The 60,948-nt window shown below is 41.9% G+C and overlaps 2 protein-coding genes and 1 long non-coding RNA gene across 4 annotated transcripts; 2 read left to right on the forward strand and 1 right to left on the reverse strand.

Annotated features, from left to right (window-relative positions):
* Nucleotides 1-31,873: 31,873 nt before the first annotated feature.
* LOC111770971 (uncharacterized) lies at nucleotides 31,874-36,924 on the forward strand. The gene is made up of 2 exons (XR_002804469.2): nucleotides 31,874-32,884; nucleotides 34,889-36,924. It is a non-coding gene; the product is annotated as an uncharacterized lncRNA (long non-coding RNA).
* A 7,074-nt stretch (nucleotides 36,925-43,998) lies between these two features.
* On the reverse strand, nucleotides 43,999-49,840 carry ING2 (inhibitor of growth family member 2). 2 transcript variants are annotated; one of them, XM_001492099.7, is made up of 2 exons: nucleotides 49,111-49,840; nucleotides 43,999-44,820 (listed from the first exon to the last, which is right to left on the reverse strand). In XM_001492099.7, the coding sequence occupies exons 1-2, from the start codon at nucleotides 49,286-49,288 to the stop codon at nucleotides 44,150-44,152; spliced, it is 849 nt and encodes a 282-aa protein (XP_001492149.1). In that variant the 5' UTR covers nucleotides 49,289-49,840; the 3' UTR covers nucleotides 43,999-44,149. The 2 variants fall into 2 exon arrangements, with proteins under 2 accessions (XP_001492149.1, XP_005606463.1); XM_005606406.4 differs by lacking the exon at nucleotides 49,111-49,840 and adding an exon at nucleotides 48,138-48,629.
* On the forward strand, nucleotides 49,827-51,822 carry LOC111770970 (uncharacterized). The gene is made up of 3 exons (XM_023630909.2): nucleotides 49,827-50,009; nucleotides 50,101-50,358; nucleotides 51,522-51,822. Exons 1-3 carry the CDS (start codon nucleotides 49,983-49,985, stop codon nucleotides 51,531-51,533), a joined length of 297 nt encoding a protein of 98 aa, XP_023486677.2. The 5' UTR covers nucleotides 49,827-49,982; the 3' UTR covers nucleotides 51,534-51,822.
* The last annotated feature ends 9,126 nt before the right edge of the window (nucleotides 51,823-60,948 follow it).

Consider the following 60,948-nt stretch of genomic DNA (forward strand, 5'->3'; position numbering starts at 1 on the left):
AAGGTTGAGGGAGCCTCAAATTTTGGCTGCTGTTCAATGACAAGTTTGCGCAGAGGAACAGGATAAGGCCTCTTCACAAGTGTAGAGTTTGACCTTGAACTACATCCTTTTCTAAGAAGCACATTGCTAACCATTATAGAGGCTGTTGTCATAGTTACGCACGGTTGGCCGTTCGTTGTGATAGTGAAGAGATTTTGGCCACCCAGGCTGTACTGCTGGAAGAAAGAGTTTTTTCATGCTACAACTACTCCTACCCATTTGATGACCTCTCTCCAAGAGAGTACTTTGAGATATGAAAAGACTAATTGTGTGTTGTGACTGCATTGCCTGAGGAGACCCCTTGAAAATATGTATTTCCTCATTTGAACCTGCTTTGTATGGGGTTTTCATTTAGTATTTACTTTTCTCTTAGCTTTAAATTGAAGATCTGTAAAATAGGATTTTGCAGTCGAGTTTTATTTGTAGTTACATTCCCTTTTTAAAAATCTGCTCCGTGTATGATTTTCAGCCTATTTGAATCTTTTACAATCCTTATCTCTTGCCACTAAATAATTAATTGTAGTCAATTACACACTGAATTTTTTCAAATGCCAGCCTTATTAAGAATACAATTTAAGTAAAATGTAATCAATGAATAATGCAAGAACTCAGATACTGCAGTTTTATAAATTTTCGTTTTGCTCATAATATAAAGTCATCAGGAAATTACTTTGTTGTTTATCAGATCCTGTGGAAACCCACGGCCACTGGTACTAGCTAAATCTGAGGATAAAACGATAGTTTTGAGAAAGGGTGAACTCAAAAAGTCTGCATGCTACCTGGTTTCATTGAAGTTCCTTAGAGATTGCTTAGACTAGCACGTGACAGTGGAGGAAAACTCAAGATCTGTTTAGGAGGTTAAATCAGTGGAATTGGGTTTATTAAATTTGGAAGATGAAGACAAGTGATAGGTGGGAATGACACTTAGGTTCCTGCTTGTGTATCTGCATGGTGGTTCCAGTCACTGAGCTGGGGAATGATAGAAAAGGACCAGCTTTGAGCAGGAAGACAGCAAATTCAGTCTTGGACATGTTGAGCTTGAGAAACTTTTGAGACATTCAAATGGAGAAGTCAAGTAGACAAGATCTGGAATTGAGAAGAGAAGCTTGGAGATGTCAATTTGGGAATCATTAGCGTATAGACAGTGATTGAAGCTATTGGCAGAGCTGAGATTTACCAAGGTGAGTATGGAATGAGAACAGAACTTGTGGCAAAGCACTAAGGAATCCTGATTTAATGACCAAAGGATGCAAGTCTCAAGAAGGAAAATAAATTGCTATTGTGTCAAATGCTGTTCAGCGATCAGGTAAAATGAGCCTGGAATGATGTCAAGGGCACCAGAGACCTTGACATAAGCTACATGGATGTGATAGGAATGGGTTGAGCAATGAGAGGTGGGGAGATAGAAAATGTAATTCTATACACATCTATCAAGAAATGTGGTTATATGGGGCTGGCCCCGCCGCTGGGTAGTTAAACTTCTGTGCGCTCTGCTTTGGCGGCCCAGGTTTGTGGTTTTGGATCCTGGGCGTGGACCTGCTCTACTCATCAGCCATGCTGTGGAGGCATCCCACATACAAGATAGGGGAAGACTGGCACAGATGTTAGCTCAGAGCTAATCTTCCTCATTAGAAAAAAACGTGGTTGCAAAGGAGAAAAGAGAAGTGTGGTGGTTATTGGAGGGAGTGCAACTCAAACCATAGTTTTTTGCTTGCTTTTGCTTTGTTTTAAGATGAGAGAGTGTGTCATGCTAAGAATCGAGCTGAAAGGGAGAGATTGAAGCCACAGAAGAGCTAAGGGATTCTTGCAAAATTGGTAGGAGTGGAGGTCCGCAGTCAGGAAAGAAGAACACCTCCTAATGTAACAGAAAGCACAAGAGGCGAGACACGGGTACCAGGTAATTAATTTATAGCAAGTTGAGAGAGTTCTTGGCTGATGACTTCAATTTACTCAAAGAAGCTGAGGTGAAGAAGAGAGGTGAAAGGATTAGAGATTTGAGGAAAGTGAGAAAGTTTCAAAACCGACACTGAGTAGAGAGAGCGAGTGAGTAAACCAGAGAAACATATTAAGACATCCAGGCAGTGCTGAGAGTCCATTTGAGATCGGTGATCATTAAGTTATAAAGCCCCTTTTCCCATCCCTAATGGAAAGGCCACCAAAAGCTTGTTAGTAATGTTAATCTCTTTCTTGATAATTACCTTTAATAAGGGCATCATACCAATTGTTTTCTTCTACACATATTTTATTGTCTCTATTTTTCTTTCATAACTCTTGAATATCAAATTCAAATCCATGAGAAAGATTTAAAATAACTGAATCTAATTCTTTTTTCTTTATAATTTAAAAAAATACCAAAGTGGCTGAAAAGTTAATCATTGAAACCTCCAAAAATATTAATCTCAGAATTACTATTTGAAATGTTGATGAGGATAACACAGATAAAACCATAGCGTACAAACGATGGTCTTGCAAAATGGGCTGGGGGATGGATGAGCTAAAATGTGCAGAATTGAATCATTCATGAGGAATCTGGGAGTCATTAAGATGCAATTAGGGAGATAGTATGCAAAACCAAACTCAGAAAATCAAATAAACCCAAGAATTTGAGTGTCCAAAAGCAAACTGGCTATGTCACCTTGAAAAGGACTGTATGAGACATACAGTAAAGAACATAGTGAGACCAACCAAAGGCTGATATGGTAAGAAAGGAATGAAATACACAAGGAGGGAAGACGGTGAATGTTGAAGACAAGCATTCTGGGAGGAATATGAATATGAAGAGGCACAAAGGCAAAAATTAAAGAAAATATCTTAACCAGCATTTATTTGATCATTTAGTCCCCCACTTTTAGGAAGTTTCTGTGTCCTGAGTCCTGGGGAGAGAGGCAGCAAATAATCTTTTTCCAGATATTTCCATTCTAAACAGTTTATCAGTTGCTTCACTGTTGAAGGTTAGGTCAGTCCTAAAATGGGCTGGTCACTTCCATCTTGAGCTTTGCTCTTTCCTCCGTGTTCTCTACTGAGAAATGATCCTTCTCTTCATATGTGCACATCTTTTTCCTTTTGTGTATGTTCGAGAAAAGTCTAAAGAAAAGACCAGCATCCAGATCAGGAAGTTCCATTACCATCCACTCAGCTGCCCAAGCCAGCAACCTGGAAGTGGTACTCAACTCTCCCATCTGCCCATATTTATCCATCCGCAAGCCTTTCAGTTCTACCTCTGAAATATCTTTCAAATCCATATACATCCCTCTCCCTCAATCCGACTGTTTCTCCCTTGGACCACCATTGTTTCTCGCGCAAATTCAACAATTGCCCTCAGATTGGCCTCCCTGTCCTGGTTTTGTCCACTCCCATCCCTCACCCTTCCCTAGTTCAGATGCTGCATGGCCAGAGATTTGTCCAAAAGGCAAATCTGATCATGCTAGTTCATCACTAAATTATGCAGTGGCTCCCTATTACCCTAAGTATAAAGCTCAGACTCCTTAAACCGGCATCACCAAGCCCTTCTTCCGCCCTCTGTTTGGCCTCCCCTCACCATTTAAGATGCCAGCCGGACTCAACTTCTCGCCGTTGCTCTCATTGCACCCTGCCTCTCCTCCTTCCCTTCATTTCCTCCACTGTCTCCTTCTTCCTGCACATTCGCTGCACAGCCTCCTAATTCCAGTGTGCGTGTAGATACTGTTGACTGCAGAAAGCCTTCCTGAACCTAAGCATTTCTTCTAGACTCCAAATTTTTCTTTTTTCTAAACACAGATGCCGAGAAACCCTGGTCATATCTTATTGTACCTATTGGCTTAAAAGCTCTCTGACTGTCAGCATTACACCTATTTTGCTCAACGCTAAATTCCTGAGCACAGTGGTTGGGCTGTAAGAAGCTTCCAAAAATATTCAATTGAATGAATGAATGATCAAATGAATTCCCAGTGCAGCCCATGGCTTTTTGGAACTTAGAAACTACATTTGGTCAATGTTCCAGATTTGACCAGACTTCAGGAAAAGACTGACGAAGAATTTAATTATATTAATCAAAATTCCAATTTATTCATCTCAATAAGAAATATAACTAAGTGGGCTCAGAGTTCATGCAGATCTTGTTTTCTCTGTGGATTTGGGAAATCAAGTCACAGAATATTTTTTGATGAGTATAAATTTAGAGAAAGGGAAGTTATGATTCAAATGTGTAATAACACATGGCTTTAATTGCCTGATTCCTTCCTTTTTTTAATTAGTGGGTACACCTGCCAGGTGAAGATGCTACAGCCTGTCCATGGATGACACTGCCAATGCCAGCTTTTCTGACTGCTGTTTCTTGGCCCTCTCTGCTAACAAACTCCCATATTACAGTGACACATCATTTAGATAAGGAAACATCTTCCATTGTATTATTAGAATTCTTAACCAGCCTGTCATCAAAGAGATTTGTATATCTCTGGTCTGATCCCTTGGAAATTTTGATTTCTCCCTCATTTGATATTTCCCTCATTTCCAAGTCCTTGGTAGTGACATGACTCAAGTAACATTTTCGACTTGAACATTCTGAGACTATACCAATGATTGGTGCCTCTGGAGAATGCTTTCGGTAATTTACTGGGTCACTGACTTGTTTGAAATTGAAGGCTTTTTGGCAATGACATTTGAAAAGGGAAAAATGTTGAGTCTAGGAGACAAGACAAGCATTAGAAGAGCTTTTGAGGATTAAACCCCAGGATGGCAGAGACAGCATAATAGAAAGACAGGCTGGTGGCAAAGTGCCAACTCTTTGAAGCTGGAGCATGGTCATTTTAAGATTAAAAATCTGTGCTCTGTCAAATTTCCTATGTAAATACCTTGTCATTTGTGTTTTCTAGAATTATTTCTTCTTATTCTCTCTTAATGTCTGCAAGTTCTTCTTGTAAACACTAACCAGTCTCTTAATGGTACTTATGACTAACAATAACTATCTTTTCTATTTATGTGTTTATTGTACCTTTTCCCACTCAAATGACAACTCCATTAGGGAAAGAATCGAGGAGTCTGCCTTATTCATCTCTGCTGCTCAGGACCTACAAGAGGGTCCAGCACAGCTAAGATGCTGAATTAACTATTGTCAAATGAATGAATATTCAGGGAACCCAAAGAAAAATTGTTTGGCCCAAGCTTGGGATAGAGTTCAAAAGTGGAATGGCACATTTCTGTGGCCCAGATTGGGAGGCAACAGAGGCGATGAGATTGGGAGATTCCATTGGGACAGTGAGGGTCCAGAAGAAAAGAGAAGACAGTTGCAGAAACAATTCAGCCCAGACTGAAGATCGTCTTCCAGCATTCTCCTCGGCTGAAGCCCGTGTCTTGTGTTAACGTGAGAGGGGGCTCCCTTACGAGCACCCCTGTGACTGAATAGCAGCGTGGGAATAGACACCCAACCCACAGCCGGCAGCAAACACCACGGAAGCATCTGGTGTTCGAAAAATTTTAACTTATTTATAGTAACGGAATGTTACGTAAGTGATTTACTTTTTAATCCACAAATAAACCAAAATAGAACAAAAGAAAAAGAACTAGAAAAAGTGATAAGGTAGATAATGGCTTTGCGAACTTGACTTCCTGAAACTCAGTTTTGAGCCAGTCTTTCACCCTATTTTCAGCTTTAAAAAAACAAAACCAAATAACCCAGTTCAGTCTCCTTAATGACTTCTTCTTAATATGGCTATCTCAGAAGGTTCTATAGAAGAAATTCCTTGAGCTCCTTGTCAAAAGGTTTTACAGAATTTTCTTGGCACATTGTGCTCTTGTCTCTTGACAAGAAAGGCCAGATGTTTTTGAATCTCCATCAAAAACCCTGCCTTAGCTGCTCAGTGTCCCAGGACCAGCTTCTCTCACAGTTTGATAGTGGAAAGAAGTTCATCTCCTAAAGAACTGATGGCTTTTTAAATGTCAAATGACAAAAGACATATAAATCATTACCCTTCATCGGCTGTCGTGAAGCTCAGAGCTAAATCTTGGGCTCAATTAAAGTTGTCCTTAGACCCTGGTCCAGGGATCCCTGAGCTAAGAAGTATTCAGATCACATGCTTGTATTTCTGTAACTTCTATACTGTAAAATCAGAGAAGTGTGTGAACAACGAATATTTTATTCATGCCTCTTGGTTTTGTCCCACAATGAGCTCCAGGAAGATTCCAGTCCACAGCTAACTTGTTTTCCTGACTCTCTTATGGAAGTTCATTAACTAGTGTTTCATCTATTTACACAAGTCAGCACACAGAAGAAGGTGTGCTATGGGATACTGTGCTTTATAATTACACTGAAAAATAAACTATATAGGGGCTGGCACGGTGGCGCAGCAGTTAACTGCTCACGTTCCGCTTCTCAGTGGCCTGGGGTTCACTGGTTCGGATCAGAAAGCTCCTCAAAAAAATAAATAAAATATATAATTTCTTTACACTGATGCATGCTTTTTTAAGATATGAAGAACAATGGTAGTGGTTACTGAAAAACATCTTGATTGGATGTCATTCTCTTATCTTGTGCAAGGTGCATATTCATGTATGCAATTATGTTAGATTCCAAAAGGCAGAAAGATTATATTCAGGAAAGAAACCCTTCAACAATCTAGAGACTAAACCGTACAATTATCTGCATCTTTCTCTACATGATTCTTATTAAACTATCCACACTTTAATCATTCTTTATGTAATTTTGACTGCAAATTCCTGGAATCTTCTTGAGTAGGCTAGCTTTAAAAAAAAGCATGAATTTTAGGGGTCGACCCGGTGGTGTAGTGGTTAAGTTTGCATGCTCTGTTTTGGTAGCCCAGGGTTCACAGACCCAGAGCCCAGGCACAGACCTATGCACCACTCGTCAAGCCATGCTGTAGCAGCGTCCCACATACAAAATAGAGGAAGATTGGCACACACGTTAGCTTAGGGCCAATCTTCCTCCCCAAAAAACAAAACCATGAATTTTAAAACAGAGTTAACACTACATACACCATATATAAATTAAGCAAAAGTTTCCTCACAGATCTGAGTTGAAATCTTCTGGTGTTCAAGATGTTTTCGTGGCGGACAGTTCCATGGCTTACTGATCATTATAACATTATAAGTGATTTATTTCTGTACTTATTAAGTACCTACTGTTTCCTCTAGGTCTGATTAGGCTCAGAGATGGAGAGAAACATTAAAGTAATAGACTATAATTTCCTTTCCCTTGAATGATTATAATTTGTAGTGGCTGAGGCGATGTAACTTCTCTACCCAGAAAAAAACTATTTTCAAAGCAAAATAAATATTAATCCTATACGTTTGAGGTTTGGTTAGTCTTGGAAGGTTTCATGGACTTCAAATTTGACCTTAAAGAAAGCGTAGGATTTAGGTGAAGGGAAACAAGGAAAGAATTCTTGTTCCAGACAGAGGAAATGCATAAACAGAGTTTACAGGAAAGAAATCAGTAGCAAGACGTGGATGTGTTCATGCCCAGAGAGGGCCAGATGGAGACCTCAGGCGAAGGTTAGAAAGAGAAGCTGGACTCTCCTAACGAAACATTGGTTGGAGGGCTGTCTGCAGGGCTGGGGAGTTGAGAGTTGATCTCTCATCTCATGTACACTGAAGAGCCATCATAAACTCTTGATCAGAGCAGCGAGATAATGGGAAGGGTGCTTCAGAAAGAATCCAGGCGTGGAGAGAAGAGGTTTTGTAATTACGAGATAGGAACAGGATATGAAGGTTTTCATCGGCATCAAGAGCTTTCTGAGCTGCAGAACATCTCTAGCTTCTATAGAAAACTCGGGCTTAAATAGAACAACAGAGAAGAGAAGAAAAGAAAGAGAATTAAATGCTAATTTTGAGTTCAACAGAGGATAGTTAACAAAAGACCAAAGTTTCTAGCATAGTACTAGTGACATACTAGGGCTTAATAAGTATTATTATTGTTGTTATTCTCATTGTAAGATTATTTTGCGGGGGCCAGCTCCGTGGCCCAGTCGTTAAGTTTGCGCCCTCCGCTGCAGCGGCCCAGGGTTCGGATCCTGGGCACGGACATGGCACCGCTCGTCAGGCCACGTGGAGGCAGCGTCCCACATCCCACAACCAGAAGAACATGCAACTCAGATACACAACCGTGTGCAGGGGGGGTTTGGGGAGATAAAGCAGAAAAAAAGAAAATGATTGGCAACAGTTGTTAGCCCAGGTGCCAATCTTTAAAAAAAAAAAGATTATTTTGCATTATGTTTTAATAGAAATAGAAAATGAGGGAATCTTACATTTGTTGTGTACCAGCCAGGTTAGAATCCTATTTCTTTTTATCTTCACAATAACCCTGAGATGTGGATATTACTATCCCTATTTTTTATAGTTAAAGATATAGATTCATAATGGCTAAGAAACACAGCTAGTAAGTGTTAGAGCCTAGATTTGGACCCAGGTCTGTCTGGCTCTGACATCCATCCTTTCTCCACTCTGTCTCTGAATTGAGAATCAACAGATCTGCCAGGAGCATCTTGAAAACCAGTTAATGCTGTAAACACACCTAAAGAACAGTGTCACTGAGAAGGGAGAAATGTTCAACAATGGGGCACGCTAAAAAGGGTGGAGTCTGAGAAGCAGAATGGGAGTGAGTTTAGCTCTACAGAGCAGAAAGATTGATGACCCTGACAGATACATGTGGTCAAGTGGTTTCCTTTAAAAACGCTTGGGGGCCAGCCCGGTGGCATAGCGGTTAAGTGCGCACCTTCCTGCTTCGGCGGCCTGGGGTTCACCGGTTCGGATCCCGGGTGCGGACATGGCACCACTTGGCACGTCATGCTGTGGTAGGTGTCCCACATATAAAGTAGAGGAAGATGGGCATGGATGTTAGCTCAGGGCCAATCTTCCTCAGCAAAAAGAGGAGGATTGGCAGCAGTTAGGTCAGGGCTAATCTTCCTCAAAAAAATAAATAAAATTAAAAAAAATAAAAACACTTGGTGCTCTGACTTTCCAATGCTGGAATGCTGTTCCCCTCATCTTTCCACATTTACCCAGAGATTTCATCTTTGGTTTCCCAGATACCTTGTTAAAGAGTTCAGGCTCTTTGTACTGGAAAGGAAGATTTGGGGTGCTGGAAAGGATGTTATACTTCATATATTAAGACACTGATGATTTTATTTTTACAGGGGGCCTTTGTGGATTGTGTTAGTTAGCCATTTTCTCCACGTAGCTAGGCAATCTGTCACGCTAATGAGATGAAGTTTCTGGGTGTGCACAACTAAGACAAGAATATCATGAAGGAAATGCTACCTGTGAGGCCACTGGATGGCCAGCCAGAAGACCTCCTGCGGGTGACACCTCTCCTTCAAAAGTTCAACAAGGGGGAGTCCAGATTAGCAGTTTAGATCTCTCGCTGTGTCTCCACTTCCTGAAAAACTTTTCAGTTCAAGTTGTCCTCACCAAAGTTTCTGTTTAGAAGGGCTGTATGTCAGTTCCATTCACGTTTCACTGCTCAAAGCACGTCCCATAGCCACGCCTGATGTCAGTGGTGTGTGGAAGTATAATCCTTTTCAGGAAGGGCAGCAAATAATTAGGAATAATACTATAACCTACTACATGGGGTGTATTTGGTTGTTTTTTTGGGGGGGTCTAATTGAAGATTCTATTCCTACCACAAATCAAAGAGAATTTTTTTCCCTCTTCAATATATTCCCTGTTGTTTCTACAAGTATTTGGCTTAATGGCTCATATTGAAGAGTATGATTGTTTCAATTTAAGAATTTTGATTGATTTCTGTATGTCGTCAGCTTTGCTGCAGTAACAAAAGACTCCAAAAAGCTGTTTCTTACAATGAAAAACATTTTTATGTCTTGCTCCTGTTGCATGTGGGTCTGTACAGTCAGGTCCAGGCTGTGGTTCTGCTCCCAGGCCTTGGGTTGGTGGCAAGTGTGCTCTCCATGTCTTCTCAATCTGGGACCTCAGCTGAAGGAGCAATCCTGTTCTGGGATGTGCCGTCCTACGGCAGAGGGCAGAAGCAAGAGTCCATGCTGAAGCAAGCGATCACATTTAAGGCTTCTGCTGGCAAGGCATAAGTCCATCTGCTCACATTCCACTGGCCCAACCTGACAACAGGATGTGGGAGTACACACCAACCCTGTTTATGGGGAGATACCACGAAGTCCCAGGCAATGAAGAGGGATGTCTAATCCTCTTTTGTAGAAAGGAGGAGTGAACATTTACAAACCATCAAACCATCTACCACAGAATCTGTCAGGGGTTTTCCACTGAGCTTTGTCGGGAATTTGAAGGACTATTGCCACACGACTTAATATACTACATCTGGTCATCGTATTCTTGGGGTGACCCTCAAGCACCTTTTCCAGCATCAGTATTATCCACAGCCTCAATTTCAATGAGGTTGTGTTTTAGAACCAAGAGACATACCACAAACAGAGGCCACATTGTCTTCTGGAGTTGGGAACATATGTTATGTATACGAAATGTGATTATTTTGTTGACTGACTTATTTATACCCTCACCTCACTCCAAAATTGATTTGATACAAGAGCTGGGCCTTAAATGTGACTTTGGATTTTTTTTCTCTCCTCTCCATTCCTCTCTCTGTTGTTCTTCCCCCATTTCTTTCTTCACCCTTTTCAGAAACTAGGGAATAAGACAAAAGACTAAAGAGTAAGTATTTATTCAGCAAACAGTTATTGAATACTTATTACACGACAAGTACTGTGAATGTAATAATAAATAAGAAACTCACTCTACCCATTTGAATAGGCTTCAGTCTGTTGGAAGAAAATAATAGGGACACAACACACACAATCAAATATGATAAATACCCTAAGAGCGCTTATAAATAAAAGAGTATTTGAACAACAAAGTGCTAGGGGAAGCATTCAGGAAGAAAAGCCAAGTTGTCCCATTCTTCTTTCTGGGGGAAATTTCACAGAATTGATACTGAATACAGAAGAAAGAGTGGGTCATCAGAGGCCTCTAAGCAGAATAGTTTAAGCAGATTTGTTTTACAGCAACTCTCGTAACAGCACAGTATGGGCAAGACAAGAGAGGTGACTGCAAATGACCAAGTAACAATGGATGAGCACCCAGAATATGCTGTGGCAATGCGAGCAGAAAGAAAAGAGAGTGTTTAAGAGACATTTAAGAGGCAGAATTGACAAACCTTGGCAATTGCTTATGTGTAGGGATGAAGGGGAAATAGCGCCAAATATTCTCCCTATAATGTCCTCCTGGATGAGACAGAGGTGACCTTGGATGCTCATGTAAACAGGGGATCTCATGTTCTCCTTCTTGGTGTGTGGATGCTCCTTGTTTCTAGGAGTGAGGCTTAATGGAAAGACCCACCTCTGACCCTCACTCTCTAACTGCTGTTGAACAATGGAGGCTCTTTGTAGTAAGCACTGAGTGTCTTGGTCTGCTGCCTTCCTCTCGTGATACACCCTGATCCCCACCACAGGGCACAGCTTATGGCCCAAGAGTAGCCAATCACAGTGCTGACCTCTCGCCCCAGCTACAGTGATTGGTCCGTGGAGTAGTCATATGACTGAAAGCAGAGCCAGAGCCCTTCCCTAGGATGTTTTCAAACTGGAAGAAAGAGAAATCTTTTCCTTTCTGGTTTCTGGTGGCAGCGCTGTAAAGGGGTGGGGCCACAGCAGCTGGTGATCATGGTTCCAAAGTCAAGAGGAAATTCTGAGAGAATTAAGAGACTTGGCACAGAGGAGCTTGGTGTTGTTCAAGTCCCTGGGTCTCGTCTGACCTAGAGTTATCTCTCAAAGGGGGACACAGTACTGTGTCTACTCAGAGAGTTACTATGAGGATTGGAGATAACGTACAGAAAGCACTTAATGTGGAAAGCATCAAAAGTCTCCTCCTTGCCCCTCAGATCTCTAGGCCTTCCAGTCTCTGGAGTCTCAGGCCCAGCTGTCACTGTAGCCATCAGCTCTGGATAGTGTCCTACCAACTTCCCACAGGCACAAATTCATATAAATTCTTCCCCCTTCCTGCCCGAATGTGTCTCTGAAAGTGATCGTTCAACATCTCGGAAATGGTCCCTGGGATCAAGTTTGACAGCAAGTAGTGGCCAGCTTGGTAACTCACCTTCGTAATGGTTGTCCTCCTTCCCTACCTTCCTCCTTAACTTCTTTCCTGTTCCCTGGGATGGCACTCCAGGTGCAGTAGTAGCACATAAGCTAAGAAGGTGTTGTAAGCGGAATGTTTGTGTGCCCCCCAAATTCATATGTTGAGGCCCTAACTCCTCGTGTGGCTGTGCTTGGAGATGGAGCTTCTCAGGAATTAAGTAAGGTTAAATGAGATCATAAGGGTGGGGCCCTGATCCAATAGGATTAGTGCCCTTCTAGGAAGAGACACCAGAGAACTTGCTTCGTTGCTCCCTTTCCGCGTAGTGCATGCACTGTGGAAAGGCCATGTGAGCACACGGCAAGATGGTGGCTGCCTACAAGCCAAGAGATGAGGCCTCAGAATGAAACCTACCTTGCTAGCGTGTCAATCTTGAACTTCCCAGCCTCCAGAAATGTGAGAGTAAATTTCTGTTGTTCAAGCCTGTGGCATTTCGTTATGGCAGCCCAAGAAGACTAAGACAGAGGGGCACCTAGCATACAGTAGGCATTCACTAAATGGCAGCTGTCATCCTACTTTCTTCTGTATTCTACAGCCTTCACCTCTGTCACTTGGTTTAAGGCTTCAGAATCCCTCAAACTCTGGAAAAGCCAAGACTCATAATATTCATTTTCCTTCCCCTCTCTCTTTCTCTCTCTTCCCCCAGTCCACTCTTTTTCTTTCTCACCCTTTCCACCTTTTAGTTATTTTATTGCCTAATATTTTAGAGAAAGTCTGCATATTTGGTACTTTTCAGTTGAATCTTGTCTGATTTATGGAAGGCACATCCTTTTGGTTCCTTAATCCTCATGGATGAAACAGAGACCCAACAAGAGAAAGGAGGATGCATTAAAATTACGATGAGTTGATGAGAATTTAATAAAGAGGCTGTTTACAAAGGCATGGCTAAGACGTAGGGAGACCACAAGAGCTACTGCAGGTCAAGGAGAAGAGCACTTGTTGGGACACAAAAGAGCAAGTCATGTGGAGACGGCCACCTTGACGAGACTTTGGGGTAGAGGATAAAGGACTGGGTTGGGCAGGGTGCATAGCAGCAGCATCTTTTTTTTCCAAACTATCCACCACCAAGTCACTAACACTATACTGCAATCTTTAAATATATAATAATACACAGACGGTCCTCTTTAATGATTTTCAGAAATTACCAATTTACAGCCCTGTGAAAGGAAATACATGAGGAAAACATCAGCCTTTATAATGTACCCACCCACAGCACAAACATAAAGTGCTTAGTGGAAGCGCGTCTATGGGAAAATGGGGAAGGGATTTTAGCGCTTACTCAATCCAATCGAGAACATTAAGAAGGGCGAAAGTGTCTACGAGGGAATTCCTCCTTGTCAATGCTCCCTGCTGGTACGTTTTGACAAGAATGTCCAGTCCTGGAGTCGCTGGTTCTGATAAACCTACTGAGTCTGGGAGACAAATATGAAACACTAAAAATAAACAAATTGAACAAACCAGACTTCTTTTGAGTCCAATTTAAAGCCTTCTGAAAATGACTCATTATAATAAAATCATAAAAATATCCTCCAAATTGAATAAAATGACTCATCATTTTGAGTGAAATTTACATGAACTTTTTACTGAAACTTTATACACAAAATATTGCTTAAGTATGGTAGCTGATGTAACTCAAGTTTGTGTCATTACAATTTCATTTAATCATTCTTTAGCATAATACTTTGAGAAAATATCTTTGTCGTTGAATGAGAGTTTGGGGGAAATTTATTTATTTTTCATTTTTTGCTGGGAAAGATCTGCTCTGAGCTAACATCTGTTGTCAATCTTCCTCTTTCTTTCTTCTTTTTTTTTTCCTCCCCAAGCCCCAATGCATGGTTGTATTTCTAGTTGTAAGTCCTTCTGGTTCTTCTATGTGAGCTGCCACCACAGTGTGGCAACTGACAGACGGGTGGTGTGGTTCCACACGTGGAAAACAAACCAGGGCCACCGAAGCCATGACAGCACGGAACTTTAACCACTAGACCATCAGGGCTGGCTCGGAATTTATTTTTTAATTTAAAATAGCGTAACAGAAGAAACGAAGCCGTCACTCTTCAGCAGAAGTAAATGGAGAGAAAATCCTCAGAAGCTGGACTCAGGGAATTTGCTTTTCCTTCCAGTGGGCTGCCCAGAGTTCTGCCAGAAAATACGATGACCCTGGGCCTGCTTCCTATCACGTAGGGAGGCTCACAAATATTGCCGAACACAAGACAGATACCCATTTTAGAGATAACTAAAAGTCCCCCTCCACCCAGCAGTGAGGTCAGCCACAGAACAGAATAGAACTCAGTGTAGGAACTCCGGCTGAGTCAAGACTGTTAGTCCCCTTATCTGTTCACTGAGCAAATATTTATGGAGCACCAACCATATGCCAGACTCTGCTCCGAGTTTTGTGGATATAGCTGTGAACAAAACAAAGTTCCTGACCTCAAAATTTTGCATTATCGTTGGGAAGGAAAGGTAATAAATAATAAATATGTCAGGTGGCGACAAATGCTATGTAGAAAAAATTAAGCACGGCAAAATGGATAGACAGGAGCACCCGTGTTCACAGCAGCGTTGTTCACAATAGCCAAAAGGTGGAAGCAACCCAAATGTCCCCCAACAGATATTTAGATAAGCAAAATGTGGTATGTGCATACAAAGGAATGTTATTCAGTCTTTAAAAGGAAGGAAATTCTGACACATGAGACAGCACGGATAGACCTCGAAGACATTGTGCTCAGTGAAATAAGTCAGTTATGAAAGGACACATATTGTGTGATTCCACTGCTATCAGGAACCCAGAGGAGAGGCATTCGTAGTGATGGAAGTAGAATGGTGGCTGCTGGGCTTTCGGGAGGGAGATAGGAAGTCAGTGTTTAATGGGTACAGAGTCTCAGTTTGGGAAGATGAAAAAGTTCTGGAGGTGGATGGTGTGATGGTTGCACAACAGTGTGAATGTGCTTAATGACACTGAATTGTACCCTTAAAAGCGGTTAGGATGGGGGCTGGCCTGGTTGCGTAGTGGTTAGGTTCAAGCACTCAGCTTGGGTGGCCCAGGGTTTTGCTGGTTCAGATCGTGGGCAGGGACCTAGCACTGCTCATCAGGCTGTCCTGAGGTGGCATCCCACAGAGCAGAACTAGAAGGACCTAAAACTCGAATATACAACTATGTACTGGGGGGCGTTGGGGAGAAGAAAAAGAAGAAAAAGAAAGATTGGCAACAGATTAGCTTAAGTGCCAATCTTTAAAAAATAATAATAATATTTTAAGAAAGATAGGGGCTGGCCCTGTGGCTGAATGGTTAAGTTCACCCACTCTACTTCTGTGACCCAGGGTTTTGCTGGTTCAGATCCTGGGCACAGACCTAGCACCGCTCATGAAGCCATGATGAGGTGGCATCCTGAATAGCAGAACTAGAAGGACCTACAGCTGGAATATACAACTATGTACTGGGGGGCTTCGGGGAGAAGAAAGGGAAAAAAAAAAAAAGATTGGCAATAGATGTTAGCTGAGGGTCAATCTTTAAAAAAAAAAAAAAAAGAAAAGAAAAGAAAAGATAGACAATATCAGGGTGAAGGTGCCTTTTTTGGGTATGATTGTTAGATAAGGGTTCTCTCAACAGGCTACAAACACCCTTACCCAAATGGCTGGAGACCCATTTGACAGTTTGTCTGTATGTGGAGCTGGGGCAGGATAAATGAATGAGTATGGGGAGGAGTGGGGAGGAGATGGTATTTCCCAGTAGACATTCTGAATGATGCATCCTAGGCATCTCAAACAACAACATCTCCCTTGAGGAAAATATCTGTCCACCTTAGCAAAATAAAGCCTCATTTTTCAATTGGCAGTGGAGGAAAACGTCTACAAGGGAGAGGCCACTGTACCTTGCAGGCCCCACTCATCCCAACTTCATCATCACCTTAGCTTCCTCTCCCTGAATATGGTTGCTGTTCTTCCCTGGCTCGAAAGAGGGAAGGGCTATAATACTGTTCCTTTTATGTTCTTGAAGCCATTGCAGCACAGTTACAATATGACTAGATTATTTTTTTATAAGACTTTGCTCAAGGATAAGAAAAATGGAAAAAGCACATGATAACAGATAACTAAATTCTTTGGTTTAAAAACTATGTCCTTCTCTGGGTCTTGTAGGTTGCAATCTGCTTACAACCTAATCTGCAGCTATGTGGTGAGGGCTTCTTGGAATCTAGAATCAAGAGAAGCTTAGGTCCACATTTGAATTACAGCTTCTTGGCTGAGAAGTGTCTTCCTTCCAAGATGGCTGACACTGGGCCCCGTGTCCTGATCTCCTCTGGGAAACCTCACCTCCCTCCCCACAAAGGGGAGGCTTTCTGTAGCCTCAACAGGAATAGTGTGTCTAAAGTCATCACAAACAGTCAGAGAAGAGGTCGTTTCATTACAGTCCAAAATGGAAACCTCTTTTCCCAATCACACCACTCTTGCTGCTTTTCCTTTGTTCTCCATTCTCTTGAAGTAGAAACTCAAAATGATTCTGGATCCCGTCCTTCCTCTTCTCACCTCCTGACATCCAGTTAGTCATTCAGCCCTCCTCTCACTCTGCTTTCTGAATGGCTCTCAACTGAGTCCATTTCTCTTCCTCTCCAATTCCACTGCCTAGTTTCCTGCCTTTGTAATGTCTCATCGAACTACCATGATCACCTTCGAGGTGGTCTTTCTGCCGCCAGTTTCCCCCATTCCAGTCTGCCCTCCTGTCCACAGCCAGTGATTTCCCCAAACCCAAACCTACTGACATCAGTTCCCTGCTCAAAAACTTCCAGTGATTCCCATCGCCCACAAGATTAACCCTGAGACTCTCACACACAGGTCTCGACTTGTCTTATTTCTTCCATCTCCCTCAAAAGACCTTATCCAGATGTTTGCCTTCAGAACAACTCTAGGTTTCCCAGAAAACACAGACTTGCACAGCTCTCTGAACTTATTCCACTTGTTCTCTCTGCCCAGAATGTGTTCACATTTTCCACCTTGCAAATTCCTAGTCTTCCTTCAAAACCCATCAAATGCTTTTGGAGGTTATTTGAATGCTTAATTTCCCTGACTGCCCTGGACAGTAAGCAGCTCCCTTCTCTGATTCCAAAGCACTTTGTATGGAATTCTGATAGCTTCTTTCATATTTTATAGTAATTGTTTCCAATTCTGTCACTCCTCCTCTTTCCCAGAATGTAAACTTCTGAAGAGTGAAGACTGCCATTGGTCTTTGTTTCTTCATCACTTAACCCAGGACCTAGACATAACGGGAACTCAAGAAAGTCGATTGTTAACTCACTAAAAATAGTCATTTCACGTCTATCCCTGCTCTCTGGGGACTTGAATGATCTATAATTTCATTAAATGTCTTTCAAACTTCTTTTTTCTTTTAAACCTAGTTTCAGCTATGTCCAACCTTTTCCCAAAGAATTAAAGTAGTTGATACTTGTGCTACCATCTCTTTCTTTTTTTTTTTCTATTGTGGTCATAATAGCTTATAACATTGTGAACTTTTAGTTGTACATTATTGTTTGTCATACACCATATAAGTGTACCCCTTCACCCCTTGTGCCTGCCCTCCATCCCCTTCCCCCACTGACCACTAATTTGTTCTCTTTATCTCTAGGTTTGTTTATATTCCACATATGAGTGAAATCATATGGTGTTTGTCTTTCTCTATCTGGCTTATTTCGCTTAACATAATGCCTTCCAGGTCCATCCATGTGGTTGCAAATGGAACGACTTCATCTTTTTTATGGCCAAGTAGTATTCCATTGTATATATATACCACATTTTCTTTATCCATGCATCAGTTGATGGGCACTTGGTTTGCTTCCACATCTTGACTATTGTGAATAGTGCTGCGATGAACATAGGGGTGCATAAGTCTCTTCGTATTGTTGATTTCCAGTTCTTTGGATAAATACCCAGTTGTGGGATAGCTGGGTCATATAGTATTTCTATTTTTAATTTTTTGAGAAATCGCTATACTGTTTTCATGGTGACTACACCAGTTTGCATCCAGCAGTGGATGAGGGTTCCCTTTTCTCCACATCCTCTCCAGCATTTGTTGTTTTTTGTCTTGGTGATTATAGCTATTCTAATGGGCATAAAATAATATCTAAGTGTAGTTTTGATTTGCATTTCCATGATGATTAGTGATGTTGAGCATCTTTTCGTGTGCCTGTTGGCCATCTGTATATCTTCTTTGGAAAAATGTCTGTCCATATCCTCTGCCCACTTTTTGATTGGCTACTGTCTCTGTCTTAAAACACCGGCTCTGTCAGTGACAGTGTTAATTAGGACAGACACATATTGCCATGTTAGGAGTTCAAAGACATTTAAGTTCTGATCTCTGCCATCCGGAAGTGTGTAGTCTGGTTGAGGAGTCAAAAGCCAACATATGGAACAATTAAGAAACAATATAGAAACATAATTAAGTGCTAATTGTTTGAGACAGACTGCATATTTTCAGAAGGAGGATAATGAAGTCAGCCATATAATTAGTGCATAATTCATAACGCATGCTGTGCCCACCGTCAGTGAATTTAGCACAGAAGCAAAATGACTTTTGATGCTGAAAACAAGGCTTTGCTCCCTATCATGGTTGAAGAATCAGAACTATGGAAAAACTGACCTGTTCATCTGCTCTGAAAGTGAGAGGAGCCACTCTTAGGATGGTATATAAAAAGAAGTAGAGGGCCAGCCCTGAGGGCCTAGTGGTTAAAGTTCTGCACTCTCATGGTTTCGGTGGCCTGGGTTCATTTCCTGGTCATGGAACCACACCACCCGTCTGTCAGTAGCCGTGCTGTGTCAGTGGCTCACAGAGAAGAACTAGAAGGACTTATAACTAGGATATACAACCATGCACTGGGGCTTCAGGGAGAAAAGAAAAAGAGGAAGATTGGCAACAGATAGTAGCTCAGGGCAACTCTTTCCCTGCAAAAAAAAAAAAAAATGCTGAAAATAAATCTCACCTGAAATCTAGATTTCTGGAGTCCCTTCTGCAGAGCATGGAGTCCCCAGGGATGGAAAGAACTGGAATTTTTTTCTTTCTTTCTTTTTTTTTGATTCCAAGGAGAGGAATTGCAGAACAGTTAGGGTCCCAATAGAAGCCTCACTGCCCGCAAGGAGGTCTCACTGTTAAGGGCACTAAGAAGGCGCCAGCTGTAGACTGAGTGTTTGTGTTCTCATATGAATATCTTTTTCACTTTGAATTTCCTTTCCCAGACGCCCCATTCTCTCTGCCCCCAATCTCTCATCAGCCAGTAAGCCTAGTCTGTGCCTTTGAGAGGAGCCAGCACAGCTCTGAACTACTCTCTCCATACCCACCCTACCCTAGGGGCCAGCATGGTTCTCCCAGTGGCGCCAAGGGGAGGGGGGAATGAAGAAGATTGAATTCCAATTCCTGAAGTTGTTTGCAACAAATCCAGCCTGTTGGGAATCTTCTCAATTGGGCTCTCCAAAGGTTTATCCTAATTAACTCAATCTATAGTAGGTTGGGTATACTCACTTATGCTTTCCTTTCACACCAAACCTTCCACCCAGGATGTCTAACTCAGGACAAACTGACCTCATGCAGCACAAGAGATCCCAGGGGCCAGTTACCCAAATATGTTAACTACAGGGCCAGCCCCATTGGCCTAGTGGTTAAGTTTGGCATGCTTGGCTTCGGCAGCCTGGGTTCAGTTCCTCTGGCGTGGACGTACACCACTCATCTGTTGGCGGCCATGCTGTGGCAGTGGTTCACGTATGAAAAGAGAAAGATTGGCAATGGATGTTACCTCAGGCAAATCTTCCTCAGCAAAAAAAAAAAATAAAATAAAACAAACTAAAAGTACCGTTAAAGAAAATATGTTAACTAAATTTGTTAGACTATTAGACTTCAGGCAACAAGAAACAGAAAAATTAGCTGTGATTTTACAGACATAAAAATTCTATATTTAAATGCCTTAAAAGGCCACTGGAAAGATCTTCCCTTATCAAGAACTCTCCCTCCTGTCCATTCCACATACTATCAGCAACAGCATTTAAGAACTTATGAAAGGCCATATTGAGGCAAAAACGTTAACACAAATTTTTGAGACCAACAAAGGCAGGTTCTCATGGTAACCCAGGCCCAGATTCAAGGCTTGCAATTAGTGTACTGGAAGATTCTGTCAGGGTCGGAGAGAAGAACCCAAGATTGAGTTTAGTCCAGCAGGCTCTGTCTGCAGAGATGAAACAACATGCCGACGCTGCTGACATGGATGTGCTTGGGTTTGTTTCAAAGAGCTAGAAGGCTCTGTTTGTTAGGGCCAAGAACTGTAGCTGTCGAAGGAAAAAGTCTGACTTGATTTTTATTCTTCCCTTAAACAAGCACTTTTTTCTTTACATCTGATAATATGATGACTCTATGGGCATGTAGAAACATGATTTTTTTTTCTTCTTGTAGCACAGTAGCTAGAATTGTCTTTAAAAATCTTTTGTTTCCAAAAAGAAAAAAATTTTCTATGTGAAGGGAGCATTAATATTTTCCATATGTGTTGGCTCCCGGGAGTAGAAGTAGTACTCAGATTCAGATTCGATCCATGTGGACTGGCAAGTGCAGGCCTGTGGATCACTGGCGGGCTGCAGGCGTGAGCCGTGGCCGCTCAACAAATCCACCAACTTCATGGGTGGGAAATGCTCGTGCGCTTAATGAGCGGAGCTCTGAAGTCAATCACTTGGACTGTCTTTGAGATGCCATTTCACGGGCAAAGCTGATGGAAAGGTCAAAAGATACTTTTTCATTTTGGGAAATGAAGAGACAGACATTCAAGGAATGTCCAAGCCGCAAGGGGTTACAGAGGTCATCCCGTGTGGTCCCACATTGGACAGATGAGAGAAGCGGAACTCACAGTAGCTCCAGCATGTGCCCAAGTCTGGACAACTCCAAGGGCATCCACTGCTGAGCTCAGTCCTGGGGCTCCCGACTCCACATCCAGGACCACGCACAGATACAGCAATCTAAAGGATTTCCCCATTCAGGAAAAAATATTTAAAATTTGCATGTGAAATTGCAGTAAACATAAATAAGATTTTCTTCTTCTGGCCCTTTAATGTTATCACTTTACAAAAATTAGTTCTGTATGAGTAGGTATATATAAACACAATACAAGATTCAAAATACATTAAAGGATGTGCAATGAAAATACATCTTGCTCCTACTCCTGACCTCCAGGCCTTGGCTTCCTTTCCTAGAGGCACTGATACTAGTTTCTCCTGTATCCTTTTAGACAAACCCTAACTGCAATCTTTTTAAAGCATTTAAAATGCGTTTTTGTCACTTTTTCTGTGTGATCGGAAACTCCTGTACGGCCGCTCTGACCGAATAATAGATAGTTGCTACCCAGGTAATTTCTCATGAAGCCTAAACAGTGACAACCTAGAGGATTTGAAAGTTCGTGGAGGAAATAGATTGCTGCCTGCCTGCTTCACTCTCTCCACATTTTGTCTCTAACATCTGTATTTTCCTCCTCAAGTTTCTGTGTCCACGAACAAATGAACACAGAATGAACATCTCCCAACATGGCTGTTCGGAATTGGCGGCTTTCAATGACCAAGTGCCTAGATTTAGAATAATCAACAGAAAGCCAGTTCTTTATTTCTGAGAGATGAAAGTTCACAACCTTTCCTTTTCATATAATTCTCCCTTATCTGTAATCTAAAGTCAAGATTCATAAAGAATTAAATTAGAGGCAGAAATCAAGGGCAAACCCTCTTGCGCCTCTTTCTGAAATTTCTCTAACATTTGTGCACCTGCACACGCACTCCCTACACCCAGCCTCAACCCTATTGCTCCAGGTCAAGCCCTCTTTCTTTGCTGGGACTGTTAAAATAGACTCCCTTTTGTTCTCCTTGCATAATCTAGCCACAGGGTCTGAATCCTGGAGGGTGACAGAAGAGACTTACAAAGTGAAGTCCAAGGCAACAGGGACCACACATGATAATGAGGTTAGACTTCATTGTACTGACGATGACAATGAGATGCCATCGCAAGATTTGAAGCAGAGGAGACAGACATATATACACTATCCTAATTGACAGCAACTTCATCCTTCCAATTGCTTAGGCCAAAGATATTGGTATCATCCTTCACTCTTCTATTTCTTTCGCATCCCATATCCAATCTGTCAGCAAATTCTATTGGCTCTACCTTCAAAATACATGCCTAATCTGAAACTTTTCCCCGTCTTCACTGCTACCACTTTGGGCCAAGATACCGTCATCATTCAAATTGCTAAAATAGCATCCCAACTCTTCTCCCTTTGACCCTTAGAGTCTATTCTCAAAGAAGCAGACAAAGAGATCTTTTAAAAAGTAAATCAAATTTTGTGACTCTTCTGCTTAAAACTGCCGATAGATTTTCATTTCAGTCAGTATAAAAGCCACAGTCCTTACTGACGCCCAGCAGGCTCTAAGGGATCTGTTCCCACTCCACCTCCTCCATTTCTTCTCTGACTTTCTCTCCTGCTCCTCTCCCCTTGCTCACTTTGCTTCAGCTGGACTGACCTCCCTAATATTTCTTGAATACGCAAAGGCACACTCCTGCCCCAGTTACTTTACCCTTCCTGCACCTTCCGCCTCAATTGTTATTTCCCCAAGATATCCACATGACTCCCTCCCTCCCTGCTTCAAGTCTTTGCTCAAATATCACCTCTCAGTAAGACATTCCATAACTATCCCATTTAAAATTGCAACACCCTCTCCTCCATCTCAACATTCACTATCTGTCTCCCCAGCTTTATTTTTCTCCAAGGACTCACCAGCTTCTGAGACACCACCTAATTTACTTATTTGTGTTGCTAATCGTCTCCACACCTAGAATAGTAGTTGACGTATACAGATGATCAATAAATGTTGGTGGACACAATATTATTATGTCCACTAATTGTTAGTAGAATTAATAAAACTATCAAAAGGATGAGTCAATTAGACAAATACAAATCAATACAAATCTGGAATTCCATGGAGATGTTAGGGTTGAAGATAGAGATTTGGGAGTCATTGAGATGCAGAGGTGTTGAAAGCACTGGAATTGGATGATGTCACGCAGAAGAGTGCATAGACAGGTGCAAGAAGGGGCCCCGGGACATCTAAAGGTCAAACAGAGAAGAAAGAACAAATGAAAAGAATGAGAGGCAGCATCCCCTAAGGTAGAAGAAAAACCAGAAGAGCCTGGTATCAAGAAATATGAGAAACAGTTGTTTTAAGAAGGGGGGGTGAACTGAATTGAATCCTGCGGAGAGACCAAGTGAGGTAAATACAAAGAGCGCCCATTGAATGTGGCCACCTGAAGACCACTGGAAACACGGACAAAAGCAGTTCTATGGGGTGCTGAGGATGGAAGCTGGTCTACAGAGAGATGATGAACGAGAGGAGAGGAAATGGAGACTAGACAACACACAACTCTGCCAAGGCACACGGCTAGAAGAGCAGCAGAGAAGTGGGACAATAGCCGGAAGGGGTTTTGAGAAGAGAGGACTGAATCATTGTGGGTGAGGGGTACAGCTATTTTTAAAGCTGTGTGCTATCAGACTGGTCTGTAGACTGAGAAAGACGGTATGGCAGAGACAAAAGGCAATGAGGCAGGGCTAATAGACGGATACTTGAAGAAGCAAGTTGTTAACAAGGCGAGAGACGGACCAGGACACAAGTGGAGAGCTCGGCTTAAGATAAGAGCTGACAGAGACAGAGAGTGTAGCTGAAGGCACAGATAGCTTGGTGGTTTTTGTGATGGGAAGATGCGGGTGGACCTGATGACTTCTCTACAGATGTGTGTGTGTCCATCTGCTCTATCACGTTATAAGCTCTGAAAGGACATTTTTCTCTGCAGCCCCTTCCTACTCCCTCTCAGTACTAACATGTTGCAAACACATAGAAGACTCACATGGAGAGGGTTTATTTAACTGAATCGATGTACTGTGCCACCCCAAAATATGCCACTTTGGCATGAAGATTATTTTGAGTTAAAGGCGCTTGAAAAACAGCAGATGCAAGAAGGGTGCCCTGACCTTCCTTTTCTTCCTGAAAGCAAGAGATGAAGCTCCCGTGTGAAAGATGTCCTCCCTACGTGGGAGGAAAAGAACATTCTTATCACCAGAGACAGGAGTCAAGGCTGAGCGGAATTCGCACAAACCAACCTTGTTAAACTAACCCTTATCTTCCTAGTCATTTCTCCACGGTTAACTGCCCCAGCTCAAGTCCTTTTGTCTTGCCACATTTTCACAATTTACTGCTCTTTGTCCAACTTAGCACACAACTATTTGGCTCTAACTATTTCTTTGGGGCTTCATTTTCCTCTGGGGGCTCCCATGTACGTGTGAAAATTTGTGCGCTTTACTCTTGTTAATCTGTCTCACGGTGATTTAATTTTCAGGCTCAGCTGGAGACTCCAAGACAGGAGGGGTCAAGTTTTGCCTCGCCTACACTACTATCTTCTAGCAAGGTTCCACCTGGCAGCACTACCCAGCAACAACTCCAGTGGACACACCAAAAAAATCTCCAGGAAGAAAACAAGGTTCAGGGAAGAAACCACAAGTTGTAAACGTCACTTGCCTAGAGCTGCACTTAGGATGGCCAACCATTTTTTAACTGGAACCAGGCTGAGAGAGCTAACATCACAGCAGCAACATGACGGTTGAGACAGGACTAAACCAAGTGGTGGGTCCAAAGGAATTGGGAGCCGGACTCTCTCCTCCCTGCTTAAGTCAGGCCCCTTGTTCGAATTTCCCTCACCTCTCTGCTCCATTATATGTTCTACAAAAACTATAAAAATTGTCTCCAAAGGAAACATTTGAGAAGGACAACATGGTGAAAGAATGGTACTGTAAGGAGAATACTCTAGACTCATTAGCTCCATCCTGGTACTGATCACCTGCTTTGCCCAGAGGTATATTCAGTCTCTAGTGGTTGCAGCCTATTTGGAGCAGAGCCTAAGGAGAGAAACAGAGATCAGGAGCCTTCTGTGAAATTCTCCATCCTGTCGCCCCGTCCTCTGCGATGGGGTATGACTGACACCAGAGCAGAAACTCATGTGGACCCTTCAGAGAAGAGTGATACAGAGAGTTTTTAGCTAGCTCCTGCGAGGATTAGGACATCCGGTTTTCTGCAGCTGAGTAATTGCTAGCTCTCCTCACTGAACAAGTTGCTCCCCTACAGGGCTTTGTCAGCATAGCCCCACAGCGAAGGATTCTCGGTTTCTGGGTAGGCTTAGGGTCAGCACCTGGGTAACTCCTACAGAATCACACGGGATACATTCTTTGCGCCCAGCCAACAAGAATGCCAGGTGTCTAAAAGCAGATTCCTCGCCCCAAATGGAAAGAGTGAGGCCTTGAACTGGCTTAAGGGGATCATCTGCCAATTTCAAGTATTTTTCATGCGCCTTCACAAATCAGATTTCTGAGCCAGAAAGCTGAAATAAAGTTGTGCAAATGGTAGACTGGAAAGCAGAATGGAGATTGTTCTAGAGCAGTCTCTGTAATGATACAGAATGATACTATTTTCCAAAGGTTTGAAACTACATCTTGCAACATTTCCAAAAGTAGTGAACTTAGCAATCACACTTTTTATAGAACAAAGAGCATCATACAATTCATAATCATATACTAGTCCTTATTACTATCCCTGCCTCGACTGAGAGAGCTCCTTTTGGCTCCATAGAATTAATGTGTTTACACAGTCCAGATCTCAGAGCACTATCCTTGGTGTCCATGTGGTCCTAGGCCATTTCTGTGGTCCACTATGGAAAGATCTCATTCAAGACAGATATACAATGTCTGTGGCAAGACTTGACTATGCTGGGAAAGGAAACTGCTAGCTTTCTGGGAATTTATCTCTGCCATCTGAAAGTACTTTTTTTGTTTTGTTTTATAAACTTTTCATTCCCAACTTTTTTTTTTTTTTGCTGAAGAAGATTAACCCTGAGCTTACATCTGTTGCCAATCTTCCTCTTTTTTTGCTTGAGGAAGATTAGCCCTCTTCCTCACAGATGTTAGCCAATCTTCCTCCACTCTATAGGTGGGTCACCACCACAGCATGGCTGACAAGTGATGTAAGTCTGCACCCAGGATCCAAACCCACGAACCTGGGTCACCATAGTGGAACATGCAGAACTTAAACATCATGAAATTTCACACCTAAATACTTCAGCATACACCTTACCAAGAGTAAGAACACTCTCCTATGTAATCAGAGTATCATTATTCCATCTAAGAAAATTAACAATAATTTTATAATATCATCTAATATCTAGTCATGGTCGAATTTCACCATTTGTTCCAAGAATGCCTTTTTGTGTTTTTTTTTTTTGGCTGAGAAGGATTTTCCCTGAGCTAACCCCTGTTGCCAATCTTCGTCTTATTTTTTTCTTCTCCCAAAGCCCCAGTGCATGGTTGTATATCCTAGTTGTAAGTCCTTCTAGTTCTTCTCTGTGAGCTGCCGCCACAGCATGGCTACTGACAGACGGGTGGTGTGGTTCCATGACCAGGAAATGAACCGGGGCTGCCGAAGCAGTGAGAGCACCGAACTTTAACCACTGGGTCATCAGGGCTGGCTCAGCAAGCATGCCTTTTACAGCTGTTTTTGTTCAAGCCAGCATCCAATCAAGATTGACACATTGCATTTGGGTATGTCTTTTTTTAGCCAGAATTATCCTCCCCCGCCCCAACCTTTTTTTCCTAAAACATTGACTTTTTGAGATGTCTATGTCAGTTCTCTCAAATTCTGGATTCTTCTGATTGTCTCCTTATGTTGTAATTGAACTTGTTCTAGCCCCTCTAGATGTTAGATGTAGAGATATTTGATTTGATTACAGCTCAACGTTTTGACAAAAATATTCATAGTTGATGTTGGGTATTTCAGACTACATCATGTCACAAAGTACTTAGTGAAATATCTATTAGTAATGATTGGTTCAGTTAAGTTGCTGAGAGCCAGACCATTCCACCGACCTTGTATGTTTCTTTTTAAAGTTAGTCAATAATGTGAGGTGATACTTTGGCACCGGGTAAATATCCTGTTCTTACAGGAGATCCTCTTTATCAGGTGGGTAAACATTCCAAACCCTTTCAAACTGACATATTTAATGATCCCTGAGCAGTGGCTCTCCCTGTCAATATTTCTGTGAAGACCATGTGGTGACCCCAAAATTCCTTCTGGACACTTTTAAATCCCTTGGGAACTGAAAATCCAGAAAGCAGAACTGTCATCTGTTATTGGAAGGTGGCAGTGAGTTGATTACTCCAAATTTAGGAAGAAAACAAAAGTAAGAATGATATAGGAAATACAGCACTGCTCAAAAGTGAGGACCAGGGTAAAATTACCATCCTCCATCACTAAGTGCAGATCCACATCAAGTCTCTTCTTTATATTGAGGGTCCTCAAGTGTGGCTTCATACAGTTGATAGCATTTCTGAGCTAAAGGTCTTAGAGTCATCCTTCCTACTCCTGGGTGAGCAGGAGAGACGTGAAGTTAGCTTACTATGTCAATACCTGCGACTCTCTACAGGCCTGGTTGGCAACTCCAGGCTTGTGTGGATGGGCCACTTGGAGTAGAGGGGCCTCTTTATTTTTTTTATTTATTTATTTTTTAAAGATTGGCACCTGGGCTAACAACTGTTGCCAATCTTTTTTTTTTTTTTCTGCTTTATCTCCCCAAACCCCCCCTGTTCACAGTTGTATGTCTTAGTTGCATGTCCTTCTAGTTGTGGGATGTGGGACGCCGTCTCAACGTGGCCTGACGAGCGGTGCCATGTCCGTGCCCAGGATCCGAACCCTGGGCTGCTGCAGCGGAGTGCGTGAACTTATCCACTCAGCCACGGAGCCGTGATGGGCCTCTTTAAGTCACTCTCCTTTATCCCCTGTATTGTTTCAGCTTTTTGGACTCCTGGGATAGGAAAACTGAAGAAAAAGACAACTAGAAAGTGAGCTGAAACAGAAAATGGAAAATTTCTAATAACCATTCCTTGGAAGAGATGGGAAGATTAGGAATATCTTACCCAAAATGAAATCGAGTTCTGAAAGGTGGTTCCTGCAAGGGTAGAAGTTCTCCCAGAGTCACTTCCTGTTGGATGAGGAAAATACGTGCACTGGACGAGGACAAGAGTGGTGTGGTCCTTAGGGAAAGATGATTCCTAACTTTACCTTGCCTTTGCTAGACTTCCTGACTTCTGGGACAAGGAAATGTGCAAGAAATCTGGCAGACAAGCCAACTGGCTTTTTCTCTCTGCCAGTGATACTATACCAGGCTACAGCTTCTCACCTGGCTTTTGAGATTACAATTCAAATGGATCCTCTACTGGACCGAGCCAAGTGAGGTAAGATGAGGAGAATTTGTACAATGGAAAAGTTCTTTAATGACTCCACAGCTATTTACTGAGGACTAATTATTAACTAAGTGTGGAAGTTTTGGGAGGTGAATAAATAACACCTTTGTTTTCCCACGCAAGCTTGAACTGATAGAGAAATAAGAAGCAGGAGACAGGCGAATGCAGACCGAATGCCAGTTTTATTACTCATAAGCTGATGGAGAGCATGATTCCGTAACTGTAACTAAGTGATCTTGCTAATTGGATTAGACTCATGACCTACCCAGTCCCAGCTGTGCCACAAGGTCAGGTCCCTATCGTGTGGCGGAGGGGAGATGAGAAGGCACCCTCCCTGCTGGCAGATGGAACCAACGTGAGAATCTAGAAGGAGCTGAACCACACACGCCCAGTTCCTTTTCCCAAACTCCCACCTATTTTTCAACCATTTCTCACATCCCAACATCTTTCTTTCCAGGCTGGTCTCAGGTTCTGCCACAATCACATAGCTATCCTAAAAGATCTATATACTATGCCCCAAGTTCCTCTGGCCCAATCAAACTCTTATTTCCATATCCATCTAGGTTAGAATATTAAGCTGTTCTAATCATGTGATATTAATTCAAATGAATCCCAAATTTATTGAAATTTTAGGTCATGTAACAAAGAGAATATTCAAGTAGAAAAGTAGGACCAATACTTTAAAAAGAAGGAGAAGAATATATATATTAACTATATTATATTATAAAATGTAATATATATTGGTTTGGGATGAGGTCATTAGCACAGAGGCATGCAGCTCTATTTTAGAACTCATTGAAGAGACTGTCTTCTCTATCATCCATAGCTCCTCCCTTCTTTTAGTAAAGAATCCATTGCCTTTCTAGAACTTCAAGCTCACAAGATTTTTTTTTTCTTTTCTAGCTCTGATGGTATTAGCAGCAAGGCCTCTGTTGAGGAGGGTAAGTGGATGAAAATCATGTAGGGTGAGTTTGACTGACATGGAACTTGGCAGGGAGTTGGGCCAGTCCAAGAGAAGATGCACTGATGTGACCTGATACTGGGCCATCCAAGAGGAATGCAAGTTGGGCTGAGAAAGCTTGGGTGTCAGGCTAAGGACCGGTGATGTAGGTTTGCGAGGTGATGGTTGAAGCCGTAAGGATTGAGATCTCAGAAGAGAGTGAGGCGAGTTAACAGAAGGCCCAGGCTGAGCATTGGGCGACACTCCCAGTTAAGGAGATGGAGAAAGAAGGACTAATGCAAATAAGAGATCTGAGAAGTAAAAAGTAAATGGAGTGTGGCCTCAATGAAGGCAAAATCAGACAGTTTAGAGAAACGACGACACTGTCAAGTACAACAAAAATCAAGGAGAATGTGAAGTATTTTAAAAGGAAGTAGAAAAGAGGCCAACTTATTTAAAATGCCTACCACCACCACCAAGATTTTAGAGTTCCAACTCTTAATGAGGGCGGAACGATTAGAGGTAAGCCGTGCACATCCCTCCCTTTGCAATTTGTTGATGACACACTTGTTATATGCTTAACATAGATCCAATCTAGAAGCATTGGTCTCTGCTTTCCCAACTCAATGTAGCCTGAAAATTCCAAGGTACTTCACTGCATACTAAGGAAGGGGGAAAACCAGCTTTGGAATCCAGCAAACAGAAACGCACGTTCTCACTGTGGACCCTTTTTTTAACCCAGTCAGTGATTAGCTGACCAATAATAAATTTCAATCTTTTGCAAAACTATCTGCATAGAATTACAATCAGAAAGCAGAATGCCTGTCTGTGAAGAAGTTTTGAAGTTCCGTAGTGAGCGAGTTTGATCTTCCGTGCTAACGCCGACCAGCTGATGGTGACTCCTGAAAACTGTGTGTTGAGAAGACTTCTTGAGGTCACTGAAGGTCAGCAGCAGAGAATGCCAGGAAACAGCTCTCTCGGCGCAGGTGCCTGACTGCAGCACTTGTCAGGTATTTGCTGTTCTCACATTTCCCTTTCCCCAAATCATACAAGACTGTGGCTCGTCGGTATCTTCCTGGGATGTGGCATTTTGGAACATTTCTTCTAACCTACCTGTGACCTTGCACGTTTGCTGTTCTGTCTTCAGCTTCTTTAGGTGGAGAACAATACTCTAGAAAAGAAAGCATTTGTACACAGAGACGGCCCCTGGGAAAGATCCTCCCTGATTAAAGTAATACAATTTTGATGTCTGGAGAGCAGAGGATGGTTCTTTACATTTTGACACAAGAAATCAAGAGTAATAGGCTGACCCTTCATCTTTCCTGGTGGATAAGTAGCAAGCCCTATGTGTGTGGCTTGGTCATTACAGAGCCTGATAGATTTGTTCCTGAGGTTGTAGGAGGTTCAAGTAAAACTTCAGAGTAAAACTTTCTTTCTTTGTTCAAACCAAACTGCTCAACAGACCATTAGTATTTTGTGATGGTGACTGTCCCTTTAATACCTCTATAGCAGGTTTGTGTTATGTACTATTGTTTGAAAAATTAAGCGTTATTAAAATTAATTTCCTGTTTCCTCTACTCGACATTAAATTTGACTTCTTGCTTTGGAACCAAAAGCATTCTTGTATCTTTCTCCCAAATGTGTTTTCTCCCAAAATATGAGCTAAATGCATCAGTTTTTAAACTTAGAGAAAGAATGCCATCACAAATGTTCCCATAATGCCCTACCAGAATAATTAGGTGTCACATAGTAATATGTACAGGCACTCGGTCCACTCAACACCTTCATTCTAAGAAAACAGCCTCCTGAGAAGGGATGGTTTGTCTAAAGACCAAAGACACTGGACTAGATTAACAAAAGTTTCATGACATTCGTTCAGAAAATATTTATTAAGGATGTAGTGTGTGTCAGCACTGTTCTAGACACTGAAAATACAGCTTTGACCCAAGAGGACATAGTTCCTGCCACCACGGAGCTCACATTTTAGTGGGAGGAGACAGTCAAACAACCGTACGCTATGAAGAAAAATTAAGGGTAAAGGGGGACGACAAGTCATTGCAACATTTTCTCCTTTCATTGGTGTTCTTTCTTTTCCATTTGAATTGTCTTGTTTTACTGTCTCAAATTTGCACAAATGCAAGATTTGTTTGGATTTATATCACATGAGCAGGACTAACAATATTAGAATTCTCTGAGAAGGTTACATTCAGATAATGATCCTTGTTAGAGTTTCACAGAGTATGATTTTCTTCCTAACCTAGATGGCATTGGATAAGAGCTTTGATGGCTCAGAGGAACTCAGGGAATTCTGGAGCGTGAAATAGGTATTTGAGGAGTAGCTACGTGATAGAGGGAGCAGGTGAAATGGAAACCTGAGAGCAGACTGACCATGGCAGGCAGAGGGAAGAGCGGGGGCAGAGGCCTGTGTCTGGAGGGTGACTGATGTGCTCACGGCACAGCAGGGTGGCCAAGGCGGCCAGAACAACATCAACAAAACAAAAGTGCTAGAAGTCAGAGCTGGGAGCCAGAATTAGTGGGGCCTTTTAGGCCACCATAAGGATTTTGGATTTTACTCTAAGATAGGAAATCATTGAAGGACTGATTTGACCGAATCTCTTTAGCTGCTTTGTAGAAAATAAACACAAGGGTAAAAGTGGAAACGGGAAGATTGATTAGGGGGCTATTATGATCCTTCTGGCAGTGTGGTTGACAATGGTCCAGGTGAGGCAAGGAGTGAGGGAGTGGCAAGCTGCCGAATACATTTTGAAGGCCAAAATGACAGAATTTGCAGACAAATTTGTTTTGGAGTACAAGAGAACAAAAGGAATCAAAGACGACGCCAGGATTTTTGGCCTGAGCAACTAAAAGATGGACTTGCCCTTTACAGAGAAGAGGAAGAGGAAGACTGGAGCAGGCGCGTGGCTGGGAGGGAGTCTGAAAATCAGGAGCTGACATAAGTTGGAGATGCCCGTTGGACAAACAGGGAAACGTTGAGAGGGCAGCTGGGTGCGTAAGTCTGGAGATGAGGGCTGGGCTGCTGATAGGCATTTGGAAGTCATCAGAGTGTAAAAGGCTTTTAAAGCCACCAGACAGAATGAGACTATCTAGGGAGTGTCGATGGAAAAGGCTTCTGAAGCCTTTGCCTGGGACTCTCTAGTTTTTCCTCCTAGGAGGAAGGAGCAGCCAGAAAAGCAGAATGAGAAGGAACAATCTGTGAGGCTGGAGGAGACCCCAGAGCAAGTGTACTTTGTACCCTGGAGGCCAACGGGAAAAAAGTGTTTTAAGAAAGAGTCATCATTTGTGTCAAACGCTGGCAGGAAAAGATAACGACAGACAACTGACCATTGAATTTGATCATGTGAAGCCAGTTTCTTTGGAATGCTGGAGACAAAGCCATTCTGAAAAGAATGGAAGAAAGAAAGTGAGACAAGAATAGACAACCCTTTTGAGGAGTTTCTCTGCCAAGGTGAGCAAAGAAAATGGGACATTAGTTGGCAGGGGATGTAGGGCTGTTTGTTGTCGTTGTTTCCTTCTTGTTTTTAAGATTGGAAATAGAACAACATTACATGCCAACAGAAAAGTCTGCTGGAAGGGGAAATATGGATAATTGAGACAGAGGGAATAATTGCAGGAACAAAGTTCCCCTGCACAAGTAGACGAGTTGGCCTTAAGACCAGACAGTCACCCATCATAAGGAGATGGAAGGCAGGCAGGCCAATAGTTCCGGTAGAAATAGCAGGCGGAGAGCTCTGATTAACTTTGTTGTTGTTTTTAGTGACATATGAAGTGAGTTAACCACTTTGGGAGTGAGGAGGAAGAGGGGGTACTGGAGGTTTGAAGAAAGAACAAGCAGAATAGGGGTTTGAGAGTGAAAATAAACTGACTAAGAAAATGTAGGAGGATTGTCAGGTGACTGTACGTGCCGGCTTGAGCTTTGCCATGAATGGAAGGCACCAGCAGTCAGCACAGGTGTGTGTTAATCTAGCTTCTTTCTAGCCACCTGGCTGCAGAAGCCAAGTGGGCTGGGTTGGATTTAAACAATGTTGAGGGAGATAAAGAATCTGGGGAATTGAGAATGCATGCAAGCAATGATTAGCAGGAATCTGAGTCAGGTAAAGAGGAAACGGCCAAGCTGAGGAGGAGAAAGGGTGGGAGCGTTTGGTGGGAATATTTTGGAGGTCCTGCTGGTGCTGGAAAATCGCTCAGGTCGAGTAGACAAGGGAGTGGGCTAGAACGACAGGAGGTGGTGGCCAGAGGACGGGGTGCTGGAAACTGAGAATTTGTTTTTTGGTAACAGGTAAAGACTTTAGTAGTTGCAAAGTCTAAGGTGACACCATGGAAGTGGGTGGCTGAGGTGGGATAAACCATTTGAGGTGAGAGGTCAAGGCCAGAGTAGTGAACAGATTATTTCTGTCAATGATTTCTAGTGTTGTTGCTCTCACATCTATGAAAGTTTTTTGAAAAACTGTGTATCCTCTCACACATATAAGTTGACCTCTAAAATCTTTCATCATAACACTTATATGAGTGCAAAGAATATAATTTCTGACGTATTATCTATACAGGAACTGGCATTTTAAAATAAAACCAAATTATTAATGGTTTTATTTGATTAAAAAAACACCATTAATTGAGTGTTAATTAATGTACTCAATGGAATAGAAATACCATACCACACATTTTTAAAGTGCCAACAAATAAAAGTTTAACATTGTTTCCCCCCCAAAATTATATTTCCATTCTGCTTCTCCCACAAAATACCATCCTAATGATTTATTTTTATTCTTGAGTCATTTGATTATAATACTTCTTTGCAACAAAAATATGTATACGTCTCTAAGTTAAAAACTTTCTTCTAAATTGAGTATTACAATTATTAGTTCATGATGGATTAAAACACTATAAAATTGATAACTTATTAAAAATAAGTGAAATTGTATTAAAAATGACAAAGATTTGGGAGTGAATTTTATGGTGCTTTGAGAAAAAGAGGTTTCCGGGTATCAGTATTTCAAATGTTCCCTATGGTACCCCAGGAACTTAAAATTTGAGGCGACTACATGGGTTGCTTTGCAACCTAGCATGGTGTTCCAGACCATACTGAAGCAATGGAGTGAAAAGCTGCTTCATCCTCACTGCCTTAGAGTACTTGGCACCCTAGCAGTTTGTAAAACTTGTGGTGGGCACCAGGAAGGTGGTGGCAGGTGGCGAGCTCTGCCTTTTTGTTCTTTGGTAAAACGAGCATGATTATGAAAAAGAAGGGAAATTTCCCCTTTGCCCATCATCCTCAATTGGACTTGATACCTTATTCTCTTCAGAATGAACGTTAAACTCAAAACAGCTTCACCAAGCAAATCTGTAGGGACCAAGAGGGAGCCTGTTACTTCTCAGTATACAGACATCAGCGCCTCAAATACTGCTTTAACTTAACCTTCTGGTTCTAGGAACAATTTGATTCTCTTATCCATAGCTATTGATCTTCCTGAAGACCTCAACTGATTACAAGGAGAAACATTCTGAAAGACTTCCTGCTCGCTCCCTGGCGTGTGCCAGAAATGGTAAATGTGGAACTCTGTCAGTGACTCTTTCTGGAGCTGTAACTCTTGGACGGTTGGACACCCCTTTGCTCTGAGGCCTTGTGCCTCATACACAATTCAGGTTTTGGATCTATCTACAGAAGGTATTTCTCTACCCTTTCATAGACATTGTTGACTGAGACATTGGTTGAGCAAATCTGCCTTTTTAGTATTTTATAGGAACAAATTATACTACTTGGAAATAATGAAAATCTCCAAGGAAAACAGTTAAGTTGATCTTTATAGGTTCTAGAGCCAAAGGAGTACCGTGACATTAAATTCTAATAAACTTCAGAGCCCGCTGAGAGCACAGATTGTTACCCAGAGGTCAGTTCTCACATCTACTTGACCCATATGGTAATACCAAAATGTGGCTTGAATTTATATCCTCATTATTACTTGCCCTTTGTAGTCCATGCTTTCCCAGAAATGGTACAAGATTATCAACAATGGCTTCTTCTAGAGTTTCTCTGATCAAATAGGAAGGTTACAGTCCCTATGTACCTAAGAAATCTAGGCCAATGCTACCAACCAAGAAACTGAACAAGTTAAAACATTTTTAAGGTTGAGCTAATAGGCTACACAACCCAATTATATTTGACAGACAATTCTTATTTGAACAGTATTATTATTTGTTGCATCAGATTCATTTAGGAAGGCTTGAAACACATACACTTCTTCCGTCCAATTAAGCATTACTCTCTAGCAAACAGAAAGAAGGGAGGAGTCCCCATCCCTGACTGATCCTTTAAACAATGGACCCAATGGTCTCAAGAGCTCTGACGATACAGAACAGAGAGGAGTTGGGCTGTAGCTCCCCATACAGTAGGATTACCAAAAATATCTGAATATGATGATCCATCCCTTCACGGTATAGTTTAAGGCAGCATTCTCAAGAAGTTTGCAAGTCCTCTTACCTGCTCAGGATATGAACAGGTACAGCAGGGGGAAATGTGGCAAGATTTCTCAGAACCTCTAACATGGACCCTCTGAATCTCCGAGATACCTCATGCAAAGTACCCAGCTTTCTTGGGCAGATTAGCATCCCTGGATCCATGGAACACTTTGGGAAACTCTGGTTTGGAGCATCAGCTCACTGCAAGACACAGGATGTAGCCTAATTACCACAGGAATGTTCTAGTTCTGTGTGCTATGCTTTTGCAAATTACTTTTTCAGTGTACTTAAATTATCTTTGAATTGTCATATTAATGTCAAAAGTCAGGGTGAGGCAGGTCTAAAATGGGAAATACATGCAGGAAACACATGACACTCAGTTTATGCCTGGGGATTGGTTACAAAGGATTGTGTACAGTAATATTCTATTTCCTAGCATAATATGCGCATCCTTGCCCCCTTGGAAGGATAGCCCTCAGTGGAGCATAACAAGTAAAACAAAGATTCAGGTTTTTGATTAAAAAAAACACCAAAACAGCAAATTGTCTACCTTAATCCTGCATGTAAAGGAGTATAAAAATTTACTGTTAGATGACTCCACTCATATGTGGAAGTTAAACACGTGGACAAAGAGAGTAGATTAGTGGATACCAGGGGAAAGGGGGTGGGGGGTGGGCACAAAGGGTGAAGTGGTGCACCTACAATATGACTCACAAATAATAATGTACAACTGAAATTTCACAGGGTTGTAAACTATCATAATCTCAGTAAAAAGTAAATATATATATACACACATTAGTTTACTATTTTGGAACTCACCGGATTAACCGCTTGTTCAAGTATTTAAGCAGGTACTGCAAACTCTCTCACACATAAAGTACTTCTTTCCAGATCTTCAAATGACATGAAAGTGATTTTTTAAAAAAGAGTTCCTTAAACTCTCAGTTCCAGAAAATTAAGCATTCAATCTACTAGTGGAAAGAGAAATCTAATTAAAGATGAATTCTAATACAGTAAAGACAAACAGAAAGAAAATAATTTAGATCCTTCTTTTTTCCTTCTCTTACTTAGATATGGGAAGTTTCTTTATTTTTCACTTTGCAGATAGAAAAGTTCTAGATTGTCAGTTCCACTAAATTACACCTTAAATGTAATCAGAACTATCCCGAAGTAACTTGAAACTGATGTGGAGGTAGAAAATATTCAATGCAATGCTCAAGCACCATAATTCAAAGCCAAAGCTACTACAAACTTTTTGTAGTCCAAATTGAATAACTTCTCAGTCACTATTTTGCTACAGTTTATGGTCACTTTTCTTAATCTGTGAGAATTTACTTTTTTCAAAGTGATGACAAATCTAAGTTTATAACCAAGAAGCACACTGTGCTCTAAAGATCAAAGAAGAAAGTTTCTGACATGTAGGGGATGTTATTATGTCTCAGGAATGCACAAAAGGGCAAAAAACGTCAGTCTTAAAGGCTTGGAATTGCTATATGCTACCATTTACATCCTTGGTAAGGATAGCAGCAAGTTCTTCTCTCGGTACCAAAATCATTACTTCCCATTGAGGCCATGATCCCATGTTACTAATCTAAGACCTGAAGCCTTGGGGAGAAAACCAGCCAGTTGACCTCACACCTTTGTTTCTCTGTGGGAAGTTTCTAAGATTGATTAGTGCACTATACAAATAAGTTAAGGACTCTGGTGGTCAAACAAAGCAGTTAGATCTTGCTGTACCAAGCAAGAATATAGCGAAACACTACTATCTGAACACAGTCAAGAACAAGGGAGAAAAACAAATGCACATATTTAAAACACCAAAATTGTACACTGAAGCTCAAGCACTATATCCTCTCTTGGAAACTATTTATTTTTAAGCTGGACACAAATTTGACCAAATGCTTTTCCAACACCCAATAAATTAAAAGAGGGATACAAGCCACTAGGCAGACAGTTTTAGAAGCAGGGAAGAACAAAAATCATTAAAAGCATATTTATTTTAAAAACCAGCCTGAGGCAAGGAGAGAGGTGATTGTCCTCCATCCTGGGGCAGGACTGAAGGCTACTCCTGTATATCAACACGCGGTGCTGAGGCAAAGGATGAAGTCACCAAATCTTCATTTACATCCTACCAATATGCCAAGGAGGGTCGCAGGACATATTTAAAAAGGCAGGACGATTTTTATCCAGTACAATTAAAATGTGAAAGACTACTTTAGTGCTTATAGGCGCACAGCTACCCAGTATACCAAAATACACTGCTATGCCAAAAGTCTCATTCCTTCAGTGTCTTTGACAGGCATGGCCATGTTGGTGTTATCCAATTCACAAGGAAATTGGAATCTTTTTTAAATAATGGTGATTGCTAAGTCAAGAATCCACTAGCAAGTGGGGAACTGAGGACGTTATCAGGAAAATTCTAAGGACTTTTTCAGGGCTGGAATGCTAGGCCCAAAAGTGACTATAGACAAGGCTGCCCAGGATCTCCCAACTCCCAAAGAGGGGCCTTGGTGTAGCTGGGTTTTTATCCTGAGATTAGAAAAGAGACAAGACTAGAAACTCCTGTGGAGTCAGGATATTGTCAGTTACTCTAAGACCGATCCAGAGAATGCTGGTCAATACCTTGGAAGGTTTACAGAAACCTTTATTAAGAGGCAAACTCCATCTGTATGTAGCTACACAAATGCCTTTAAATAAAGACATGTTAATATCTCCGTTTTATACTGCGTCAAGAAACTGCAGTGTTTAACCTTCTGTTGCTTACAGTGTTTCCCAGAGTAGGATGGCAAGGTAGTGCTCAAAATTCTCTTTAAAGCTTTTTGATTACATCATGCAGAAAGACTCAATTCGTTTTTTTACCCCTACACAATATTATTTACTAATCACACCTTTTAATAAAGGGAAGGTAGACTGTGGGCTCAGTTTTCACAGGCAATACTACATAGCTTGAAATTAATAACACTGTTCTGTTTTCATGTTTTAAGGTAATCTATTCACAGAAAGGATATGAATTTTCCGTTTACCAAAGTGATATGCTTCCCTTTAAAAACAAATTGACATCTATTTTCCTTTTCAAAAAAAGTGAGTCATTTTCAAGAAAAGTATTGAATAAGTAATACTTGCAAATATAAATTTAGAAGGGTATCTGGAAATGGGAAAATCCATCAATGTCATTCCAGCGTCTTAAGTTTAGAAGAGCCTGCTTTCAAAGTTGAGTTAATCACATATATACATTAAGTTATTTTAAAAACTACACAAATAGTAACTCTGTGACCTGGAGAACTCTTTCCTCTAATGTGAAGGGACATGAATAATAACCACAGTTTTAGGATAACCATATCTTAAATCACTTGTTTTACAGCTGAACGAACAGCAGGCCAAGGAGGACAGGTGACCTGGCTGAGATGCTGGAGAAGGCCACATCTCTGGCCTCCCAGTCCAGGGTGCTGCCCTCACATTTAGGGTATGATTAGAGAGCTTTGGTTTCCCCAATTGATGTATAGAGTTTAGCCAACATAGTAAAGGTAATTCCAAGATAACTTCTACTTTCCCTAAATTAGACTTTGAACCACATCAAACTATAAGGATTTCATTCAAGAAGGGTTGAAGGGCTGCCTAGCTTATTTATGCCAACTGCCTCTTGAATACCAGCTCCTCTCCATTTCAGGTGGCGGAACGAAGACAGATCCCTCAGAGGAAGCCACCTACTGGGTATATAAAAAGAATGGGAAAGCAGCAATTTTTCTAGCTTACTGTGGCGAGATTTTGAAATTTTAAGTTATTTTGTACACCTCTTTTTTCACACCTGCATCCAGGCGACAGAAGAGTTGGTAGTTCATTTGAAGTTAGGACCAAAGACTCCAGCTGACCCACAGTTCCAACTGGCATTCCGAGTCCATTCACTTTCCCACTCTCCACAGGGAGAGTTCACACACACCTCTCATTGACTCCTACAGATTGCCAGCATCCCTTCCCTGTCTCAGCCCTTCACTGGGAGAGTGGAAGCTATTAGAAGAGAATGATCTCATTTTCCCAAGACCAAATTTAGCAAGCTATGCACATTCACAGCCATTCACTCCAAAATCGAAGCACCACTAGGTTAGACTTTTGTCTTGTTTTGGTCACTGCTTTACCTCCGGTATCTAAAACAGTGCCTTGTAAATAATTGGCATGCAATAAATGCTTGAATGAGGAAAAATACTGCCTTCCCTTTTGACACATGAACAGGAACTGTCCCTGTGCCTACTTGAGACTAACCCTTCATGAGTCCTAGCTCTCTCTCTTCTTGTGCCTATTCAGATTTCATTCCTGCAGTAATCCACTCCTCCCCACAGCATTCATTTGTCCCCTTCTGATGGAATATTCCAATCAGCACATAATCACACTATGTTATCTCCTTAAAAGTTAAAATCCCCTCTTAGCTCACCTACCCATCAGCTGCATCCCATCTCTCGTCCCCTTTACATCAGAACTTGAGTTGTCCATGGTTGTTGACTCTACTTCAATTGCTTTCTGCTCCCAATCCACTCCAGTTAGTCCTTCATCCTCAAAACTTGCAGCCTGTTAAATTTACCACCACTGGCCCCCCTCCCACCTAAGGGTTAATTCACAGTCCTCATCCTACTTGAACAGCAGTTGAATAAGTGATCCCTCCCTTCTTGAGATACTTTCTTCACTTTTGTTTTTGGTGTGCCACATTTTTCCTGGCTTATTTCACTGAGAGATGTTGGAAGTTTCCATTGCTGGCTCCCCCCTCTTTTAAATGGTGAAGTCCCACAAGGCCCGCTCCTTCCTCTTCAGGGTCTACATGGTTGCTCCTCAAAACGTGGGGCCCTGATCCAGCAGTATCAGCATCACTGAGGAGCTTGTTAGAAATGTGGCATTTCAGGCCCCACACCAGACCTACTGAGTCAGAATCTGCATTTTACCACAATCAGGTGACAGACATGCACATTAAAATTTGAGACGCACTGATCTGTTCACTTTTGTGCTTTCAATCACATGACTGTAAACTCCATTCACAGGATAACTCCCAAATGTTCATCTCCTGACTCCTCCCCCAACTTCAGTCCCCCAACTCCACGCTGGATCCCACTAGAAATCTGTCAGGTATCTCACACCTAAGTGCAAACAGAAATCTTGATTCTTTCCCTCAAGCCAAAAATCTGAGTCATCCTTGTCATCTCTGCTTTCCAATTCCTGGGCCAAAGTCCCCCTGTTGGCAGTATCTTTAAAACACACTCCTATCACTCGCCACCACTTCCACTGTTAACCACCCTAGTCTAAGCCACCAACATTTTTGGTGCAAAGACTTCTGGAAGAGTCCCCTAAATCTCCTTATTTTCACCAAGGCTACCTACAATAAAATTGGCACGCAGCATCCAGGGTGATCTTTAAAGAACATAAACCCTTCCCAAATTTTCTATCATGGCTTCCAAGAGCCAACATTTTCTAGCCCCTCCCACATTGTGTCAAACGCTCTAGTCAAATTGCCAAGCTTGTTCTACTCCACCCTCCCCTAAATCTTCGCCTGCCTCACTTCCTTACTTCCTTCTGGTCTCAGCTCAAAGATCATTTCCTTAGAAAGATCTTCTTTAACGACCATAATCAACAAACTCACCTCCCTTTCCATGCATTTCCTATCTCCTTACTCTGCTTTACTTTCCTGTTAGGATTTAACACAGGTGCCTGACATGGTATACATCTGACTCTCCCACGAGAACGCATGGTCCATGAGCAGGGGCTTTTTCTTCTTCTTAAACCACCGCTGCTTGGAACAGCGCCTACGACACAAGAAGCCACTCAAGTACTGAGTCTTCGAGTGGTGTTGGGGGAACTGCTGGGGGCCGGGGACCAACTCTCATGTATGCATCAGCACTTATGTGCACTTCAGAGTCACACAGATCTGGATGTAGAGAACCCACCCACAATTTTCAACAGGTTCAAATTTTCATAACGTGGCAGTGGTTCTAAAACTTTTCTGTATATTAGAATTGCCTTGGGATCTTTAAAAATTCTAATACTTAAGCTGTATTCCAAATGAATTAGATCATAATTGCTGGGGGTAGGACACTGGTATCTGTATTTTTTGAAGTTCTTGAGGTAATTCCAATGTGAGATAAATCTGGGAACCATTGGTATAGAGTATATGAAATCCATAATACTTAAAAAAATCCCCGTCACAGAGTTATGCAAACTTAAAACTTCTATTTCCTATGTGGTATAGAAAACAAAAAGAAATTCATAAAAAATAAAATTGTTTCAAACATTAGGTCTTAAAGAGCAAATTTTCCAGGATTTTCCACATTTGTTTTCCTATCAAGCCTAATCCAAATTTGGGTACTTCTATTAGGAAGCTTATTTTTCCCCCATATGCTGAGGCAAACTTACGTACGAAAAAGTGTTGACTTCTATATAAGTCACATCTGAAAGTTTCTGGGGCTTTGCATATTCCTATTTTTAATGGTGTCTGGTAAATAACTATCCTGGTAATAAGGACGTAATCACTAAGACACAATGCTATATTCTCAAGAGAGAAAAGGATTTCTTTACAACTGAACTACGTTACAATAAAATAAATTCTTAATCATGCTGTCTAATATTTCTCACTCAAGAAGTAGTATAACCAACTGGTTCCAGTCATCAATCAAAATATCCTTAGGACAGAAGCTAACCAAATACTGTGCATTTGCCTGTCTCTAAGCTCACCTTTAAACTGTCTTCATACCTCAGAATGAAGGACAAAATTGATGAAAGAGAAAAAACAAGTCATGTGATTATTAAAATCCTCACTATAGTGCAAATACTACAGATTTCAAAAGAACCTCAGAGATAATGAAGCCAATCTCATGTTACAGATGAATAACCTGACACCCAGATGAGGTGAAATGACATGCCTGAAAGTCACACAGGAGAGCTAGAAGAGAAAACAACAGTTTTTTTTTTTTCAAACAAGCAGACAGGATCTTTCACATGTTAATCAAAAAGAATCAAGATCATCAGATTAGGAAGAAATGAGGAATAAAAAGTATGTTACATATAGATTTAAAGGACTAGTCAATCTGCTGCCCCCTCCCCCAAAACCAAAAAATTCTCTGAATATATGGACATATATCCATCAAGATGCTTACCCTTAAAATATGAGAATCTTGGAAAATTCAATTTACAAAGACATTATTAATTGCATTGTTATAATGAAATTAGTTCATTAAACGTGAAAACATCAAACAGCACCAATACCAGAAAGTTAAGAAAGTAATTACACTATTAGTTAAAATAATATATAATCACTGATTGGGACAGAAATGAACTACAGCCACTAGCAAAACTATTTAAACTACTGCTTGACATAAAGGCAATATTTAAAGACTAGTATATGCCCTCTCCCACTGACAGGCCCATGGCTAGGCATCCCAGGAGGGGGTCATGTGGAAAATATTATTAAATCAGATGCAATTTTTAAATTGCTCGACCTTGAACCATGATACTACACAACGCAAATTTTGCCAAATAAGCCAATGGTGGCATTTTTGGTATTCTAACTACTCTTACTTCTCCCAGCTAAAACAAAACAAAACACAACTCCCCTATTAAGCACTAGATTCAATCTATCTACGAAGCAGCAGCAAGGGATGTACAAATGGGCTACTGACAGTGTATCAAAATGCTACTAAGGAAAATACAGCAGCAAATACTCTAATAAGAGCACATTATTCCACATGGAATCCCAAATTAGTCTTATCTCTAGTTCCTGAAATTCTTGGAAGACTAGAGATGAACAAGTGTATGTATAAATGGGGCTAGGGAGAAAGAAGCTCTAAATCGTATAGTGTTCATATTTTAAATTACCCAAGAGAATTTGAATGCTTACAGAGAACTCCAACTATATCTAAATATTTTTTTTAGCACGTAGAACTAAAATGCTGGCAGAACTTTGGTGTTTACCCAAAAATAGCATTGCAGTTTTAAGTGAAATTGAAATAGGCATGGTTTGTGAAGTTTTTATAATGTTCACACCACCCTCTCCCTATTCCCTGCTCCTTTCATCAGGTGATCTAAAGACTACCTGGTTTAAAATATTTGGTAATTCAGTGCAGAAAAGGTCACAGACAAAGTACAACAACTTTTAATACACCATTAATACTAATGATTAAAAATTATTGCATAGTCTTATGCATTTATCCTAAAACATTTTCTGAAAGTAAATTCTGAAAGAATTATATAAAAGACAAATAACCCTTTAAAATGTGGATGGCCTTTACTACCTCGATCTTCTATCCTTTTTTGTCTTTTCAGTACTTTTGTCCATTGTTTTCTCATTATCTCCCCTACACTTTGGGCAATACCATTTCCCCTTTGGTTTATAGGTAAGTGAAACACAGGAAAAGTGAAACCATTCGATGGGACACTGTTCATTGTCACATCCGATCATCTCCCCATAAGACACTTGGTTACACAGACAGTATGTAGGTTCATTGGGATCTATTGCAAACTCAACAGGGGAAGCTTCCCTCTCCTGCTTGGCCTTGGAGCGTTTCTTTTTCTTGGCTGACTTGGATTTCTTTTCTTTAGGTGGCTGATCATCACAGTCTTCAATCCCATTCGTCATGTGACACAAATCACGGCTTTCACTGGTTCGCTGTCTGCGGGGCCTTCTTGAAGATCTTTCTGGTTGGCTGGAATCCATCTTTGCCTTATCTGAGCCTCGTTCACTTTCAGCAGGGTCTTGAAAACACTGTGAATGTAATTCCATTTGTCTTGCCCGATTTTCCACCAATTCGAGCATTTGTGTGACAATCTGAATTTTTTCATCTCCCAATTCTTGACTATTGATTAATGCTCTCTGGAGATGCTGCTGTAGGCGTTTTTTCTGGTTTGAATCATCTTCTTTCTTATATTTTTCATAGACATCATCAATTTCCTTTAATGTTTCTAAAAAAAGGAAAAGAAAAATCAACATTATTGTGCGTTAGCACATGTAACATTTTTCAAGTTAGTTATCTTCCAAAGAATTGCTAAAGTTAGAACAAACTCAAACTATAAAACCACACTCCTCTACAGTATGTAGACATTAAAATATATTGTTGCCCACACAAAGACCACGTCATCCAATATGAAAGAATATCTACAAATAAATAAATAAAACCCACAAAATTCTCTAATACTCATTCATCTATATTAAAAAGGATAAGAGATGTGTGGCTAATTAATAATCAAGAGGATTTTACATGGGCAGAACAGTGCATTCCACTTCAGAACTTACCTAGTGCCACATTGCCTATACTTCATCTGAACCTCATAAAATTTACATGCTGGACTCCAGCTGTCAAACTTAACGAGGTTCCAGGACTAGGCTACAGATTACTGTTGAAGTGTGTCTTCGGGATTTACAGTTCAGTCAGTGACTCCAGAGAGGCATTACACCTTCACTTTCATATCACGCCTCTGGACATTCTTAAACAAAGCTGACACAAGTAATTCCGAGCTTCCCATAATATTAGTTTTAATAGTTCTTCTATTTTATCACTTGGGGGATTTGGAAAACCAAACTATTTCCAGAGTAGGTCTAGGTTCAGGTTCTGGCATCAACTGACTACTAACAAAATTACAGTAAAGTCAGCACTGGATCACTCCGCTGTTGTAGATAACTCAGCAGTTGGTTCTAAGCTTTCCGAACTGCTGATTTAGGTATTGCATAGCATGTGAGACACATTAAATCAATTAAAAATGGCTGAGTCACTAAAAGATACACAAAAATCTGAAAATACAGTTCCAGATGTCACAAAAAATTGACATAAGATTAGTTTTCTATTCGAATCTGTTCTATTTCTTATCCTTACGAGATATAATGAAAGAGTTCTGTCTTACCAAAGATGGAAAAACAAAAATTAACTCTAATTTATCACACCACATGGCATACCACTGTTTTATATTTCCATATTACTCGCACATAGCATACCACTGTTTTACCTTCCAATATTATTACTCCAATGATAAGAACAGAAAGGTTAGACAAGTAAAATACATACATCGAGGCTGTCTGCAAGTCAGGTAACACAAAGCAAGTATTCAACACAACTCTTAGGTCTTAGCTCCTCCCTGGAAATTATAGGTACTCCCACTTGATGAACAACTGTTTAACCTGGGATACATGACAAAGTGCCACCCACATTTGAGGGTAGTCACACCTGCAGAGCAAATTTTTAAACAAAGTTCATATCCAGCCCATGTGCACTCATCTAGCTAGCTAGATAAGTGGATTTCTTAAGGACCTAATCTTCCTCCAGGAAAAATAAGGAAAGTATATATTTCCCCTCAGACACACAAAATTTGACGGTTAAAAAATAAAGATAAATCTTAGTTCAAATATTCTGTATCTAATACTCAGGAGTTATAAACTAATTATATCATACCAGCACATTGATACTATACAAGAGATAAAAATTCACATTTTTAAGACACCTTAATTACGTAGTGAAAGAAGAAAGGAAACTAACACTAGCCCCTTTTATGTGAAAAAGATTTTCTCATTTAATCCCCAGAGCAGCCCCAGGAGGGAGCCATCACTTCTACATGTGAAGAAATGAAGCTCAAGAGGAAACAACCCGACTTCTGACGCTGCCAGATCTGCAGGTCCAGTTCCACCACTAAAGCACTTTCTGCTAAGCTGCGTGGAAGGCACTTGAAATTATTAAATTTTAGTTCGAAGGTTATTTCTTCATGAAATTATGAACAAGAATATCGGAAAAACATCTGAAGTTCTCTAATAACCATATCCCATAATAAATACTTCATTCAATTGTAAAATTGTTTCCTTCACTTCTCTATTTTTAAAAATTTTGAAGGTTACTTTTAAGGTTCTTCAGTAATTTCTGAAAGTGTCTCAGGTAGGAGGAACATTTCTTTGACTACCTATATAATTTATATCAGTAAATACTGCAGTTAAGCATTAGATCCAAAAACAGAAAATTCTTAACAACAAAGAAATATGAAACATGAAATCTGAACCAAGAACACACAAGTATATAAAGCTAATAAACAACAAAAGTGTGTAAGTTAAGCTTAGTAAACATGTGCATGGAGTGAAAACTAGATCGTTGTTTTTATACTAATCTTGAAACTAACCACAATCTTAATGGAGCTGAAGTTTTCTATAATCTGTCAATTTTTTAAGGCCTAATACAGTTTCTCATGTTACCAGACATGACATGATACTTATGACAATTCTAGACGGTCGAGATGGAATATTTCCCTGGAACAAATTGTCCTTCCCAATTCAAATAAAAGAAAATAACTTAACTTCTGTGAAGGAAAACATGTGTCTTTAAGGAAATGTGAAAGCCTGCAAGCTTTACAAACTTCAGTTATTATTTGAAAAACTAAAAATGTTCAATAAACAATTCTTAAATAAATATGTATCATTTCAAGGTTACAACTCATGTATGTACTCCATGTCTGTATAAAACACCTTTGGAGACCTTTCACTTAAAAAAAAAAAGTTAAAATAGTTTAAAAACCAAGATGTGCACCTGAACTGGCCAGGCTGTGAAGTCAAATATTCCCCACCTAATTAATCGGACAAGTTACTTAAAACTCACTGTAAATTTTAATTTAGCTGTAAAATGAATTCTTACTTCATAGCATTATTGTGAGGATTAAATGAGAATGTCCAGGACCTGGCACAACAACTGACATACGGTAAGTAATCAGTCTTAATTCTCTTCCCCGCTAAGAGACATCAGTCCTATCAATCACATGGGTTCAGAAGGCAGAAAGGAACTATAGGTTCGAAAACACAGAGCTATTTAAATGTCCTAACATGCGACAGGCCAGAAAATGTCACCCCAGAAGGGGTTCCTTTGAGACTAAATCATAAGATCAGCGACGTGTCTAGAAAAACAGAGAATGGGTCCAAGAAGTTATCTTCAAGTCCGTATGGCTGTTTCCACATTATGTCCAAGGTCTGTTCCTTGACTCAGGGTTATGAAACGCAAAACGTCTCCCCCCATAAACTTCCCCCCTCCTAGTAGCAGGCGAAAGGTCCACCAAGAGGGGATAAATGATACTCTCTGTAAGAAACGTCGACTCCCTAGCCTAGCTTCTCGGGTCTGCCCACAATGGGTGGTTTTTGCCTCATCACTTAAAGTTGGCTGAGGAGGGACCCAGGGGTTAAGGGACGCCAGGCGGTTGCCCAGTCAACCACCCACTTCCTCCCGGAGCCCGGAAGTGACGCACGGTCCGGAACCTACGCGCGGCCAGGGTCAGCGCCGGTCCCCGTAGCGGTGTCCTCGTCGTGATTGAGTGGTTGGGCGAGAGCCGAGAAATCACAACATGTCCCAAACCCCACCCTTCACTGGCCTGGGGACCAACTAACATCCCGCACAGCTCCGAGCCCCTCGCTACGAGCCAGCTCCGCCCAAGCCTTCCTGCCACCAGCCATTTTCCGGGCGGGCGGGAGCGCACGCGTCCGCGCCCCGCCCCCGGCTACGTCACGCCCCAGGCCCCGCCCCCGAGGACGGGGGCCCTCCCCGCCACACACACACACACCCCTCTTCCTTTCCCCGCGGGGACCCCTCCCCTTTGAACCAGTGGGCCGACGAGGCTGGGAAAAGGCTGCGGCCCGGAACTTTGCCTGGGGCGGGAGAGGCGAACGGACTCCCTGCTGCCGAGCCGGGAGCCGGCCGCGGAGGGAGGGACCTCCCCGGAGTCCGCCTTCGAGGCCCTCTCGCCCCCTCCCCCCCGCACGTTCCAATGCATCTGCTCTCAGGGGTGGGGGCCCAAGCGGGGTGGGGAGAGCCCGGCCCCGCCGGCCGCTCACTGCCCCGGCCCCCGCCCGGCTGCACGCTCCTCGCCGGGGCAGGAGGGTGTACGGCCCGAGGCAGGCGAGCGCCGGCACAAATGCTGCTTAAAATGGCTGATTCCCCTTCGCCCCAGCTGCAGCTGCCGGGTCTGCAGCGGGGGCTGGCGAGCGGCCCCCACTCGCACCCTGGAGACCCCGCCGAAGTCCTCGCCGACCGCCGCAGGGGAAGGGAGGGCCGCGAAGCCGGGCTCCGGTCCCTCCGCCCCGTCCCCACGCCCCAGACCCGCTGTGTGCGCTCGGGGAGGCTGTCACGGGAGAAATGGAAAGGGACACCACCCCGGGCTGGCGCCGGGCGGCCGGGCCCGGGGGCCGGCGGATCCGAGCGCGGCGGAGCCCCGCAGCGCAGCCCCGCGGCCCCCTACCTTGATATTTGTTGTCCAGCTCCCGCAGCACAGACACGTTCCTCTGCATGTCGTGGGGCAGCGACTCCACACACTCGAGGTAGTCCTGCACGTAGCAGGTGAGCAGCCGGCTCCGCTCCCCGGTCAGGAGCGCGGCCGACGAGTAGAGTTGCTGCTGCTGCTGCTGCTGCCCTAACATCCTGCCGCCGCCGCTGCTGCTCCTCGCCGCCGCCGCCGCCGCCGCCTCCGCATCCAGCAGCCACACATGCACCAGCCACGGCCGCCGCGGCTCCTCTGCTCGGCAGCCCGGCGCCGCGGGGACACCGGCAGCCGCTCGAGAGGGCACAGCCGAGTCCCCCGATCTCCACTCCCCCCCAAAAAGCCCTCACTCCCCGCCCCCGCGGGAACAAGCCCAGGGGCGGGGCGAGATCAGGGCTCCCTCCTTTCTCCCCTCCCTCCCCAGCGCTAGAGCAGCGGGGATCCCCCAGCGGAGCCGGCGCCGGGGTCCCGGGCGCTGACACTTCCTGTCCCCCTCGGAGTCCCCAGATGCTACCAGTGCCTCCTCGCAGCTCGGATCCCCATGACAAGCCCCTCGCTGCCCCCTCTCCTCCCAATCACCCTCGGTGCCTGTCGGGGAGTCTCTCACTGGACTGCCCCCGCCCCTCCGCCTGCGGCCGCCTCTGCGCCTGCGCAGGACGCACTCCTAATAAGGCCGGGGGCCCGCCCCTACCGCCCTACCGAAGGGTTCGCATTCTCCCGCCTTCCCTCCGCCACCCGGGCGATTGGTCTGTCAACTCTCGGCCCGCGGGGAGGGTGCGGAGGGCGGCCAAACGGCAGGCTGCGCCCCGCCCCCTCTTAAAGAGGAAGCATGGCCGAGCCCGCCTCTTTGGTCAATGACTGAATGGGTCTTGAGAGGGCAGGTGGCTGCTTCCTCCCTTCCGTCCTTCCCACAGGGAGGGGGAGCTTGGCCCGGCTCCCTCGGCCCGGTGTTACCGACTTTTTCCCCATCAGGTGGATCTGGCGCGGCCTCTCGCGAGCCTTAAAAGGAGCAGCAGGCGGCCGCCTTTCGCCAGCACCAGGAGGGAGGCCTCCGGGAACTACGCCACCCAGCGTGCAGCGGGCGCGCTCCCGGCATGCGCGGCGCCCGTGTTCCCGCCGCCCCGCCGCCGCTCGCCGGCCGCCGCCGCCGCGGCGCTGCCCTCGGGCTCCGTCCCTCCTCCCGCCGCGGCCTTCGGGCTCCCGGAGCACCGGGGGGCGCCGATCGCGGAGGTAGGCGGCGCTCCCGCGGGCTCCCTGCGTTGTTCTGCTCCATTAGTCAGCCCGCCTTTTAAATCTCCCTCCTGGCGTCAGCGCGCTTCCGCCCTTCCGCGGGAGCCGGAGGTCGCCCGGCGCCCGAGGACCGAGCGGGTTCTGTCCACCTCCGGCCCTTCGGGAGTCCCCGGTTTAGTTTATTCATTCCGCCCCGGAAATGTGTTTGTTCGACAGACGACATTTAAAAAAATGTTTTTTTCCGGGGGTCAGAACGTGTAGTCCTCAAAGGTCGACGAGGGCTTATGGGCGGCTTACCACCAGCTTTCCATCTCTTTCTACCCTAAGTCTCAAAAACACTGGGGCCGGAGGAAGGAGGGGTCGTGGGGATCGGAGTCAAAACCTCATCAGGAATCAGGCCCACGGCCTCCCCTGTGTGATCGACCGTCAGGGTTTAACTTCTCTGTAGGGTTAAATGAAATGCCAAGCAGAGCAGCTCATTTTAATTCCAGATGGACTCTCAGTGTTTATAATAACGTGTGTTGTTTTAAAAGAAATGGGTGTAAATAGAACAAATACACGAAAAATTTTAAAGGAATGCCTATGTAAGCAAACCCTATTGTGAGCAGTACCTCTGAGTTAGAAAGAAAAGGTGTTTAGGCGATGAATTGGGATTTCCTTATATCCCGTTTGTTCGCAGCAGTGGTACACCTGTACGGGGACCCATTTAGAGCACTTTTGAAACAGCTGTTAATAGTAAGTGACCATTGACTCGCAAAGAGAAATCTAGACCTTGATCTAGAGGAAATTGTAAATTTCAAACCAAAGCGAAGCACTTTGGGAAATTCGGTGTTTTGGGAACAAAAAAACAGTGTTGCACAGGACTCGGAGATTGTCGTGTGTTATTATCCCGTGACACTTTAAGGTTTTGATCACTTAAATATTAAGCCAGGCAGTGCAGTGTCTTGTATTTCTGAGACCCGCCTAGGGATTTTATTGTTGTTGGTCTTTAAATCTTTCAGATTAAGCATCCGGGTCTTGTCAAAAAACAGTCAATGTTAAGAATTGGATTTTATTGCTTTTTACCTGAACCCTGCGATTTTTGTTTACTCATAGATTTGCGTCAGCTTGTCTTTATTGAAGGCCCAAAATAATGCAAGATGCCTTGTTATTTATTGATTCAGGTTAGACGCTGAATGCACCTATGGATTTGATTCAGCCTGGAAGTGATCTGCTGGCAGATATGATATGGAGTTAAAACTAGAAGTGAGAAAAGGTAGTGTTGCAGAATACCTAGAGTACTCTCTCCAGGAACCCAGAGCAAGAAGAGAGGAGGGAAGGATGAGTACAATCGGAAATGTTTTCTAGCATTGTTTTCACCTTTCATAATTGTGTTGCACAGGCAGAAAGGAAGCAAAAAAATCCAAGTAATGAGTTTTCAGCTTGTGTTGGTCTAAGCGGATAAAGAACACTCTAATATAGTAATGTGTGTGTGAGTGTGAATTATTTCAGACGTATGCTTTTCTTGCTATATTAATTCATAAAAGTTAATCAGAGGCTTATTCCTACCGTACTTGTGAAAGCAAACCGTGTAGGGAGAGTACCTTCATGGAAAAAAAAAAAATCACCATATTCTCCAAACTCAGCTCTTTTTCTAGCTGTGGTTGCTGCCACAGCATGGCTGACGAGTGGTGTAGGTCCATGCCCAGGATCAAAACCCCTGAACCCTGGCCACCAAAGCAAGCTTAGCCACTACACTATGGGGCCAGACCCTCCAAACTCAGCACTTGACCTTGCTTATTTATCATGTCCTTTTCTTCTCAGTAATCACTTAACTGGAAATTTGGGGCCTTCTCAAATTGGGTCCCCTTATTCTGGTAAATGCAATATGTAAAAGTCCCAATTCTCTGCAACATAGGAGTTAATTGGTGATATTTAATCCTCTGAATAGAGAAAAAAGGCATCTTATGTGCTCTTCAGTGTATTTTCTACTATAAAGTGACTGTAAAAAAGATAAGTAACTGACACCCCCAAATTAGTACAAGTATCTGGGATTGCCTTTAATTTCTAAGTCAGTTATTTTTTTAAAAATCCCAGGGAGGAAATATTTATGCCTCTAAACCGATATCCGGTACTCATATTTCTACTGTGAGAGGGGAGAGCAACAACTTCAAACTCGGGGAACTGAAAACTAAGTAACAAATAGTTCTGCAGGATTCCTAAAGATAGCTCCTGAGAGAATTCAGCTACTGCTCTGAGTCAGGCCAATTGAATTTGAAATCCTTTCTTCTACTTTTTAATATTTTTTAAAGCTTTTTATTATGGAAATTTTCAAACACACACAAAAGTGGAGGTAATAGTACAGTAAATCCCAATATACCATTCACCCAGCTTGAACATTTATCAATACTCTATGGGCAATATTATTTCATCTGTAACCCTTCACACTCCCTTACCCGTGCTAGATTATCCTTTTATCTGTAAATACATTAAATATGAACAGTTAGATAATTTTTAAAAATATATCCACAATGCCCCGTTATCCTATCAAAAAATTATCTTACGGTCATTTAATATCCAGACAATTCAAATTTCCAAATTTCCCTATTGTCTCATTAATATCTTTTTACACTTGGTTTGTTCAACAGGATCCAGACAAGTTCCACACTTTGCATTTGGTTAGTGAGGTCTTTTAGTAAGAGGCAGTTAATTCCCTATTTAATTCAGTGAAGCAGATAGCAATGTTTTTATAAGGAAGATATTTGATGGTCGGAAAGCTCTGTTAAAAACATAGGGAAATTCAAGAAAGTCACTTTAAATAAAACCTTCGTATTAAAAGGTTGCCAGTTGATAGCCCACTGTAGAAATATAATTGTACCTAATGCAAATAAATAAATCCTTAAAAATCTAGGAGTTTTTATTAATTTAATTTGTTCTAGAAGGTCCAGTGAAGCATTTTAAATTGTACTGAAAAAACCTAAAACTTTAAATCACTTCATTAGTACAATAGGCAACTAAAAAAAACACTACTGTCTGCATCTCCACTGAGCTCAATTTAAAGCATTTTTCATTGCTTTATTGCATAAGTAGTAGACATTAATTGTAGGAAAAACAGAAAATAGAACTGAAAAAAAGATCTAGAAATCACTACAAACTGGAGATAACTCTTCTCAGTACCTGAGTATACCCCCAAGATACAATTCTGTTTTAGTTTTTTGCTTTAAAGAAACACTTTGGCTAGGGCTAAAGGACAAAGTCAAGAGAATACCACATTCTCAAGATGGAATATTGGAAATCTGAGCAATGTCAGCCTGGACATTTAGTTTATGGTGTAGACAGCACAGATTTAAAATTAGTGTGTACAATCAATCTTACTATGCGTTATAGTACCGGCTACTAACTTCAAAAGATGATCCTAAAACATTTTAATGAAGGGATGGTGAACGACTGGGACTATGTCAAGAAAAAATTCAGTATACCAAAATATCATTCTCATAACCAAGAAGAAAAGCAAACACATATTATCCACTTTAGTTATCCCAGAGAGAAAAAAATAACACATATGGTATACTTTGCATATTGCTGACCAGAAAAACATTCTGTTTTCCCTAGATGGTAACCATAGTTACACGAGCTGTTTATAACATCAAGAGGGGAAACTAGGTCACAGTAGTGAAGGAGTTTAAATTATGCAATTATGTATCCTAAAAGCAAGGGAAAGGGTTTAAAATTTAGGAAAGAGAGATTTATACTATATGTTCAAATTTAAATTCTGGTCTAATTTTGCTGATGAAACTTAAAAATTTGTCCAAAATTAAATAGTTGATGTTGTAGATATAAATTGTTCAACCTATACAAATAATGTAATAGCTAGATCCATGAGTGTGATCAAAGAGATGCCAACACCGTCTGTCTTTGTAGATGCCCCTTTATGTTAGTGAGCTATCTTACCCTCAGATGTTTTTGCAGGTAATCAATAAGCCCAACCATAGCCTAGAATCTTAGAGTAGCCAAACCATGTGTAAACTGAAACTTTGACCTCTCATCTTCTTTGAAAGCTTGAGATTAATGTTTGGGGTGAAGCCTGTCAGATGCTGCTCTTAATTTGTTGTAAAAATTTTCCTATTAATTCATCAAATGGACAAGGAAGAGTGGTAGGGAGGGAATGTATTGAAAGCACAATAGCATAGACTTCCTCCTTTCGTTAAATTGTATAGTTTAAAATAAGAACCTCCCAAAAGGATGATTTTATTCGGGAACCACGTCTGTTCTATCAGAGCCTTGCACGGTGATCAATAAAGGTTACATGAAGAAAAAGAAAATCAAGTTTGCATAATTTCAGATGGTTATTTTAAATCTCATGATCGCTATAGACTCATAGACTTTTTATGGCTAAAAATAATCTTAGATCAATGATTTCCCCAAAGAGAGAGCAAGCAACAGGTGGCCTCACTGAGTGGCTGGGTGAGCCACTGCTGCAGATGGTAGTTTTTCATGACCATCATGTCTGCAGGGGTGGAGAACAGGTTGAGGATCCCTATGATAGATCACCTCTAGACCAACTTTTTTTACAAGTGATAATATGGGGACCCAGAGAAGTTAAGTAACTTGCCCAGGATCACACACCAATTCATGAAATAAGTACACCTAAAAAATTAAGAGTAAATCAAATATTAGTTCATCTTATTTTCTGGCTGTTAATCAGTGGAAAGGAGAAAAGTCCCCATAGGAGAAAAAATTAAGATCTGGGGATATTATAAATTACTTTTTCTGAGAAATCTTGCAAGCAAATTTAACAAAATTACCTCCTAAGGAAAATTACAATTTCCTGAACAACAATATTCAAAATAATCACAAAACCAAAAGTACTAGAAGCCACATATCCTTTAGACATTTCTTTTCAATGGTGAATGCCTTATGCCTTCAGCTCTAGCTGAAGTACACATGGTCTTTTAAAAATAAAACTAATGCTACTGGAGGCCAGCCTAGTGACCTAGTGGTTAAGTTCAGCATTCTCTACTTCGGTGGCCCAGGTTTGGTTCCCAGGCACAGACCTACACCATTTGTCACCTGCCATGCTGTGGCAGCGACCCACATACAAAATAGAGGAAGATTGGCAACAGATGTTAGCTCAGGGCGAATCTTCCTCAGCAAAAAAAAACCCCCAAAATAAAAAGCTATTGCTACCACCCAGGAGCTTTTTGCTAAATCTTTTGTTCCTTTTAAATGACTCTAATTGATTATTTAATGAGGCCCTACTGGAGCTATTGTTACATTAATTGCTCTTGGCACGGTTAATTTAATCCAGCATTTTGGTGAATATTGATTTATCTTCTGAGAGTAACAATTTTTTTTAAATTGCTTATCTAATTTATTTCCATAAATTGAGGTTCTCTGACTCTTTTATATATGAAAACCAGTATATCTCGCTGTATGCAATATGTGTGTTTCTGGAAAATTGTATTTCAACCATATTTTGCTACAACAAGTAATTGTAATGTGCCGGTTCTATAAAATAAGAGACCCAAGTTTTGAAAATGAAAATAGTTGTTTAATACAAATAATTTATCTGATTTTCTTTCATTTTCTAGACTGCCCTCAATTGTTTTGTTCTGCTTGAGAAAACACAGGCTGTGTTCCTCATTGTCTTAACTGCAGCCTTGGTGTAGTTTCTCTTGCTTGTCTTAACTGTGGTGTACGTTCTAGATACTTTGGCATAATATCCTCTGGTCACAAAAAATGACATCTTCAGGGAGAAGACTGAAGAAATGCCTGAAATGACAGTAGAAATATTTTCTTCTGGTATCTGGCTAAGTAAGTGCTAGAATTAGGGAGAGAAAAAAACCAAACGTATAAAAGATATGGGGGAAAATTTGTATGGAAAGTATTAGAGGCTGAAAAGCTTTCTGTTAGGGGAAAATAGAAGAATCAGAGAGAGGTCTGATTATCTGAGCCGTGAATGGTGGTGGTACATGATGAGAATTAAAAAAAATTAGGGGCCATGATACATAAATCACATGTGTGGAAACTACTTGTGTTACTTTTATGCGTAACAGAAAATGCAGTTGTAATACAGAGTTGGACTAATAGCCTGTCTACCCTAATCTTTGAAAACTGGCATGTTGACTCAAAAATAATTTCAAAAGAACCTAGTGACTTCCTGACATGATGTGATCTTTGGAATACCCCTGACTTTTTGTGTTCAGATAGAGTAGTCCTGCGGTATCTACTGACAGCAGTTGCGTCTGATTTAGGGCCTGGGGATCTAGAGGTGGAGGGAGATGTAGTTTTCACAAATATCATTTTGCACGTTGGATGTTTGTTCAGTACATGTATTACTGTAAAAAAAAATTTAAACTTTGTTTATTTTAATATAAAAAAAGTAAAAAAGCTTTCTGTATCTTCCAGAATAACAAAATGCATATGTCTCCTACCTACGAGAAAAGGAGCACTTAAGTAGATACACTAAATATTTAGATTTACTTCACTTTTATGAGAAATTTTCTACCACTATTGTTAGTCATGTCTGTGCTTTGCATACTGGCATCCTAATTGCACGCATATCATTATGCCAAATTAAAACCAAGAAATACCACAATTGGTAAATTTGAAGCTTTTGAAGACTTCCCACTTTAGGAACTAATCTAAGCAGTGTTGGCTCAAAAATGCATTTTTTGTGAAGTTTTTAGTAGTTTAGGAGAAGGTGTATGTAGCCTTTTCCTCATTCAGTACAGCCCTCAACTTGTTAAGAGCTTTCTTAATTTTTGTGGCATCTCACTTGAGTACTTTAGGTTAAGGTGGAATAATATTTTTGTCATTTTTATGAATCAGATGTTTGAAAATTCATATTTAGGTTGATGTTATGTGTTAATGTTACTGGCTACAAACATAGGTTCCTTATCCACCACACAAGCGGGGCCAAATAAAAACTGGAACACCAGGCTTATGGCAAGGAAAGGGTTTTTATTTGGGGTGACGTCAGCCAGGAGACAAGAGTGAGCCCTCAAATTCATTCTGTCTCTTCTTGTCTTCCCAAAAGATGGGAGGCGAGGGGTCTTAAAGGTTGCAGGCAATGTTTCTGCTTGGGGCGGCGTGGGGCGGGGAGTCAGTGGCCTTGCTGATTGAAGATTTCCCACCAGATTTTGGCCTTGGGAGGCTGCTTACAGGGAGGAGGATGATAAGGGATATTGCAGGTGGGTGACCTTGGCTGTTTGTCTCCATGGCAGATAGTGGATTCTGGAGCCAGGAAGCCAGGGAGTAAGCAGAGAATGAGTACTTTGGTTTTAACCCCATGTGTGCTGGGTTTAATGTAGGGGAACTAATATCAGGGCTGGTATCATTAATGCCATGTATAACTTCTACCTACAAAGTCATACAATTCAAAGTTACAAATTCAGAAGGGACCTATGACGTATGTCTACCCAAGGAGTCCTTCCCTGAAGACTCTTATTGAGCTGTGATCTTCTCTGTAGGTTTGAAATTTAGCAGGAGTATCCAATGAAGAGGAATCTGAACATAGCAGTTGAGAAAGGAAAAAGATTGGGAGATGAGCCCAGATGTCATAAGCAAAGAAAGGATGAGGTACAGCTATTATTATTTCTGTTGCATGGCTCAAAGAACTCCAAGAGATTGATTCCATCCCAATGGACATATTTTTCAATTTGGGATAGAAATTATTTTCCAATAAAATAGATATTAGCAGATGTGTAACACACAGGAAAACAAACATAGCAACCTGAGTGGTTATAATACCTCATTTAAGAGATCTTTTTCAGAAAATTATCCTTCACTGTGTGGTGTGTTGTTTTCTAGGAAAGAATGGGAGTGGGAACTCTGCTATAATGAATAATGGCCTGTGGGGAGAAGGAAAGAAAAACTAGAAAGGAGCAATTAACAGGGAAATGAAGTCATCTGGAAAGAAGGAGATAGATTCAGGAAATTTCTAGGAGGTAATATCAACTAGGTTTAGTGACTGTATTTAGGGGATGCAGGAAAAGAGAAGTCTTCCAGGGTTTTGGGTTGGGCTCCAAGTAGGTTGTGGCAGGATTATGTGAGATAGAAAATCCAGGAGGTGAAGCAGTTTACATCTTTGGGCTCTGTCAATCTGAGGCCTCCTCTTGCAAACAGCATAAACGTTGCCTCCTATATGTAACCTGTTTGTGTGTAAAGAACAGCTACCTGTAGAAATTGGAGGCTGGGAATGTGTTGAGAAGAGTAGAGAAACTAGAGGAAATGATTTAGAGATAAAATATCTTAAAAATATCTTCCCTCATGCCAGGACTTAATTAGCTTTGTATTATTTCTGTTAGTAAGCCAGGAATTGGTTGATGACGATGGCAAGGATATACAGACCCACGTGTGGAAAAAGTTAGTGTAGCAGGTCTGGTTGCCTATTCCTTGCATGTCTCCAAGGAAAGCATGGTTGACCCCTGGGGACCCTGGAAATTTGGCCTTGCAGTGTGCTTTATGTCAGTGATGGTGATTTTGTTATACACACCTGGAGCAGTGAATCATGCCATACTGGCTTCTCAGGTTTCTTTGCACAAACATGTGCACCTGGATTTATTGTTGGGGTCCTGAGTTTCAGTTGCCACGGCTGATTGCATAGTAGAATATGTGTTCATTAACAGCCCCTCTAAAAGTCTTGGACCCTGAGACTCATATTGGCTTATGTGGGCAGAGAAATTTCCTACTTGCTGTAGTTTGCTGCTAGAGAGAGAGGAAGAGTTCCTGTGTAGCTTAGACAGAAGACATTGGTGTCCTGTGCTGAACCTCTCTGGACTTGACCAATGTTTCTTTTTCCGTTTCTTTTGTTCTCTATTCTTTGCTGTAATAGATCTTACTTTGTTTTTCTTTTTCCTCTTCTCCCCAAAGCCCTCTGTACATAGTTGTATATTCTAGTTGCAGGTCCCTCTGGTTGTGCTATGTGGGACCCCATCTCAGCATGGCTTGATGAGCAGTGCTAGGTCCACGCCCAGGATCCGAACCAGCGAAACCCTGGGCCACCAAAGTGGAGTGCGTGAACTTAACCACTCAGCCACGGGGCCAGCCCCTGCAGTAATAAATCTCAGCCATGTGCATAACCTGCTGTTGAGTCCTGGAGTCCTGGGATCACTAAAGGAAACAACCGCATATAAAGTGCTGAAGAAATTTAGAATCTACTTTGTCAATCTGAGTCTTGATAGGATCCACTGAAAAGAGAATAATCAACAAATGTAAGTATCTGCTCTGTACGAATTTAAACTAAATCAAATCTTTGGTCCATGTCCAGGAGACATTTATAGTCTCTATAGGGAAAGAACACATGTAGAATGTTGGGAAGTTGCTAACAGGTATAAGTATAAATAAAAGCAATTTAGCAATAAATGCGGAAGCAAGGCAGAATAAAAGATTAAAATTGGTAGTCAATCAGAGTTTATGGAAGATGGTGCATGTATAAGAAGAAATATGGGACCACATTGTCAGATAATAGCTTTTGTTTTTTCCCCCATACATACTTTAGCAGTATGTAAAAAATGTAAAATAAATATTTTTTTTTCTGGATTTTATCTGATGAGTTCTGAGTTCAACTCAAGTTTGACCAAATTATTTATGTGGAATCAAAATTTGTACTAAATCAAAATGTGTGTATTTTATGTAACAATTTTTTATGAGCCCTATAGTTATTAATTTCAGCTATGAGTCAGTATTCTCATGTATTAGCATTCCAAAGACTCCAAACCAATTCCTGTTATAATCAATAAATCATATCTGGTAACTTCTTCAGCTATTTAGTTAAACTGCTTACTTCCAAAGATTAAGAATGAACTTAGAGAGTTCCTATCGGATCACCCTCCCATGAACAACAACTATAAATTCTAGTTAAAATATTTAAAAAATACCAAAAGGTACTAGAGAGCAAGCAAATGAAGGCAAATTCTGGAGAGAAGCCAACACTTGGAAGAATGAAACGGCACTTGAGGAGTTTCCTATTTTTATGTCTTTTAGCCCGTAGTGCCCACTCGTGTAGGATGACTTGAACTTAGACACTTGTAGACATACCAGCATGAAGAACCAGAGGGTGGAGTCCAGGGCAACCACAGTGTGGTATAAGGCCTAAAATTAATGTCATGTACTGCCTTGACATCTGGTAAACGCAGGAGGGTCTTGAATGGTCCAACTCCAAGTTCCCTTCCCTCCTCTGCTGCCATGGATAAGGTCCCTTAGCCAAACAACCGTCCTTGTCTCGGGGACCGTTTCCTGCTTATCCCTGAGTAGCAGGTTTCAGTGCCCTGCAAGCCTGTGGAATTATTCAAACAAACCGATCCCATCCTCCTGCAGGAACCAGGGGCTACCTCATGCTCTTGATACTGCAGAACCTGCCTCCCACAGTGCCTGGTTGTGTACTCTGTTCCCAAGTGGAACCTCCGTGTAGCCCTGTGTGAGTTTGGTGTCCTCCCCCAGGCTGTGAGTACACGTGACTAGTGAACTGCTGTCATTCTCATCTGTCCAGGGTCACGCGTTAGGCCATTCGCATAACCATAGAGTGGGATTCCTACCCTCACCGGTGAGTGAACAGGAGGCAGTTAAAACAAACAGCAATGGAAAGTGGGGGAGAAATCCCAGAAAGGA

The sequence above is a fragment of the Equus caballus genome, chromosome 27 (assembly GCF_041296265.1).
Source record: "Equus caballus isolate H_3958 breed thoroughbred chromosome 27, TB-T2T, whole genome shotgun sequence".
Classification (NCBI taxonomy): Eukaryota; Metazoa; Chordata; class Mammalia; order Perissodactyla; family Equidae; genus Equus; species Equus caballus.

Coding starts and splice junctions, on each gene's coding strand:
- ING2 (XM_001492099.7), bottom strand. CDS start 49,288: ATGTTAGGGCAGCAGCAGCAGCAGCAGCAACTCTACTCGTCGGCCGCG. Junction 44,821..49,110: donor GCTGGACAACAAATATCAAG/GTAGGGGGCCGC, acceptor TCCTTTTTTTAG/AAACATTAAAGGAAATTGAT.
- LOC111770970 (XM_023630909.2), top strand. CDS start 49,983: ATGACTGAATGGGTCTTGAGAGGGCAG. Junction 50,010..50,100: donor AATGGGTCTTGAGAGGGCAG/GTGGCTGCTTCC, acceptor TTTCCCCATCAG/GTGGATCTGGCGCGGCCTCT.